Source organism: Colossoma macropomum, unplaced genomic scaffold (genome assembly GCF_904425465.1).
Source record: "Colossoma macropomum unplaced genomic scaffold, Colossoma_macropomum, whole genome shotgun sequence".
NCBI lineage: Eukaryota > Metazoa > Chordata > Actinopteri > Characiformes > Serrasalmidae > Colossoma > Colossoma macropomum.
Window position 1 is genome coordinate 15492408 of NW_023494795.1, and position 68030 is coordinate 15560437.

Consider the following 68030-nt stretch of genomic DNA (forward strand, 5'->3'; position numbering starts at 1 on the left):
TCTGCTTCCACATGCTGATCCATTTTTACAATTCTAAAAGTACGCATATGTAGCTGTCAGAATGAAACTGTTACGAAAAATGTTCAAAATGATTAAAGAAGTTAATGTAAAAATATTGTTTTTCACATGTAATTTTGAACTGTTTCTGTAAGTCTATACATTGTGAAATTTTCTTACAATGTAAAGAGCAGCTGTTTTGACAATGCCAAAAATTCTGTATATTGCTAGCAATATGTTAGGTAAGATAGGGTTGAAGTAGTGTGTTTAACTTGTTAGTTCATGTTCTTGGCTGTTTTAATCACGGTTCATTGTGTCATTCAGAAAACAAAACTCTTATTTCTCTGTATTCTTTGTTCAAATCAGGAGTAGAGAAAAATAATATTAGCCAGTGGTATCATAGTATGTTTCCCCTGCCACCACCCCCACCAATCCCCGAGCAAAAACACCAGTCATTACCTCCACTCCCGGCTGCACATGAAGCTGTACATACTACCAGGATACCGTAAACCCCCCTCCAATGTGGGTGCTGGAGGTGTTGTAGAATGCAAGTAGTCCTCCAGGACTGACTGTAGACTAGTGCCTGGGTTTGATTTGATGTTCTTTCTGGAACACCCTGTATTTCATGATCTCATAAGACCTCACTACAGTGTTTCCCACCCGAATATCCTGTTTCTTTTGGAAGCTCAGAAAGGAATAAAAATGTGTTCTGGTTTCCAATTCATGTTGACTTGAAACTCATCAAGGCAAATGGTGAGCTCCCCGTGGAGCTATTAAACGTAGTGATGTGCGGGTTTGTATCAGGATATGTGCTAAAGCTAGTTGTCTCAGATTGAACTGATGAGAAATGAACCCAGTAACCCCTATCTATGCATATAAGCACCCCCCTCCTATCTGTCTCTTTCTCTAATTCTACACCACTTTCTCGCTCTAGCCCACCCTTTTGTTAAAATTCACCCCTCCCTTCCCCTTTCCACACATCTATCTTTCTCTTACACCTCCCACCCCTCATCTGAAAGCTGGTATTCTGGTGCTGAATGCTGATTAAATGTCATGTACACACACGTATGCAGACAGATGACCCTGTTTTTCTCTGTGTGTGTGTTTGTAGCTGGTGGCGAACACGGCGCTGCTGGTTGGTGTGAACCTGTCTGGTGTGTTTGTGCGGGTCCTTACTGAGCGCGCCCAGAGGAAGGCCTTTCTACAGGCCAGGAACTGCATCCAAGAGCGCCTGCAGCTGGAAGATGAAAATGAAAAACAGGTCACACACAAACATATACACACACACACACACACACACACACACACATACACAGATACACACAGAAACATGCATGTGAGACCAAGACACCTGCGCACATGTCTCAAATCAAGTAATCAGGTATCTCATTTTCTCCTTCAAGTTAAAAAGTCACAATTTTGACAGGCAATTACCTCCCAAGATTACATTTATTCCCCCCCGACTGCCTTAAAGGTCAACCTTTATCTGCAAACACACACACACACATCAATACACGCACACACACACACATTGTGATTGAGATCTGAGGTGCAAGGTTAGTGGGCTCACTGAATTAGCATTCTGATCAAATGCAGCTATAAGGCCATTAAAGGGCCCATATCATGGAAAACTAACTTTTACTCAGTTTTTTGTATAAAAAGAGCTTGATGTTGTATGTAAACATGTTCAGTTTCAAAATGTATTATTCACTCTATGGGCCATACAGTCCATAAATGCAAACTAACATGCAAGAACAGCTTGTTTTAAATTCATTGTAGTTGTGATGTCATGAAAAGCAGTTATTGTTGCTGTCAAAAAAACCCAAAAAACTAAACAACAAAAACAACAACAACAACAACAAAAAACAAATCACTTATATAGTGACTTAACAGGAGAAGGAAAAAAAAATCAAATTCTTTATTGTAAATTAATGTTATGATGTTTCATTCCAAGTGGTTTTGGGCATTTTTATTTGTTCATTCATCATGAAATATTTACAAAATGTAAAGAACAGCTGCCATGTTCAAATGGTGTAAAAAAAAATTAAAATTGACAAATGGGGATAAATGTTTTTTGAATAGTGACGGTATATTGGGCATTTAGCCTATAGCAGTTTAGCCCTGCCCATTCGCAACTAAGTTATAAGCAGCATTTTAGCCTGGCGGCCATTCAGTGCAGAGTTAATTTGCATAATGATGCTCTTGGAATGAAACCTCATATCTCTAAAAAAGTAGTTTTCCAGTAGGAGGATGAAACATTCTTAAATTTCAGTATGGTTATTAAGTGTTTTAAGATATAAAGGTCATTTTGAATAATTTATGTTGGCTCATGATTCATGAAATTTTGACACTGGCTAGCATTTTCAAATTATTAAAATAAATAAGTATATATATATATATATATATATATATATATAAAAAAAAGCGATAATATATTGTATCAACACTGTCTGCTGTTTTGATATTTATCCGGAAAAACATGAAAGACTCCTCTGTTCACTCAAACTCCTCAAAATAAACAGTACTTTGAGGAGTTTAAGTGAATAGAGGAGTCTTTCATGTCATAAATAACATGGGATTGATTGGTCACTGATGCTCCATGTGACTAGGGTTGCTCAATTAATGCAAACATCACAGTCACGATTACTTTAGTCAATACTGAGATCATGATTATTTAACACGACTACTTACTGACTTTGGAAACATCATGCATTTATTGAACTTTAAAAAAAACAACTTTTTAACAGATTCAATTTTGGATGATTAAACAAATTGGTTATATTGCCTTATGTTGAAGACACCACTGTGTAGCAAATCTTGTACAGTATTTGTTGTTGTTCCTTGTTGGACTCCTTAAAGCCAAAGTGTTTCCAAACAGCTGAATTGGTCTCACCTTTCTTGTTGACCAAAGACTCTCTTTCTTTTATCTTGGCTTGAGCTAAATTGAACATGCCACAGCCTGACTGAAAGTAAGTTTGGGCTTTTTGGGGGGAGTGCGGGGATGGGGGGGGGTGGCGAAAGCGCATCGCTGTAAAGGAAAGGGGTGCATTGGCTTTATAACGCAAGACAAATCGAGAACATTATTGTGAAACAGAACGGGACACAATGATCATTTTATCTTGAATAGCTTGTTGTCATAATCGTTGGAAGCCAAAATCATAAGTCACAACAAAGACCCAGTTTACACCTGGTCACTTCATACATCAGGAGCATCAGGATTATATCTGGATAAGGCCAATTGACATAAAAATGCAAGTGTAAATGCTCCCAAAACACATTTAAAGCAGATGCTAATCTGATTGCTCAAACCTCTTCTAGAGGTGGTCTGAGACGCATTAGAGCCACATGTTATAGCAGTGTGAACTGGGTGTGATCCGTGTCTGTGAGGAAGATACTCATGGAGGACACACATGGTTGGGGACCAGATGAAATGAAATGCTTAATAGTAATATGGACGAACAGCAGACAAAGAGGCTCAATGGACAAACAATTGATAATTGGTTGCCATGTAACGAGCGGATTTGCATATTCCAACTAACAGGACACGCAATTGACTATCAAGTGTAAATGCATGTGCCTAAAATCTAATCAGGACACAATCCAGATACTAATCAGGCGAAAACTCTTAAAAATGATGGTTCTTCAAGGGTTCTTTGGTAAAGAAAATGGACACTCAAAGAACTCTTTGCATGATTAAAGGGTTCTTTGCATCATAAAAGCGTTCATTAGATCGTTTGAGAATTTGCTGTAGATGGTTCTACATAGAAAACTTCTTAAAAATGGTTCTAAGTAGCAGCAAAAAGGGTTCTTTGATTGTTATGATGTCAAGCTTGTAATAATAGAAGAACCATTTTTGGTGCTGTATAGAACCCTTTTCAAAAAGGTTCTGTATAGAACCACACACAACACGTTCTCCACCTGAAGAACCCTTTTATGATGCAAAGAACCTTTTAATCATGCAAAGGGTTCTTTGAGTGTTCATGATTCTATATAGAGCCATTTTCTTTACTAAAGAACCCGTGAAGAACCAGCATTTTTTTTTTCATCATTAAGTGTGAAGTGACCAAAGATAAACAGGGTCGAAATGGTTTGATGTGATCAGAATCCAGAAGTGAAGCACTGACCTGCTTTTGCTGACATGTGCCATTACGTTAGTTCATAGTCTTTTCCTTTTCCTCATCAAATTAATCATCAAAGGATTTTTCTAAAATATTTATCACAACATGGAGATCAGACAAACAGTTTATTATAGTTCAGTATATTTCAGTAACAAACAGTTGGAACAAAACCTGCCATGCAATAAACAAATTATGTTGGCGTTATCTCTGTTAGTAGCATTGTTTGTTTTTGTAATATTGATTTAAGTGGTTAGATATACAGTTGTATGCAAAAGTGTGGGCACCCCTGGTCAGATTACATTTTAATCACGAATAATAATACGAATAATAACACATTCTCTACAGAGAACACAGTTCTGCAGATTTTAATACATAATTATTGTTTATTGGCTGAATTTAATGCATTGGAAAAAAAAGTATAACATAAAGCTAAAATAAATCTGCAAAACCTAAGGCATATTTTATATTTGATGTTTTTTTGAATATGATAAAATGATAAATAAATGAAAATCATGGACTGATATTTGAAGAGCAAATTTCATATTTAAGTGTATTCTCTGCAGAGGTAGTGTTCCCTTATTTTTACTTAGAAAATCAACAAAATATGTGATTTGACCGGGGCACCCAAACTTTTGCATATGGCTGTATGTCAGTGTGGTAACTCTAACTGCAGGTGTACTTTTTCACCTCATTTTAGGTTTTATGTTGAGGCCTTAGCCCCTCAACGTTGGTCTCCCCACTAATCAGACCAAATTTTCACCACTGGCTATAACTTTAAGACACCCTGCAGCATTACAGGAGAACCAGAATGTATAACTCATACAACAAATTATAGAACAGAAAAAGATCTGTTCATTTTTAACCATAACGATGGAAAAGACTGAACAAAGCAGACTTTTAAGAAGGTGATTTTTCATAAACATATTGATCCCACACACCAATCAGTTGCTTGTCATTGAAAATTTGAACCCGAGCTACCTCTTTATAGCGTTGCGATGGATTGACACGGACCGATTTATTAATTAAGTAGAACGAAGTGAGAAATGAAGAGGAGATGAAATACGTGTTCTTTCCAACTACACTAGAGATGACACTTTCTCCTTGTTCCTTAGCGACTGAAATTGGTTATAATTGTTTGCACATGACTCATTCACCTCCTACCTAACAAACTCCCCGAATAGAAGGTAACACCACCCACTCTATACGTTAACACACACTCACAACACACATACACACACAAAAACTAAACACCTTCATCAATATAAGCTAGTGCACAGGCCTACTCAGCTTTGCAATTGCTTTTCCTCTCATAACAACATCTGTCCCCTAAGACCAGCAGTGTTCATTAGGTGGATACTCAGCAGATTAATGTAGCAGTAAAGTGCTCTACAAGGAAAACAGCCAGAAAAGTTTGCTAAGTGTTTCAAATTGTCAAACTTGTGTACTAGCAATGAGAAATGTTTGTGTTTGAAAAGTCCAGAATGATCAGAATTAACAATGATCAATACTCTATAGTAAAGCATTCAAGATCTATATTTAAAACTATATTTTTTATATTCAACTCTATAGTAAAGTATTCAAAACTCATCCCCCCCAGTAACTGTCCTCTTGGCTAATTTTGTTTTTTTGAAATCTGCATCACTTTCATTGTTTTCAGACATTATTCTCCTTTTCTGTGTACCTTAATAAATATATCTTACAAAAAAGGTTATTTAATAATTGTTTAAATTTTCTGTATGATGAAATTATTAAGATGTTAACAAAGTCATTCAGAGTGGTTTGATGTTAAATGTTCCATTCAAGAGAAACTTATAGAGTCAGAATTGTTCCTAGTCATGGTGGTAGGAACCAGGCATCTGAAGTGTTCAGTCCCTTTAAAAGTTCCTTCACAGAAGGTTATTATATGTAAAGTGGTTACAGATACAACACCTGTTTTAGTTTTGTGATGAGGGTTTTGGACTAAAACTTAAAAATTCAAAAAAAAATATAATAATAACAATAATAAAAATTGGTGGGAAAAAGTTTGTGTAATTACTTTTCAACCCCTTAAAATCCCAGATTTATTACATACTAAGGCTTATTATTCAGTAACCACAGGGACTTCAGTGCAAACTGACAGAGCTATTCTTGTGTGTGTTGGCCTGCTGGAGGGCCCTGGCCATTTAAGGGGTTAACTGCAATCAAGAGGACTATGGTCCGGTTTTGGAAACTCATCAGAAAGAAAAAACACACCCACAGCACAAAAGTTGTTTTTTTATGAAAAGACATATTTATAAAAACAGGAATCTACTCTGGCTTGATGTCCTAGTAAAGACACTGGGCCTGACACTGATTAAAATGTTTCAGCTTACATGAGCTACATTAGCTAGCTAGCATGCACAAAGCAATAGAGCACATACAAATCTTTGGGTTAATAAAGAGATGTCATGTTTGTTGTTCTAAAATGAGTAAAGAGAAAAAAATAATCTGGTTAAATAAGCACAGTTATGTAGCTCAGTTAGCTGTCCAGCTAGTTGTATTCTCAGGTTAGAAGTTAAATTAAATTACAATGATTTACAAAAGAATAGTCACAGGAAAAAAACTAGCTGTAGCTAATTTGTTTCCACCTCTATTAAGAAATAAAAAGAGTAGAATTTAGCCCTAATAAATACAGCAGTAAGTACTGTGCAAATAATGTACAAATAGGTGTTTAAAATAATGGTGTTCCCAACAGGATGAAAGCTACACTGACTATTTCTCAACACACACACACACACACACAAAAATATATTTATATATATATATATATATATAACTCATACCAGTTTCTCTCATCCACTCTGTTAGTGTTGGTCTTTGCTTTTTGTTTTCCTACTGCATCAGCAATGTCACACAGGATTATGGGACGTATAAGGCAGTGAACAATACTTATTTACACTGCCAACACATCTTAGATGTGCAGGACTGGGTGTCCTTCCTTCCTCTAAACACTGCCTGAGTAGACAGCCTTGTTTCATTTCAGACAGACATTCTTTTAGTGTAGCAAAACAAATGTGTTCTAAAGGTTTTGTGAGCAGAGAAAATCAGTGTGAAACTGAAGGAAAATTTGCTGAAGTTAAGAGAGAAGTAAAGCAAGACTCATTGACACTTAATAGTGGAGGACTAGACAGATAAAGGGAAGAGAGCTCTGTCCATAAATGCTTTGAAATGGTCAGGGTTTGTATGGTGTTTGTGTAGAGTTAGATGTGGTTGAGGAAAACATAACCATCAAATGTCTAATGTTTTACAGTCATTTTTTGATATTTTACAAAAATTTAAATACAAAGCATTTTGGATATTAATTTTATTATAACTGAATTCTTAATACTTCGCCTTTCACAGTCACTTTAGAATCACTGTTTATCATCAGTAAACAATATCTTATTTATTTATTTATTTACAGCTTCACTCTAAGAAACCTGTAAAGATGCACGCTACCGGCATCATTTTAGAATTAGTTTGTGTCTCTGCAACACAACTGGCTTCATGTTAGTGAAAACATTGATTCTAAACTCTTAAAGGCTGATACAAAATTTTGAATGGCAGAGATGGATCATAATTCATGGTCTTACTTAGCCACTGGTCATAAGTATCTTTGGAGGGTCCTCTGTCCCCACACTCCGACAATAACGTGAAAGTGTTAAATAAATAAATAAATAAATAAATAAATAAGATGGTGTTGTTATGTACAGTTCAAACAATGCTGAAATAATTTAATGTAAACAATCAAAATTATTAATTTTCACTGAAGGTGCAGTAGCCCATTATTTCCTTTGCAGTTATATTTCTAGTGTTAGGAGGTTTTTTAAATTATTTTACATATGCTGGCAGAGTATTGGCCATGGAGCCTTCTTTCATTTATTTACATACACACACACACACACACACACACACACACATTTTCTAAGCCGATTATCCTTCTGGGTCGTGGGGGTGGCTGGAGCCTATCCCAGCAGTAATTGGATGGCAGTCTTTCATTTATTTAGCCATTACATATTAAAAGGCTATTTATAGATCTAGTTTTGCACCTACAGTGGAATGTCCCCAGTGTTTTAGCTGCCATGTAGCCCCCGGGCACTGGCCCAACTGATCCAGTCAGTAATCCATCCCTGCTGAATGGTAGTGTCTGTGTACAAGAGGTGGTTTCACTCTGTAATCTTACAGAAAAAAAGTGTTTAACTTGAAGGTAAAGGAAGGGATGTGCAGACCATTGGTGATCACAGATTTGAAAAAAAACATGGAAGATAACATGACATTTTGGTCAGTTTAATTTTTTTTTTCTTTTCACCGAATGTTACTGGACACTTTCATAAATTCTACTATTTTAGAGTTTCAAGAGGAAAGTTTAGAGCCTCAAAGCCACGTGTAAACAGACTTTTTGGATCTCTCTGGTGGTGTTTTTTTCATGTGAGAGTGTGTATTACAGTGTTTTGTCTCCAGCTGGTTGTGTATCAGAAAAACAATTACACTAATCTGTAAAGGCCATCAAAACCAAACACAAATACCGTCTGCAGCTCAGGTTAGCTTCAAACAGCCTTTAATGTCTCTTAGAGCAGGTGTCCTGACTCACTGGTAGCAGCATGCTTAATCAAGAAGACATTTATCACCTGCTTTTAGTAACGCGTGGTTGATGATGAACTGTATGCGTTTCCACGGAAACTTACCTCTGCCATGCCAACCAACTCCAGTGCCGAGCTGTGATCTCCCACTGATATCGCCCACTTAGCAGCAATCAGAAAGTTAACGAGCCAACCCTCATCAGCCCACAAACACATGTACCCCAGATCAGTCCAACACAATTCAAACAGGTTTTTATGAAACAGAGAGTATAGATGGATAGATGGATGGATGGATGGATGGATGGGTAGCTAGATGGGTAGATGGATAGATGTTTTGATGAATGGGTGCATGCATGGATGGATGGATGGATGGATGGTTTGATGAATGGGTGCATACATGTATGGATGGATGAATGGATGGATAGATGGATAGATGGGTAGATGGATAAATAGCTTGATGAATGGTTGGATGGATGAATAGATAGATGGATGAATGGATGAACTGATGGATGAATAAATGGATAGATAGATGAATGGATGCTAGATGATGCATAGATGGATGGATAGATGGATGGATGGGTGGACAGATGGATAGATGGGTAGATGGATAAATGGCTTAATAAATGGTTGGATGGATGAATGAATGAATGAATTGAGGGATGAGTGGATGAATTGATAGATGAATGAATGGATAGATAGATGAATAGATGACAAATGGATGCTAGATGATGTATAGATGGGTGGATGGATGGATGGATGGATAAGCTAGATGCATGTACTGATGAGTGGATAGATGGATGGGTAGAGAGGTATGTGTCTTGATCAATGGATGGATAAATAGGTAAGTAAATGGATGGATGGATGGATGGATCTAATTACTTGAGCAGAAGTAATAAACGTCTAATTAATCACCATTAATAGGCAACAAAGTGTATGATTTTGCTTTACTCAACATTTTGTGTTGAAACTTTGTTGGGGGTGTTTTTTACACTTACAACAATAAGAATGTTCAACAAAACATCTAAGAAGGCAAATAACTGCTTCTACTACTGCCAATAATAATAATAATAATAATAATAATAATAATAACAATAATAATAATAATATGATGATGATGATGATGATGAAACCACCTGTCCAGGGTGTATCCTGCCTTCCGCCCAATGACAGCTGGGATAGGCTCCAGCACCTCACCGCGAACCAGAAGGATAAGCGGTTTAGATGATGGATGGATGGATGATGAAACCATGTCAGACTATTTAGATAACCATTTACAGGGTTACTATACTGCAGGACTAAAATTCTGGGTTTTTGGTACTTTTTCTGCTCACAGCATGACATCAGTACTTACAAGTGTGACTCCACATGTCAGACAGTAATATAAAGTAATGAGTCTCTGTAAATAGCCTGCGGTGTCCATGTCAGTGGCATGTCGGCGGTGTAACGGTCTGTTTACTTTCTGTTTCTAAAACTAACTAAAAAAATCATTTTGTGGTTATAAATATTTTATTGCAGTTGCTCAGTTTGACTAATGGTTCTCTGGAGTAGACTATTGTAGCTCGACAGAGCTCACAAATGGATTTATTCCTGAATCACACTTTGCTGCTTCCGGTGTCAGGAAGTATAAAGTGTAGCATTTCTGTAAGGCCAGTAGTGAGAGTATGCCAGATAGATTGATAGACAGACAGAGAGGTTCAGAGATTGTTACAGGAATAAAATCGGATTATTCAACTTATTTCTAGACATTTAAAATTGTTTTTAGTAATTTTATATACTGAAATTATATACAATACCATTTATTGTTATTAAATAGCAGATCATTTAGCTTAAAGCAGGCAAAATTGTGTGCAAGTGTAATAAGACGATTTCAGGTAAACGTGTGTACTGGATTGGTCTATGCAGTGTAGCATATGAGCAGATGTGGAGGGTTCGAAAAAAGGTCAGTGCAATGGGAGGGGGATTGTTTATGCAAATCTGTATTTATCATTCCTCTTACAGGAACGCCTCCTAATGAGTCTGCTGCCCAGAAACGTTGCCATGGAGATGAAGGAGGACTTCCTTAAGCCACCAGAAAGAATCTTCCACAAGATCTACATCCAGCGGCATGACAATGTCAGGTACAGAGAGAGATAGAGAGAGAGAGAATGATTCACTGCCTTTTTCTGGTGGCCTGAAAGCCTACTTACAATACCTCAATACTGCACTCACCTCCTGAATGGGAGCTAATTGACAGTTCATTGAGTTTTTGCAGACTGGGCTATAGGTGTCAGCTCTATTGTGCTTAAATGGAAATTTGAACACTGAGTGTGTCAGCAGGAGTCAACAGCTCTCCACACACTCACGCGCACACTCCTGAGCCTGGCACTTAGCCAGCACATGCATAGCACCCAAAGCTATCGCTATCAACTGAAGAGCTGCTCAATTAACTCTCTATGCCCACACAAATGCATTGAGAGAGGGAGCTGAGGGTGTCATAACCTAGGCAGCACATAGGCCTGAAAATACACACATAGACTTACCAAAGAGACATGTCTAGGTCTGCCACGCCATGAAAGATGATTTATGCAAACATGTGCCCCTGCCCTGTGTTAGAGCTCCACACTAGGAACCTCCAGCAGCTGGAGAGTTGCTGACTTTATCCCAGGACTGGCATAAGGAATGCTGACCTTTTGCCACAGGGTATAAACTGAAGTATCCTTCCACTGACCACTACTGATATACCCTTGATCAAGGCACTTAAGATCAAGTTCCTCTGCAATATGGCATGGAAAACAGCAAGGACCCCGCAGCTTATTTCTACCGACTAGCCCGAGAATGGTTAAAGCCTGTTGATCCAGCACAGGCTGCAGATGTTTAGTCCGCAGGGTCCTCCTTCCATCCTTTACATTACAGTCACATGTTTAGTTCTTACAGAGATGACATTGAAAATGCCCTTTTGAAGTCTTGAATGTTTTTCCAGCAAATAAACTGGAGATTAGGGTTAATATGTTATGAAAATGTTCTGTCATGATATAAAAATGATCCATATGATCATATCATTGTTAAAATGTACTGAAGCACTGGGGAAAGCTGTACCAAGGGGTAAGTTGTAAAATCATAAATTAACATATGGGGTCATTAAATGCACACACATTGAATGTGTATGAAGTGTTTCCAAATAAACTAAAAGGTTCAATTTCAATGTTTCCTGCTTTGAACTTAAGCAATGATTAAACTGACATAAAGGAGAGAGAAGATAAATAAATACAAAACTTGAGAAATGCAGCTGAATAAGTTTTATAAGTTTAAAATGTCATAAATATTAAATATTTATCATATCAAGTATTTTGTGAGCATGTTGTATATTACTGTTTAATCCTAACAGGGCTAGGGGGAGGTGGGGGGCAATTGCACTGAGGCCCACAGAGCAGGAAGACCCATATTGACTGGGCCCCATAAACTGTTCAGCCCATCATATAGATGCTAACTTAATTTTACATTCATGACTCAAAGAAAGATCCAGTTTCTTAACAACATACCTTATCAGTCAGCTTCCATCAACACTACACACTCAGCCCTGAATCTTAAATAGGCAGTTTTAAGTGAACATTTAGGTTAATGTTAGATGCTAGTGGGTGAAATGTCATGCCTTGGAAGCATGTTTGAAATGGAATGACAGCCATTAAACAAGTAAATCACATTGTTATTTTTTCTTCATCACAGTCAAGGGGACATTATTATTAGGTTCAGTATTATTATCGGTATTGTTTTGTATTGGGGCCCATGAGATCCTAGTTACGCCACTGCACCTCACCTACTGTTGCAACCCACCATGGTCATGGGGCAGATTGTAACAGCAGAATGTGGGTATCTCACATCAAAGTTAGCACAAGCCAACACTGAATTATAGGGGCTAAGTGTTACAAACCCCCAGTCTTCTGTACATTTCACTTTTTTTTTTTAGAAAACAAATAATCACTAGCATTTCTACTGTTTACTGTTTAGATTATAACTATGTAAACCTGAGTTGTCCTGATATGTGCTGTGTAGGGAGACTGTAGAATGCTTATTTAGTTATACCGTGACTTAAAAAACCCAAATAATCATACTTGATTATCCGAATTATCAAAAATGTTACAGTCTGATGATCAATGGGTTTTTTTATGCTATAATGTATTATGTATTATGATAGCCACTCTACTGGTGAGCTAATGCTAGTTGAAGTTAGATAACTCCTCTGTTTTTCTTCCTTTCTAGCATCCTATTTGCAGACATTGTTGGCTTCACCAGCTTGGCTTCTCAGTGTACAGCTCAGGAGTTGGTGAAATTGCTGAATGAACTCTTCGGGAAGTTTGATGAGCTCGCCACAGTAAGTCTGTGCTGGTCGTTAAGTGTGTGCTCTCTTATCTACAAGGACATGGAATGTTTTAATATGATTACACACACTGTGGGAGCGATATCTGCATATCAGTATTGCAATCTTAATCCTCAACACTTCACACATTCATTCCCTCATATAGGCTGATGGGTTTATCTGTATTACATACTGTTACTGTATGCAGAGTTAGTGCTGGTTCTGTAGGGTGAGTAGATTTCAACTCCAAGGAACCTCAAGGTTTTTATCTCAGTGATATATGCTGATATTAAAAACACACTTTCTAATACCTTAAATGTTCACCAAATTGAGCAAGGTGTTTTTACACTACCAGTCAAAACTTTAGAAACAACTGATTGAATATATGGTTTTCAAAATCTTAATTGAGTTGGGAGGAAGACCATACCTGAAGCTACCTTGCTGCCTTGAGTGAGATGAACTTACAGGGAAACACCTCCACTGCATCTCCTTCCTCTTCCTCAGACCACTGTCAGTCCTCTCTCTGTTCATGAAAGGAGGGTCAGGCCTTTCAACTCAAGCATAAACATAAGTTCTCTTCTCTACAATCTTACGGTCTCTTCTTATATTTCATTAATATATTGAAAGTATTTTACAAACTAGCAAAAAGACAATTTGATTTACATGCTTATGCTTTACTGCTGGTGAGTTGTTACTAAATTCAGTCATATGCAGGTTTTGAACACTGCTGGTCAAATTACATGGTTTATTGATTTACTAAATGAACATATAGCGTCCTCTATAGAGAATAAAACTTAACATTTTTCTGCAAACATTGGTGCACATTTTTTAATTAGCTCAGTATGACATACTGGAAAAAATAAAACATAAAATATAGAACTTGCCATCACTTTTGCACAGGCCACATTTTATGTCATTTTTTCCCCAATATGTTAAATTCAGCAAATGAATAGTAGTTGTGCACTGAAATGTGCAGAAGTGTGTTCTCTGTAGAAGATGTGTTAACTTATTTTCACTTAGAAAATAAACATGTCTTGATGGGGACATCCGAAACCTTTGCTGTTTTACCACTGTATGTTATTTCAAAGTTTGACTTATTCACTTTTACTCTACCATGATTAAAGTAGTAGGCTAAAAGTAAGGAAACTCCTCCTTTGAGTAGGTGTATCTAACCTTTGACTGGTTTTGTGTGGTTTATGTATATATTAGAGTCAGTTTTCTGTAGGTCTGTTAATCAGATTGACAGTTATTGGGCAGTGCACTGTCCATGGTGCTGAAATCAGTAGATGTGGGTCACATTGTCTGTAAAAAATATTGCATTCATGTTTTTATTTTATTTCAATTTTAAAATCACTTACATTTTCACTTACAAAAACTTTTTGTGCTGCAGGACACTGTTAGTATTTTAGCCAAATTTATCAGAAATATAAAAAGAAATGTCACTAACTGTGGACTTCTTAGAGTTAGTCTTTCATTGAGATACCTATACAAGACGTAAATGAAATAGATCTTCCTGTTGGATAAATGACACTTGATGTTATCATAACACTGCTGACGAAAAATCTTTGGACATAATTTATCAAAATAAATATGTATATATGTGTATATAACATAATGGTGTACATATATGTGGATAGTTATTTTATTTTTTAAATAAAGGCAAAGCAGTGTTAAGATACAATCTGTAAAAAAATTGATGTATTTTTTGAAAAAAATATGCAGGAAAGGGTTGACATTGGACAATTTTTAAAGTGTATTTTTACATTTTAAACTGAAAAAACAAGAATAAAAATAGTTCACATAAAAATAATACTAAAAAATAATAAAATAATACCACATCTATGACGTCACTGCTGTGACATCACTACATGACTAAAATCACTAAAATAAAAATTCAAGAAGAAGAACTGTCACAGTTTTTGTTAGTTCATTTAGGAGTAGAACACACAGACATTTAATATATGAGGATTATTTGACACTGCAATGGTAGAATGAACCAGTGTAACAAATTAAACATAACACAAACCGTGTTCTTAACTGGACGTACAGATGTCTGTTTTGAGAATGTACTGGTTCATGTGTGCTATTGAAATAATTTTAATACAGGAATCATATTAGTTGCTGTTGGAACAAAACCTCACATCTCCATTTCTGACATTTTTCCTTTTTTTTGACATAATTTGAAAATGCCAGTTGCTCTTTACATTGTGTTCAAATTTCATGATGAATAAACCAATAGAAACTGTCCAAAAAGTCTTAAATAACAATGTTACATTGACTTCTATTGAAAAATAAGAATGTTTTTTGCCTTCTCCTGGAAAGTTACCAGTTTGGAGGCACAAGGTTTTATTCTGACATAAATGATATCTAGAATAATATTTATAGTACTATTCAAAAGTTTTAGGCATGTAAGACAATTGCACTCCAAAAGCTATTTAACTGAGCAGTAAGTATTTTCTTTGCATTAGAGTAAGTATAAAAAACGTTTTTTTTACAGGTTTTCTTGACTGTTACTGTACACTGACACAGTTCAGAATATCTGAAGCTCAGGTGTAGCAAAACTGAACACTAAACACAGACCTCCATCTTTAATCACAAATTTCATTCAATCTCTCAAGATTATTTTTTCAAAGATTTACATTCATCATTAGTAAATCAACAAAATATGTAAGTTGACCAGGAGTGTTCAAACATGCATATGACTGAAATTGCATTTATGCATGTGACCATAAACAAATGTAGATTATATTATTTTCTAGATTCTTAGTAGCCTGTTTCTGCCTTGTTGTCATTAACATTACAGAGCTTTTCTTAAGTATGCTTTTCCAGTATGAGAGACAAAGTCAAAGTGTCATTTCCCCTTTACATCAAAATATATAATCAACATAATTTAAATAAGTAGAGCTAGACATGCATGTCTAATAATGTATGAAGAATGTATACATATAAGCCACTCAGTAATGTTTTGTATGAACTGGCTAAACCTGCCAACATTCAGCCAATGAGCTTCAAACCAGCAACAACCCGTATACAGCAATGAAGCAAGCTGAAAGAAGAAGAGAGGAAGAAGAGTGTAGGGGGAGAAAACGAGAGGAGCAGTAGAGGAGCAGTCTCTGGTCTGTGTTGGGCCTGTGTGACCCTGTTTGGAAGTCATTCTAGCTTCATTCCAGGGCCTTTTAAGGCTCTCTTTACACCTCCTGCCATATTCGTAATTTCTAAATCTAAATGAAGAAGTTTTTCTGGTTTGGTTTTGGAAGATCTATAAGCACAATGTTCATCAACAGATCAACCTCTATAAAGTTATGGAGGATGCATTTAGGAACATCTGAGTCAGGAACTGCCAGGACTCGAGTAGATTGTATAAGATTTTTAGAACACAGTTCAGATAGACTGTTTGTCTTTTTGTTTGTTTGTTTGTTTGTTTATTCCTTTTTGCCGTGTGAAAACCCTGATTTGTTGTAGAAATTCGTAAGATAGATTGATAGATAGTTTGGCATTTTTAAATGTGAATATTTCATTTTTAGTAGACTGTTCATGGTTTTGTAGCTAGAGCTTCATTTTCCTCTCAGTATGGGGGGATTTGCTAAATGTGTGCAGTGTTTTGAGAATGTGTGTATGTGAGCATTTGGAAGCAGAGACACTGTGTTCTGAAATGGATGTAAGCAATCAAGAAAAACTGTAGTACTATAAGTAGTGATTTTATTTGTGTCAGTGTTTGTTTGACCACATTTGTTGTTAAAATCAGTTATTTAGTTTGGCTCAATCAATACTTCATTAAATTAAATCTGGTGTTTCTGCTTGTGGAATGTAACACATCTTTACGAGGACACTGAGGAAAAATCTGGAACCAAACCTGTGTTCTTCTAACCAGCTCAAAAGATACCAATTACTTCTTTTATAATATTTGTTTACATTTATGTTACCTAATGTTACCTGGTGTTTTTACTAGTAGAAACACATTTGCTGTCCAAATGCTTTTAAACAGTTTGCTTAAGTGCCAAAGAATATTGCACAGCACTGTACAGCATTCAAATTACCACATTTATTCCCTTTTTACTGTATTTTTCTGGAAACTTCTCGTCTTTCTGCCACCCCTGTTCTTCTTGGATTCTGCTTTGTTCCATTCTGCGTTTTTCCTCTGCTCCTAGCTCTCCTTTTTACTCATCACTTGATCCTTTGCTAAATGCAGTGGTTTCATACAGAGGTTTTATGAGGCTCCCTGAACATTAATATTCTCAGTCACAACAGAATTTATTCCAAGTTTTGAAGCTAGTTTGAAACCCTGGCAGCAGCTGGAGAATATCTCAGACACAGATGGCTCTGTGTGTGTGTGGTTGTAGGAGTGTGTGTATGTGTGTGTTTGATGTGACAAGGGGTTTCCCATGGTCTGCTTTCGTACTGAGATGGCAGATGGTACCAGACGCACGCGCACACATACACACACGCATGCACACTTGCGTTCACACACTCACGCACATCCACACACACACAACACACGCATAATCTGTGTTCTTCATTTCAAATGCTGTTTTTTCCATTTTTTCTCTTTCTTTTCCTCTGGCTGAAAGACCAAACTCTAAAATGTCCAAATTAATTTAACACACAAGTGCTCAATTAAAGGTTAATCACATCCTTGTCTTATGATCACTATCACTACTGCATAGCCTCAAGCAGACTCTTCTCTTCTGTTCTCTCCTCTCCTCTGCAATCCTCTCCTCTCCTCTCCTCTCCTCTCCTCTTCTATCCTCTATCTTCTGCGCCTCTGTTCTCCCCTTCCCTTCCCTACTTGTAAGTGGTCAGACCATCAAAGAGCTTCATTCTCACTGTTCACAGTTCACTCCTATGATATAGTTCCTTTTTTTTTTTGATGTGTAGCTGTTTTCTCCGCTCTAATATTGCTTGTCTCTGGCTGATTTTTTATATTTATAATTAGCTGCTGCATATTACTGAAATTAAATTACAGCCACAGGCTTTCGGGATATTTTTCACTCATCGGATCTTTGAGACACATCTGGAAATGACTCTAATCAGCGAATGACGCAACATATCAAGATGGCAGACCGCATCTGTTTAGCTAGGCCTCTTTCTCCATCACTAGTGACAGTAGCATTACTAACTTTGTTTGTGAAAGATGTAAATTAGTTACTGTTTGATGGAGACGGTTATACAGTTAGAGGCATCTGTCTGGAAATTAGAAAAGAGTAGGCCGAGTAAGCAGGGCTCAGACTTGCTGTTAGAAGCTCCAGGTGTCTCAGGGAGAGTTAACACGCCCTCACAGCAGGGCGAATGGGTGGCGTCTTGGGAACATAGTTGCAAAGCCAAAGCTGATGCTAAGGCTTCCCCACATGAGCACCACTCCTCTTCAGTTCATGTATCCAACAGTTTTGCCCCACCCAGTGAGACGCCTGTTGAAAGAGCTTTGGTTATAGGTGATTCTATTTTATGGCACATGAAAATAGCTTTTCCCAAAGGGGCAACAGTAGCAGTTAGCTGTAGACTGGGAGCCAGAGCGCCGGACATTGGAGGGAAGCTGAAGCTGTTAGCTAACTGTAGGTTTTCTAGAATAGTTGTTTGTGTAGGTACTAATGAAGTTCATCTGTGAACGTCAGAAATAACTACAAATAACATCAAAGAGGTGTGTAAATTAGCACAGACGATGTCCGATGACGTAATATGCTCTGGCGACATACAAGTTTGATGTGGCAACCAAATCTATAGCAGGTTAAGGTCGCTAAACTGCTGGCTGTCCAAGTGGTCCAAAGAAAACAAAGTAGGCTTTATAGACATTTTGTCCACTTTTGAGGGCAAGTCTGGTCTTTTGAGTTGGGACGGTATCCACCTCACATGGGAGATCTTGTGCTGCTCTCACTTCTTGTAGCATAGTATGTAGTCTCTTCGATAGCTATCACTGTAGGACAGTCTGACATATCAGCAGAGAGACTGGCTAAACCGACCATCCTATCTGCTAGCTGCCTTGAGACACCACGTGGGTTCCACTCAGTTGAGACTGTGTCTGTTCCCTGAATCAAACAAATTTTCAAAAACCTTGAAAAGCTTGTTTTACTAATCTAATCAATATTAGACTAGATATAATCTGAAATTTAGACCAATCAGTTAGCAATGGCAGCACCTTTGGTCTAAAACTAGAATTGTTTATCATAAGATCCCTTACATCTAAGGCTGTTGTATTAAATGACATCATTACTGATCATGATTTTGATGCTCTATTCCTCACAGAATCGTGGACTAGACCTAAAAAATACTATGCTCTAAATGAACCCCCCCAAATAGGCTACAATTATGTACATAGCCCTCATTTAAACAGCTGAGGTGGAAGCATAGCAACCATTTATACAAATGCTGTGGGCATAAATCAGAAAGCAGGCTACAAATGATCTTCTTTTGAATTCTTTTTTCTTATTATAAGTGATTAAGCAACAAATAACAATTCATTTTCACTAATCACAATCTACAGGCCATCACAGCCTTATTCTGAGTTTACTAACCTCCTCAGTTAAACTAATAATTGTAGGAGATTATAATATGCACCTTGACAAACCGCAGGATCCACTAAGTAAGGCATTTGTATCTATTTTACACTCTGTTGGTTTTACTCAAAATATAATGGCGCCTATTCATTATTGCAACCCCACTCAACCTAATATTGACCTTTGGTTTGAACACAGATCATTTAGCAATTCTACCCCAGAGCATAGCAATCACACATCATTACTTAATCTAATAGGAAATCCGCTTTAGTCATAATGTATGTTTATATTATGTTGTGTTGCGTGTAACATAACATCCTCCAAAGCAAGTAGCTTCAGAGATCTGTAAACTTCTATTAGCTGTCCATCTCAACTTACCGAGTTAGATATTATGACTGAATGCTAAGAGGATACTTTTTGCTCTACTTTGAGGCAGAATGAGGCAGGAATAGCTTGCCCCATGGTGCAGTGATCATGCTCAAGCACTGAAGCAAACTGTCAGAAAACTAGAACGTAATGGTGCCTGACTAAACTAGAAATATTACAATCTACCTGCAGGGATAGCCCTATAGACTACAGAAGAGCACTTATTGTGGCACACTCAGCCTTTCTCTCCTCTCTGGTTGAAAATATAAGAATAATCCTAGACTATTATGTAGCACAATTACCTAAGAACCAAACGGCTACTGGATGCCAGATATCATCAACCTACAGCAGCAATGATTTCATGATTTTTTTCAATACTGAAATTCAAACTAATTGGTGAAAAATTCAAAATGCACAGTTAACCACTACAAACCTGCTTCCCTACAAAGCAAATGCAGATCTTGAGTACAGTGTAACTACTACAGGGAGGCTGTAATCAGTTACCTTACTTCAACAAAGCTGGTAAAAATGATTTCCTCCTAAAAACCTTCTACTTGCATACTAAATATAATTCCTACAAGTTTACTCAAAGAAATATTTATTTCTGATGATATTTCTTTTGTAAATTCACAGGATTATCAATAATAAAATTTTCTCTTAGCCTTGGCTTCTCTTATCATTGGCTACATGCCAAAAATACCCTTTATATCAAAGATTTCGAAGAAAGCTATGGTGCAACAACCAAGTTCCTACTTGCATAGAAATCACATACATGAAAAGTTTCAGTCTGGATTTAAGCCTCGTTCTAGTACAGAGACAGCGCTAGTGAAAATTGTGAATAATCTCTTATTATTCTATGACCAAGTACATCTATCTTTACTGGTTCTGTATGTCATATGATAGACCACGCTATCCTACTAGAGAGAGTAGAAGACCTTGTGGGTGTAACAGGAATAGCTCTTTCCTGGTTCAGATTTTACTTGACTGAACACTATCAGTTTGTGAATGTAAACAGTGAATCATCTGTTTGTATGTAAAATATGGTGTTCCACAAGGCTCTGTTTTAGGACCTCTATTATTCACATTATATATGCTACCACTGGGCACTATTATTAGTAAACATGGCATCAATTTCCACTGCTACGCTGATGACACACTTTGGTATATATTGGTCAAACCAGATAATAGATTTTAACTTAAAAGTAATAAAAATTGGATGTCAAGTAAGTTCCTCCTGCTTAACTTGGACAAAACAGAGGTTCTTTTTCTTGGTCCAAAAACTGCTAGAAACTGTCTAATTTAACATTAAATCTCAATAGCTTCCCAGTTGCATTGGGTACATCTAAAAAACCTTGGCATCACAATTGATCTTAAACTGTCCTTCACTGGACATATTACTAGAACAGCTTTGTTTCATCTATAAAATATTGCCAAGTGAAGAAATACACTGTCCCTACAGGATGTGAAAAAGCTAGTTCATCCCTTTATTATCCTGAGGTTGGATTACTGGAATGCTCTGCTGTCTGGATGTTCCAGCAAAAGCTTTAACAAGCTCTAGTTAGTCCAGAATGCTGCAGCTAGTTCTATCAACGCTACATTTGTTGCCAGTTAAAATCCGCAGAGTACAAAATTCAGCTGCTGACATATAAAGCTCTAAAAGGCCTCGTCCCTCAGTACCTGCGTGAACTTATCCTGTATTATGAAGGCCTGCTGGAGTCAGTGCTTGCACTCTGTTAACACTATATATTGTTCTCAATGACCTCAAAAAAAAAACTAACTGCCGGTGTGTTTGTTTGTCGAACTAAACAACTGCCCATCCTGGTGATACTAATGCCTGCATAGACTCAAACATTTTAATCATAGATGTTGTTTCACCTGCTTCACAATACACTGAGCTTTTCTCATATACATAACAGATCATCATTATAGGCTTTAACGATAATCACTGATATTCATGGATTTAACTCGTGATATGCTCTTAACAGTCACTGGTTTTTACTGGGAATAATGATTTTCTTAAATCTATTTGTTACTGTTACTGTGATATGAACCTAAAAGTAGACAATGGTTATCATTGGTTAATCTAAATATGTCTGTCCAATGACAGGCTGGTTTCTTTTTTTCTATATTCAATATTGTATATGAATTGTAAAAGCCTATTCTCTGTTCATATTGCTCTTGTTGTGTTACTGTTTTCTTATCCAGTTATCCGGAGGATAATGGGTTTCCCCTTTGAATCTTGGTTCCTCTTAAGGTTTCTTCTTTTTCCTCTTAGAGAGTTTTTCATTGCCACTGTCACCCTTGGCCTTCTCATTGGCGCTTGGCCCTGGATTTTCTGTAAAGCTTTGTGACAACGCCTGTTGTAAAAAATGTTATATAAATAAATTTGGCTTGACTTGACCCTACTCTCCTTTCCTTTACCATTTCTTCATCTCCTCTTCTCTCCTCTCCTCATCTGCTCTATTATCTTCTCTTTTCCCCGTCCCATTTCTAGGCATCACTGTGGATATCTATACTGTCATTGCATATGAGATCTCATAACTCATCTTTTTCAGTTTTTAGATAATGTAAAAATCTCATCTCTCTGTTACAGTGTTTGAACAGATGTGTAATGGTCGGAAATGTAATGATTAAAAAAAAGAAAAAAGAAAGAAAAAATCATTTTGTGGTTATAAATGTTTTATTGCAGTGGTTCAGTTTGACTAATGATTCACTAAACTATTGTAGCTTGAGGGATCTCACATATTGATTTACTCCTGAATCATACATTTCTGCTTCCATCGGGGGATGATGCATGGATGAATGTATGGATGGATGGATGGGTGTAATTTATTTAAATTCGGGTACATCTGTACCATAAGAATGTGAGACATTATGTACACTAACTAACTAACTAAATAAATAAATCAATGAATAAATCAATGAATGAATGAATGAATAAACAAATGCATGAATACATAAATAGTTCAATTAATTTGGCAAAATCATTAGCAAGGAAGTATTGATGTTATTAAGTGCAGATGATTGTTTTATGTTGAGTAACTACTATATATACCAGTATATAGGTATCTGTAATAAGCTTTTTTTTGGGTGTGTGTCTTTAAGCTCCTCTTTCTCTCTGGCTTTCTAAGGCATGAGTGGGAGGAATTCTACTTCAATAGTTTATCTCAGCATTGTACAAATGCCCCCCTTCTCTCTCTCTCTTGCACTGTCTCTCTCTCTCGCTCTCTCTCTCACACATTATTCTACTCTCTATGCTTTTTTTTGCATATTCTCTGAGCAATGGGATATCCCCAAACTCTAGTGCAGTATTTTCCACTATTGATATGCAAAACACAGCACACATATGCAGCAACCACACAACACGCACCCTTTCACATACTCTCATTTATTGCAATAGGAAGCAGTAGCAAAATCCATTGCACTCTGAATTAGAGGTGTATCATGATGAATATCAATAATGTGTAAATTTATTCAGTTACCTTAGAAATAATGAATATGAATGCTGATTTTAGAAATAATGGCCTTGTCATTATACCTACTGTAGAAACACAGGCACCACTGTTTTCCTCCAGTGAATCCATTTGGTCTTCCCATCATGCCACTTTGTGTGTGACTGACAGGAGAACCACTGCAGGCGGATAAAGATCCTGGGGGACTGTTATTACTGTGTGTCAGGATTGACCCAACCCAAAGCTGACCATGCCCACTGCTGTGTGGAGATGGGCTTGGACATGATCGACACCATCACGTGAGTGTGTTTCCACATCCGCCACAAACGCTACAAATACATAATACACACCACAGGTCATACACTCCAGTCCCTGGACATCTCATAATTACAGGCAAATGTTTTACACTTGTGAAAATAAAGGTGCCAGGTTGGGAGGTTGGGGGTGGTGGGGGGCTTCCTACCAACCCAGAGAGAGCAAGGCCAATTGTTCTCCCAGTGATAGCACCAGTGCTTAGACATTCGCACCATCAAATTTTCTTTCTACAAAACAAGGCGTTTTGATTCTAAAATGACCTGAGATACCAAAACACTTCAAAGCCTAAAAAACAGTAGTTAATTTTACATTTTACATTTTGTAAGACAAAATATTTGCATACAAGTGCACTGAAACATTTACTCTACGTTCCTTTGACAAATGAGCTTTGTGTGAAAGCAATTAAAATGAAGACCTTGATACTGTAATAGGGATTGCATGAGTTGTTTTGATAAATTAGATGAACTTTCAGCAGTTGAGAAAGATGGTAATGAGACAAATCCTTGAATGGTGCTATATTCAGAGAGAGAGAGATAATGCTTTATTGGGAAATGCGATCGCTATGGCTGTGGTAGCTTTCAGTAATTACTAACTTCAAAGAGATATGATTTTACATGCACTTTTGTTGTAGTCTAACTGAGGGATTGTGTGTTTTTTCAGCTGTACTGAAACCCAGCCACAGAACAGACTGCCATGTGGGTGTATGAGTGAGTGGTTCACTGAGATGCCAAGTCTGATGACATCGTCCAGATGACCGTTAGCTTGAAACAGTCACTGAGTTTTTTTTTTTTTGCTAAGTTTGCTTGGCAGACTTCAGTCTAGAGCAGGGGTGCTCAGTTCAGGCCCTGGAGATCTACCACCCTGCAGGGTTTAGCTCCATCCCTAATCTAACACACCTGTTCCATGTAATGACGGACGTCAGGGGCATCTGAATAATAGAGCCAGGTGTGCTGGATCTGAACTCTCCAGGGTGGTAGATCTCCAGGACCTGGACTGGGCTAAGCAGATCTAGAGTTTACTCTTCAGGCTCATCATTCACATATTAATCTTAACCCGTTAAACCCTGAGGTTCCATTTATTGGCTCATTCTTCATTACCTCTCTCATAATTACATATTAGTTTCATAGGAGTTGTTGAAGGTTTCTTCTTTAGTTTTGCATTGGTGCTATGAGGCTACACTCTTAGGAATACTTTTAAAAAGGTTCTTTAGAGAACCATATATGACAGTTTCTCCATCATAGAGAAGAACTAGGGAACCCGGCAAAGAACCTTTTAAACATGAAATGGTCATTTGACCATGGCTCTCTATACAACTGTTACCTTTATTAAGTTATCTATATAGTACACTCTTAAAGGTAAAGGTTCCTAAATGGTTCTTGGTTTGAAATGTTTCTAGGAAAAAGAACTTGACTTAAATTACTTTTATATTATATGCAGATTATTTGAACTTTAACCAAATCTGGTTCCTCTATGGCATCAGTCCAGAAAACACTTTTAGATTTGTGTGTAAATTTTATTTTTTGTTGAATCATTCCTTTAAAATCAACAACAAAGTAATAAGTGTGAGGGATAGTTTATTAACTACTATTAATCCGTGCAGCTATGCTGTCAGGAGCTTTCCATGGTTTATTAAAGTTAAATGGATTATGTAGCACCTTTCCTGAGAGATTAATCAGTTAGTTCTAGATTTGTTTACTTGTTTACAGTTTTCAGGTGAATGAAGTGAATAGCCTCAGTGATTTCTCCTCTGTGCTGTATCAGTTTGCTTTTAGTGAACGACTGTTTTCAGTATGTCTTGCTGTGTGTGTGTGTGTGTGTGTGTGTGTGTGTGTTTGTATGATTGAAAGCTGACTGCTCAGTCAGTGGTCATTTCCTCCTCTGGTCTCTAAGATGGCTCTGGCAGTTCTCTTATCACCTCACACAGGTGTATGCACATACACGCACACACACATACACACACACACAACACACACACATTTAGAGCTCTTTTTCTCGCACTGTGACATCTCAGGGAATCTCAGGCTCTCAAGCTTTTTCTGCTTTTCTCTCACAAACATACACACACATACACTCGGTCAGGTTGGGTTGTTAAAAATAAACCCAGTGAACCCTCTCTCTCTCTCTCTCTTTCTCTCTCTCTCTCTCTTTCCTCCCCTTGGTTGATCACAGGTAAGTAGTGAGTTGACAGAAGAATCTCCTCGGTGCTTCAAAACCAGAAATTTTTCTTTTTCTTGCTCTCTTTAGCTAATAGAAATGGCTGCCTATTGGCCTCATATATAAGATAGGAATTATAGTATAAATAGTGAGATGAGGACGCAAGAAGAAAAAACGCAGAACCCGTCTTCACTTATGTATTTGCTGTCAAAACCACTATTATGTACAAGTTATTAGTTTTTCAGGAGATATTTCTGAGGAAATCCAATCCATTTGCATAAAAAAAGGAAAGCCAAATGAAAATATGTGAAAAAACAATTATTAAAAGATATAGAGAACAATAAGATGTACAGTGATTGAAGCTTTCATCTTTGAGAAACTCAGAATGATGAAGCCAGTCTCCTAAAAAGAAGGAAAGTTGTAATGAATTTAACAGCCGTGCAGTCTCCAGAGACACACTAAATGCTATGAAATTCAAATTAGGCTGAGTTGCTGACGCTTCTGTGTGATTTCTGTTAAATATATTTAACGCATTAATATATCTTTTTGATGCTGAAAAATGAATAACTTGTACTTGATGGCAGTTGTAATTAGAAATTAAGTAAATGAAGAATGGTCTCTGACTTTTAATCAGTACTGTATATATACTGAACTTGTATAGACACAGCAGCTCTCTATGTGGCAGAGGGGGTTTTGATCCCCTGTCAAGACATAAACACCATGCTATATCAATAAGAGTCCTTGGGGAAGACCCTTAATGCTACATACTCCTTCCTCTGTAACATGATTAACTTCATTAGAATTGCTGTGGAGAAGAGCATCTGCCAAAAACTTTTAATGTAAGCGTATGCCAAACGTCATTGTGTGTTATTGTGCTTGTAACATGTACGGGTATGAACCTTTGTGTTTTTCTGTGTCTGTATATGTGTATATTTGCAGGGCAGTTGCTGAGGCGACGGAGGTGGATTTGAATATGCGTGTGGGTTTACACACGGGCCGTGTGCTGTGTGGGGTTCTGGGGTTGAGGAAGTGGCAGTATGACGTGTGGTCAAACGACGTTACACTGGCTAACATGATGGAGGCAGGGGGGCTTCCTGGGTCAGTGTCAGTCTCTTCGTAACCACTTATGTTTGGACATTCAGCCAGCACTGACAGAACAAGCACAGTGGCTTGCCACTAAAAGTGCTGGTTCAATATGTAATCAAACCAATCAGAAAAGCTACTGAGTGGAGATGACATGTGTGTCTTTATAGCATAGCAGGATTTTGACAGTAAATTTAAGTTGGTTAAAGTTGGTTGCAGTCTGCACTAGACTGGAGCTGAGAAAGTGGTTGCCAGGTGGCCGGTAGCCAAGTGGTAGGAGAGGTGAGCCAGCACCTGTGAGTTCAAATCCCAGGAGTGACTGGGTATTCCTAGTTGTGCCCTTGGGCCAAGCACTTATTAACCCTCAGGTGGTGCAGCTCTGCTGGCAACACTCTTTTGCCATTTTCCAATAAATTGCATGATGTTCTTTATCTGAGACAAACTAACCTACCTACATTGCCTCTTTTGATGCTGAGATTACACTGCCTGTCAAAAGTTTGTGAACATCTAGCTTTTCAAAGTGTATTTAATAAATCACTATGTTTTCATTGCTGGTTCACTAATAAATTAAAAATAGAAAGCTGTGAAGATCTTTGCAGAGAAAAATGGCAAAACTGAAGAAAGAACTGACAAGATCACTGATGTCATCACTCCAGTCTTTCAGCTATTTAAATCACTTTAATGAGTTTTTAATATGTGCTTTTAACATTAGTTTGGAAAAGAAAATTGTCAAATCTTTATTTAGGCAAAACCTTCTCATGTACTATTCCATACTAAGGAAGGCACATTAATGAACATGAAGCTGAGTGTTGCAGAATATACCCTGTACACTGTCCAGTCAGTGTGCTCTGGCCTTTAGAAACTATTTGCTCATGAAAAGAGACCAATAGAGAATTACACAAGTTGAATAAAGTTCAAGACATGCAAGATATCCAGTCAAACATGGACCCAAAATAGGTGCCTGGCAGTTAATGAACGATCACACATGCTATGAGCGCCTATTGCACATAGAACACATCACTGTTGTCGGAACAAAACCTTGTATCTCCAAAATGTCTGTATGATCAACCATACAGTGTATAAAGAAACAGGAACTGTAGAATCAGTCACACATAAGATTTAAAATGAATGCCAGATGAATTACAGTCCTCTTTTTCCTTCACTGGGTGCTTGTTCTGAGGGAGGTAATGCACTGGCCTTAGCGAGGAGAAAGCTAACTGAGCTAACATTCTCTCTGTGTTCTCCACAGCAAGGTTCATATCACCAGGGCAACGCTGGAGTGCCTGAACGGAGATTACGAGGTGGAGCCGGGCAACGGCCACGAGAGACACACCTTCCTCAGCAAGCACGCCATTGAGACCTTTTTCATCGTGCCCTCACACAGACGCAAGGTAACACAGATACACGTACATACTCACACGTTCGCCATATACAGTCTGAAACAGTTACACATGTAGTCAAGCACACATACATGCACAGAAATACTACTGCTGCACAATATGTGATTTGATAATTGCTAGCATGATATGGGCCTTGGCAGTTATGATATCACATAACTACAATATGCAAATGAGCCTCTTACCAATCATGAAAGGCCCAGTGAATGAAGCTTTTTGCGTTGGTTTCAGGTCACAGATCGGACGTATTCTGGCCATGTGTTATGTATAAAACTGGCACACAAGCATAAACGCAAAGTTAACATGCCATGTTTGTGGACAGTGCAAAATATGTTTCTTTTTCTTTATGCATATGAATTTGAAGGATCGCATTCCTGGGAGCCATTTTTGTGTAATATTCTTTGCTTTTTAAGAACAAGTATAAATTTGTATTGTCATATATATTAAATACTTAGCAACAAAATAACACTTTTTCAGCTTTCAGGATCAAGTGTACATGTGTGATAAAGACAAAGCATGAAATATGCCAGGATGCAGCTGCAATATAGGCATGCAGTCTGTGTTATTATTTCACTTTTTTTTTTTTGGCTGAAGAATTAGTAGAATAACACATTTTGGTGGAGAATAACTTCATTTATTAATAACATCTCTTCTTGTTTTGGTGAAAAAACATTTTATTTAGACAGCTATATTTTCACCAATAAACTTTCATTTTCTGTTTTGTCTCAACATTATTGACGGTTTCAGTATTTCACTGCCTATTTTAAACGCTGCGCCTCACGAGCGCACAGTTAGTAGGCCGAGCTATGTGTTGCAGGTCACAAACTGAGCAGCCCTGGTAAATCGAACATTATTTTTTGATGCATTATGAGCGCATACTGCAGTCTCATCAAGGACCATTTTACTTTGCACCTTTACTGTGTACACTTACATTTATCTTATATGCTCAAATTTGACCACTTTCAGAAAATGGTTCTTCAAGGGCCTTTTAGTGAAGGCACTGGTTCTGTATAGAACCATGAGCACCCAAAGAACTACTTGAATGCATGTTCAACAGAACAAGAGGTCACAATCACGGAGGAGGTGGAACATACAGCCACTGGATGTCAGCACTAAAAATTGGAACTTGTTCTTGTGCTGCTACATTGGATCTTGTTACGAAGAGAATTGCAGCTTTGCACTTTGCTATAGATATTCAGTTGATGTCACACTTGTCTCCGCCACCGTATTGTTGACATACCACCAGTCAATGCAGTGATGACAGCATGGTCATCAATGCTTGTAGAACCACCATTTGTACACCTTTAGTTAATGTGTGCTGACAGATAAAATATAGCCATGGTGTGTAGCATGGTTCTCTACTGTAGTAAAAGCAGCAAAAAAATGATGGAAGAGTTTATAGAATTTTGGCTGTTGATATTGTGAGGGGAAAGAGGCTGAAGAGCTGAGCCAGCGAATAAACAGGAAAAACTTTCAACTGTCTCTCAGCAAAGTCTGCGATCAAGAGAGTGGTAAATTCAACCCATTTCAATTGTTGAGAATGGTTCACGATTGATATTTGACTGATGATTGACTTAGATCTCTTATACTTTAGCTAGACAATGAATGGACTTGAGAGGACACCAGAATGTTAGCAGGGCTCATGTAACTGAAGCTAACGTCAAGGGACACTGAGTAACCCTATCAAACATGATGTGCAGCTATTACTCACTTCCGTGGTCATGATGGTGTTTACACTGTAATTATAGTTGTCTGGATATGTTATTGAAGATGATAACACATAATCAGGACTCAAAGATAACTCAACTCCAAACCATCAGTTTGGTGTGGATCAACACAGCCGAAGAAACAGATTTTTTCTTGATATCTTGGTTCGTAGCATTAATGTGTTTTTTACAATTTTGGAATTCATGTACAAATGAAAATAATGTTCAATAAAGGTATATTGTACAAATCTTGCAGCTCTATAAGAGATTATACCAGGCAGTATTACGCATATCAAGAATCATCTCTTTTTGCCTGGTCTTCTACCTACTTTACAGCTGTCTTTGTTAGTGGACTATTTGAAATGCAAATCAAATTAATGGTGCAAATTTATCAAAGCCATCATTTGCATGTGTTCTTTGACAAAACAAATACGCACATTCACATGCGTACGTGCACGTGCACACACACACACACACACACACACACACGCACACACACATATACACAATCATGCCCCCTTGCTGCCAGTCTGTTTGACCTCAATCTGCAGTTCCTGGAAATGGAGTCGTTCAGATAAGCCCCTCTTTATATCCTGGTTTATTTTTATACACTTCATTCCTCTCTTTTTTCACTTCCCCAGCTTACGGCTCTTTTTATAGCCATTTGTAATTTTAACAAGTGCTGATAGTGTCAGTTCTCCTCCTTTTTTTATGATGTTGGTAGAAACTGAAAAAGTCCCTCTCTCTCTCTCTCTTTCTCTCTCTCTCTCTCTCTCTCTCTCTCTCTCTCTCTCTCTCTCTCTCTCTCTCTAGATCTTTCCGGGTTTGATTCTGTCGGATATTAAGCCAGCTAAGAAGATGAAGTTTAAGACGGTCTGCTATCTGCTGGTGCAGCTCATGCACTGTAGGAAGATGTTTAAGGCTGAGATTCCTTTCTCCAACGTCATGACCTGCGAGGACGATGATAAGGTATGTGTGGTTAGTGTGTATGATTATGCACTTTTACATGCATGTCTACGTGTGAGTGTGAGATGGTTATTTGGATTGATGTAAAGATTATAAAGCTTTGGAGGGTTTTGTTTCATCACATGCAATGCACACATGCACACACGCACACACACACACACGCACACACACAATCCTCTAATCAGGTCTGTTCACTGACATTCCACTTGAAGTTGAACAGATGACTGCAGACTCTTAGCTGAGAAAGTATTACTGATATCATTGTCCAAACAGTAATTGTGCATTAAAATGTGCAGAAGTGTGTTCACTGTAGAGAATGTGGGAACTTGTAAAACATGTAATTTGCATATGACTGTAAGTCAAGGAAATTGTGCTGAATTTGTACCAGAAAAGTCCTGGAAAATGATTTCCTAAAAAGAATAGAAGCCCTGAACGTTGTGTGTATGTTGCCAGTCTGAAGTACCTATTCACAGAAGGATTTTCCACATTTTACAGTGACAGTGAATATATCAAACTATGCAATGACACATGGAGTTATACAGAGACCAGAAACGGATTAAATAAAATTTGTAGATTCTAGAAATTATGAAGCAGCTTCATGAAGAGCTGCTTGATTTTGAGCATGAGAGCATGAGATGCAGCAGGAAAGAAGAAGATACAGAAGAAGATAAGCTGAGGTCTTGTTGTTGCTAAAAACAAATTGTTAGAGGATGTATATAAATATATATATTTGTTTAATTTTTTATTTAAATGTATTTATTTAGTTGTTTGTTTTGGAAATAATTTTGTTTATAGGCATCAACTTTACTATCTGTATTCTGTTTCTTAGAAACAAGTTCTATTGATAAAAATCAGTGAATTTAAGCACAAACTTAATTCTATAAAAAATGCATAATCATTTGTTAATATGTGTTAGATTTTTGATGGTATTGATATGTGTGCTTATTTGGCATTTATTTATTTATTTGTTTCACTGTGTACAATATGCACTGTAAGATGGCAGATTGAGTCATACATATGCGTTAATTCTTCTCTCTGTTTACATGTTTATATCCATTTGTGTAAGTGTACACGTGCATGTGTGCATATGAAGCATCTAGAAGTTGTTTTCTGTGTGTGATTAGTCTTAAGTCACGACATTCAGTATCTGTGTGAACATGTTCCAGCATTGATTATTTCATCAATAATACAGCTCAGAGCAGGCAGTGCTGTAATGAATGTTGAAACAATTTGAAGAGGCCTCATTGTTGCAGTAGATTAGCTGCCCATTAGGGCTGTAGAAATGCATCAGTGCATTGTGATGCTTTGATCTAAAGCCAGCGATTCATCTGTATTGAATCTGGGATTCTAGCATCATTATATTATAATATTTAGCATAGTATGCACTAATATCTTGGATAAAGTACAATTTCTGGGCTATTTTCTAATGTGAACCCCCAAAAAGTTAAATGTATTGTTTGATTGTCTGTATTCCACTTCTGTATAAAAATATTTCCTTGTACTTTAAAAAATAATTTGGAATAGTATGAAAAGTTTTATGATGTGTTGAATTGTTTTCTAAGGAATCCTGATTGAACCAAATGAATATGTGGACGAGATTTATACCTCTAATGACCATAACTATCACTGGCTTTCCAGAGACGAGCTCTTCGCACAGCTTCGGAGAAATTGCGCAGCCGCACTTCCTTCTCAGCTGGAGCGCTGCATAATTCTCCCGGGACGCGCGTGAACCGCTACATTGGCCGACTGATTGAAGCTCGGCAAACTGAGTCGGAGACAGCAGACCTCAATTACATCACTCTGACCTACCGGAGCAGAGAGAGAGAGAGGAGGGTGAGTACATATATACTGTCGCTAGGCCTATGCCTGGTGACGGTTAATCGAGTTACCACGGTAACAGTCCTCAGTAACATTCACTGTTTATGTACAAAAAAAGCCACGTACATTTTGGGACACCCCCCACACCACAAGATGAAATTGCTTTATTCTTGGAAAAACACAAGAGAAATCATGTCTGGACTCTCGTTTATCAGGTGAAACGGGCCGTTTCAAACAGCCTCAGGCGAAATGGCTTTGGAGAAGAAAGCATCAGGCTAGGCAGTCTTAAAAGCTTGTGTGATATTCGCAATTTTGTTCTTTCTTACTTATTTATTAATTACAGTTTTGTAAAATATAATAGTATATTACTGAATTGCACTTTATTATATTCTTTGATTTGAAAAAGATTTAGCTCCCTCACATGCTGTCACTGTGCTTGCTCTTGCGTCTACTTCATTGTTACAAAATGCGACCCCTCCATCCCAGTTTGTCCATTTATCGTGATTGCTTTCCACATGGATATCTGAATTAACTGATACTCTTATAGGCAAAGACGTAACTGTTATATGAAAACACACACACACCATCTAAACCGCTCATTCTTCTGGGTCCTGGGGTGGGGGGTGCTGGAGCCTATCCCAGCTGTCATTGGGTGGAAGGCAGGATACACTCTGGACAGGTTCATATGAAAACTATTACACTAAATTTACGTTAGGTTTAGTTATAGCTATAACTCCCTGTTAACCCTTCAAACTCTAGATTTAGTATTTACTGATTTATCATAAGGCTTGTTATCTATTAACTACTCTGAATTTGGTAACTATAATGAAAGTCTTGACTGTAACACCTCTGGCTTCACCAGTCAGAAAAAAGCTGGGAGGTGTGATATTACCTTATCATCTTTCCACCCTGCTGAGCTGGCAGGAGAATGTGGAAAACATTGTGTGAGGCCCACTTATGTATCTATTCATCACCTCGAACTAAACAGGCTGTTTATTGTGCCTTTAAAACTAATATAAATGACCTTTGTTCTGATTGGCTGCCTTGTATTGTGCCTCACTCAAGAAGCAGTCTGGTATGCAACACCCTTTCTAACTTTTATGTGAACAGGCCGGGCTGAACTGCTGTAGGCTGAGTAGGTGGATATATATATATATATATATATATATATATATATATATATATATATATATAGCAAGGGGCATTCAGTTGTCCATGAGAAGTGCCCTTTAAAAAATAATTAAATTGACATAAGGGGAGAGGGAGGTGGTGGTGAAAATAAAATATACTTGAGAAAAGTAGCTGAATATATAGTGAGCATGCTTTATATTACAGAAACAACCTACCAGGACAGTGTGGTAACAATGGAACTCTTGGAGTTTGACACCTAATTACTAATTTTGTGATTAGCCAGTAGATTTCCACACCACTGACCCTGTTCTAATTAAAGTATGAAGGGAAGTATGAACATGCTGAGTGTTAAGGTTAAGGTGTTAGTGTAGCATTAAAAATATATATATTAAAAATTTCTGTTGGTCAGTTTGTCATAAGCAGCCCTATCCACAGCGCCCGGGGAGCAGTTGGGGGTTAAGTGCCTTGCTCCCGTGAGCCAACAGAACACGACTGAAGTGCCCTTGATCAAGGCACCTAACACCCAACTGCTCCCCGGGCACTGTGGATAGGGCTGCCCACCGCTTTGGGCAAGTAGTTTAATTCCTCTGTATGCAAGCACAGTTGGCCAATGGTTCTGAATTGTATTGTATAAAATTTTAACACAATGTAAGGGGCATTTTCAGGTACAAAAAAATGGATTTAGGAGGTTTTCTAATTATAATGATGTTATACACAATCTCTTCTCAAAAGCGTAGTCTCACCTGCTTACTCAAAGTGAAACTTCTGCATTACACTGAGGGGCTTTAAATAAAAGAGAGGGAACAGACCTAGAAACAAGGACAAAAAGAATTTTAGCACAAAAAGTGGCTCAAAACCCCCCACACAGACACACATACACACACACTGCATCCCCCACATTGTTCTCTTGTGCTTCGTGACTCCCTGTCTCTTCTCACTTTCATCCACCTCTCACCCCCACATTTACTCCCCTCCCTCATTCTCTCTCTCTTTCATTCTCTGTCTCTGTCTCTCTCTCTCTCTCTATCTATCCTTCACACCTCCCTGCTGGCACAAGGGATCCACCCACCTTAACAGAACGCGGGTGACAGTAACGATTCAGGAATGTCTGAAGAGCGTGCCCACACACACACACACACATACAGTCTCTCTGGCGATAGGAAGCTGAGGTTTTCCTCAGCGTCAGTGGAAGTATAATGCCATTTCGCGTGTGATGCGGGCTCTAGCTCTCAGCGCTAACGATGAGAATGAGTCAGTCAGTGGGCTGCTGGTAGGCTGCAGGCAGATCGGGGTGGGATTTCACCAACACTGCTGCATACCCACCAATCACAGCAGTGAAGCATGTACACATCAGGGGTGGCTTGTCTATTTAAGCAATTAAGCACTGCTTAATTAAATACCATACAGAAAAATCGGTAACACTTTAACCCTGCTACACAAGACTGACATAACTATACCATGAACATGTCATAGCAGATGTCATATATGTTGTGAGTTGTGATGACAGATTTTGTTCAGTAATATAACAGTGGCACAATGTTTGATACTGGCACTCTCAAATATGGTATGTGGCGCTGTTGGCCTGCTAGCTAAGCCACGTATTGCATCACAACCAGCTCTGCGTTACTGCAGTGCCAGTGCTTGCTCTGATAGCTTACTGTACCACAGGGCACAGTTTTAAGACAGTGTTTTGGTAGTGACTGATGATACGGATCATTACATTGAATTCAAAGTCGGAATTCAAAACCCTTCAGATTTTTACCTGGCTGGCACTTTAGACTAAAATCCCTCCCTATAGGAATGATCCTATAACGTAATTAGCTTAGTTTATTTTATTAAAACTTAGTTTATTTTATCAAAACAAAAGATTGAACATTCCATTTTGTCACTACCAAAACATAAAACCATATTGTTCATTGAAACACAGAAAGGTTTACTTAACTGCAAAAAAAATGTTTCAGACTTTGGGACACTATTACTTTTGTATGTGTCTAAAATAATGCTCTCCCTGTGGATTAAAACTCTGTTTCGGTAGTGACATGAAAACTTGGTATAGCATTTTCTGAATAAAGTTTTTTTATTTAAAAATTAAGAGAATGATAAATCAAAATCTTTTAACTTCACTTCAAAGAAAATCTAAAAGATCTTTATAAGTGTCAGTTTAGGGGTTAGGGTTTGGGAGAGCCACCTCCCAATAGAAAGTATTCTATGATGATTTTGTACATTAATAGAGATTATTACAATCTCAATTACAATTAAATATGACAAATATGAATACAATTAATGCCTTAGGTTTAAATAGATCATAACATAAACCTTATGAATATCTAAGGTATGAATACTTACTTTTCCATATATATATGTTCCATATATAGTACTGTATAAGAGGGTTAAACGAATTGCTTGAAGTCATTTATCTCAGCAGTAAGTGCATTTTTGTCAATAAAAGCTCTTAATAACATTACAGTGATAAAAAGTAACAAGAATAAAAAACAACATTTTGGTTCTGTACTTCACTTTGATCCCTCCAGCAATTGCATAGATGTTGAACTGTAGAGCCGCCCTCACAATTCCATCATATGGTGAAAGTTTACAGCTGCTGAAGTTGCTGCAGCGGTTTTGGAAAGTAGCGATCAAGATAACAGAGCATTTTGATATAAAACATATGGATACCATGTTATATAGAAATGTTGTTAAAGGCAAATTTAAGAAGCTATACAGAAATCGAGAAAGTGCCCTTAGACCCCAAAAGACTTAATAAAGCTTTGATTACCAAAACCAGGTTTTTGATGAAAACTACAGTTAATACTGAGCTACCATGAGAAAAGGTTTGGTGAACACATTGACATACATAAAATCATTACTTATCATATTAGTGTTATTTTTATTCATTCTAACAGTATTTTCTGAACAAATAACCACTTACTGTCTAGATAAATTGTTTTTGTTAAATATAATTTAAAGGTGCCTAAAACATTTGTATAGTACTGTATATGATCCCACACACCAAAGTGATACTGTGCTCTAAGCACGCACGACGCTACTATATCAAGGGTTGCTGGGTAATACTCCCGATGTACATTCGTCTTGCATTGTGAACGGCTTTGGATAAGAACATTTGCTTGATAATGTAAAATATTTGCATAAAATAAGGTAAATGTTTTCAGTAACTATCATGTTTTGGTGAATGTTGTGGGTATTTGAAATTAATCATTATTGTTTTAACTGGTCTTATGTTCACTGAAGTTTATAAGTGGTTTATAGTGTGATCTTGTGTTGGTTATTTATCTCTCTCTCTCTCTCTCGCTCTCTCTATCTATCTCTCTCTCTCTCTCAGTATCAGCAGGTGTATGATGATGGCTTTATCAATGCTGTGGCAATCTCTCTGGTTCTCACTTCACTTTTTGCTATCGTCTACTTTCTCATCATCCCTCAGTATGTAGAACAAACACACACACATGCACACACAAACACACACACACACACATACACACACAGAGAGACAGACACACACGCACACACACACAAATAAGCGTGTTGACAGAACATGTCCTTCTCTGTATGTCTCTCTACAGAGGTCTGGTGATTGTGATCCTGCTGGTTCTTTGTATCTGCTTTCATACGGCGAGTGTGATGTACCTTCACATCACTCATGTGCAGGTAACACACTCTAACACTTACAGACATTCTGAAACAGAAGAAAACACAGCAAATCATACAGTGGCATCTTCTCACCTTGTGACCTTTGCTATTCTGGCCCACCAAGCAATGTATGGTATAGTTACTCACATGCTAAATATCTGATAAAATGCATTTTTAATGATATATTTTCTCCTCCCCTCTCTCTCTCTCTCTCTATCTCTTTCTCTCTCTCTCTCTCCCCCAGTGCTCTCCTGACTGTCTTACTCTGCAGATTAGGACAGTTTTGTGTGGCTTTCTGGTGCTGCTCTCATATTCCGTGACCCAGGGGTGTGTGGTGAGTGTGTGTGTGTACATTTGTGAGTCTTACTCTACTGGACAAGAAAACATTTCAAAGACATTTTGCTGATCACTATATGGAAAAATATTGTACAAGTGCTAATGTTAAAGCTAAAATAAGTAATGACAGTCATAGTTTGACAAAAAATCAAATTAGCAATTTTTTTCCTTTCCCCCAGGGTTTGAATTATAGGGTCACTCACCTCCTATAAGGGTAAAGAATAGGAAAGACATTTTGAACTTGGGGTCCCATGTTATCTCTTTAAATAAAATATGAATTTTCTGACAAATGAAAGCCCTTAAACAAGTTTCTACCTATTTTTGAATAAACTATAAACTTGCCCAGCTTGATACATTTGACTTTAAATCAGCAACAGCCATGAAGACACAGAGAAAGCAAGTGTTGTCAGCAGCCCTGATGCGGTACTTCATACCGCATTACCCCAAACACTGGCCAAGACCTGTTTCAATGTTTCATGTTTGCTTCTTTCGTTTTGCACTGGAGCTACAAGGCTAATGTTGCTAACAAGTAATGGAAGCTTATACCCCACCAATTAACATTGTGCAGAGTGCCTGATTAAACAATTTGTTAATCTCAAATAGACTTGCTTATATGGTTTCTAACAATGTAAAACATACTGTCATTTATAAAAATGGACACTTTGTCCATTGATACACACAATAATATGTCACATATGTTACAAATGTGTAAATCTAATTTAGATGTAGTATTATTTGGTAACAGTAATACATTAAGTGCCAAACCATCATAAATACTGTAATACAGCTAAGTGTTTGTGTGCCTGGTGCTGTACAGGTGGCGTGCATGCCGTGGTCCTGGGAGAGGAACTCCAGCGTTTCCATTATAACGGTGGTCATAGTGAACAGCACCGCAGCAGGGGCGAGTGTGTGTAAATACAGTCCGTATGTATTTTTATCGTGTGTGATGGCATCGCTCTCTGTGGCCCTCTACCTGCGTGTGTCATCATTACCCAAAATTCTCCTGCTGCTTCTCCTCAACATCCTCCACACAGTCGTCATGGAGACCAGTGGATACCGGCAGGCTGTGGGGTAAGTTGTAACGCACATGAGTGGACGATGACAATATCAAACCTAAATAAATAAGACGATTCAATTTAAACAAATGTTAACAAAGACCTAAAGAAATGAGAACAAAAATACAAATAAAAGTTTACGTGAATCTGAAGAAAACACTAAATCCTTCTGTAATAAGACAGCTTAATAAATAACTTGATTTCTAAAAATGAAAATGTATGATAACATCTGAATGCATGCTCTGTATGCTCTGGTTCCCATCACTACCTCTCTTTACATCTCAGTGATTGAATTTTGCAAAATTTTGAAAATCAGTGGAATTCCCCTTTAAACAGCAACAGCAATTGCAATTGGGGATGCACTGATATAGGAATTGTGGGCCAATACCAATATTTTTCATGTACATGCCATTTTTCATGGCATCTGTCGATGCCGATACAAAAGCATTTTTAAAATGTAGAAATTGGGACTAAATCTATCTGGATTAGCTTCATGATCAAATATAACATTTATTTGTAGAGGGTTACAAATGCAGTAAAATGAATAAAATGCAGACATTTTTGAGCACTAATCCAGAAGCGTCTGAATGTTCGGCTCATCTGGAGCATTATAAATACGTAATCAAATATCAGTCTCATCTAAACATCTGTCTGGTGCTGAAAATTTTTAAGCAGTTTTTTACTGATACCAGTATGATACTACTAGTACTGATACTAATATTAATAATAAGAAGGAGGAGGAGAAGAATAACATCACTGAAACATAACAAAGCCTATTAAAAATATTAATCAATGTGTGTCAGGATTAATCAGTGTGTTTATTTGTGTGCTTTGTGTGTGTAGAGGAGGCTTCTTTCACACATATGGGTATGATCCTGTGCTGGCAATGCTACTTTTCTCTGGAGCCTTGATACTCCACTGCAGACAACTGGACCTCAAACTCAGACTGGACTACCTCTGGGCCACTCAGGTATGTGCATTTAAATGTGCACTTGTGGTCATTATGTGTGCAGAGCTATTTTGCTACAAGTTGTATAAGCAGTGAATTAGAGCCCCCAAACCACAAGCGACTCTGTGAGTGTGATTTTTTTTCACCAATGATAACACTGGCAGAAAACATATGTTATGACTGATGACTTTATTCCGGAAAAACGAGAAAGCAGAGAAGATGCGCACATCATTCAAACACACATTGTAACTGATTTCAGTTTTTCATTCATAGAGATAGTTTTGTTGTTTAAAGATTCTGTTCCCTTGCATATCATTAGTTTATGTTTTATCCTGCTTCCCTTAGCATTTATTAAAGGGCCCAAATCATGCAAAACCCTATTTTTCCCCTTTTTTGAAATAAGAGAATTTGATATCGTATGTAAACATTTGTTAAAGTTTCAAAATAGCCCCTCCGTAGAGTCCATTTATGAAAACTAAGCTGCAAAAACAGCCTATTTTGAATTCCCTGTGTTTTGTAATGTCACAAAACCAGTTCTTTTACATACAGTATATGTGCTGATTCAGCTTCAGACAGATTAGCTCTGCGCATTCGTGCTGAAGGTATTAAGAGTATTTGAGCTGAAGTTATAAGGACTGTTTTTTATTTTATTTTATTGAGATACGATACAGGGCAGTCGGTCTTAAAGGAACATTAACAAAACAGCTTGTTTAATTTGAAAGGATGAAGAGTGATTGAAAAATGGACAAAACATGAACCATGTCTGTTTTACATAAACCTACACAGACATGATAATGTGGACCTCACAGGAAGAAATTCAAGGAAAAATACAAGGAAAATGTAGAATATACATCTAAACTTATTTCAGTATTAATTCACATGCATTCTAGCACACAAAATAATACAAACAGCATGTCAATTACGGTTCAGAAACTGCAGAATGTGTGCATTAATGGAACTGGCACAACACTGCAGCCTAATGTTGTTTCTGCTCAAGTTCACGTGCTTCTACTTTTTAGTATAAAATCAAGAGCTCTCTTAATGGAATCAGGTATTTTAAAGATGACAAAGCTTGTTCTGCTGCCTTAGATGCTGATATATTTTTTAGATTCCACAGTTCAATGGTGCCCCCTTGTGGACAACATAATTAGCTTTATTCTCAAAAGCATCCTTCTTAAAAAGTTCATGATAATTTAAACAGCATAACCAATCAACTATTTAGTTTTGTAAAATACCTTTTTGTGTTTATAGTATCACAAGCACACACAAATGACATCAGAAGTCTGCTAATTTTAAATTTTACATGTCTGTGTTAAATTGCGTGTGTGTGTGGTTTGCAGGCTGAAGAGGAAAGAGATGACATGGAGAGAGTAAAACTGGACAACAAGAGGATTCTGTTTAACTTGCTTCCTGCTCATGTGGCTCAGCACTTTCTCCTGTCCAACCCACGCAACATGGTCTGAGTACATTCACTGCAGAAACATCATCATCTTTCATCCTTATATCACATTATTCCATTATATATGCTCTATAGAAATTTCTCAGCTCTATATTTACACACATTCAAAGACAGTCCAACAGTCTTTACCATTTCAGTTTTTTTCCTAATGAATCAGAGAACAGATTTCCTAAACTCAGACCCTTTATAATACTCCACATCAGTGTACTATACACTCTGCTTTACAAGGCTGCAGCACTGCACAGTGCAGTAGTCTGTAAGGACGAAAGAACATATTGTGGCTGTCAGAACAAAACCTTGTGTCTTCATTTTTCATTTTTTTAAAAATAATTTGAAAATAACTTTCCTTTATATTGTATGAAAAATTCATGATGAAAGGACCAATAGAAATGGTCCAAAATTGCTTGGAATAAAGTCTCTTTACATTAACTTACATTGAAAGGTCCTCCTCCTGTTAAGTTACTATTTTGTTTCAACAGCGATGATGTACATATCGCTGCTGTTGGGACAAAACCTCATATCTCCGTTTTTGGTGTTTTTCAGTTTTTGACATAATTTGAAAATGCCTGTTGCCCTTTACTTTGTGCATAAATTTCATGATGAATAGACCAAAAGAAAAGGCCCAAAATTACTTGGAAAAAGGTCTGGTTCCTTTGGCTTACATTAAAAGTAAAGGTTTTTCTGTCTTATGTAAAGTTATCATTTTAGATACACACGATTTTCGAACAGCAATGATATACATATACAGACATTTTGGTGCTTGAGACATTTGCTTGTCATGCCTGTGGAATTTGCCCAAACATTAATACATTAATTTGTTATTAAATTACATATTCATATAAATAGCAAACATGCAGTGAAACAAAACATTTATGAAACCCAAAACTTTGCCATGACCTCTCTAATCTTAAGCATAGCTAAAAAATGCCCTGTTACATAGCCTTAAATGGGCATTCTAGACCAAAACTAGAGCTTAATGTGATTTGTGTTACGCAGTATTAAGAAGCGCAGCATTATATACCTCAGCCTCATTGGTTTAACAGGATTTACAATTTTACATTGTTTTGATGTTTTTGTTCATCAGTATTCTCTCACTACAATACCCAGAATGCATTACAGAAATATATCAAACAAGCAAATCCCTGTGGTTCTCAACCAGTCCTGACTGCAGCCCTAGCCACTGATCTATAGGCTAATTAATACAACCAAGCTAGCAGTAGTGTAACTCTTACCTTGTTTGCTGATGGCTTCATGCAATATAGATACCAGAGACAGGTTTTTTATCCCTTTCTGCCAGAGAAGATGAACCAAACTGAAGTCAGACATCTATTAGCCAGCTAGCTACCTTGCTAACTTTAGCTTTTAGCTGGTCTTTCTTTTTTGCCGAGTCATGTAATCCAGTTTATCCATTGCAATTATTGGATAAAGAAACCCTGAACAGCTCACCCCCAAAATCCACCTCAAAGAAACTGTTTTTTTTTGAGAATCTTCTCCTTCAAGATACTTCATCAGAAGGGGTTTTCCTAGTCTTTAATCCAGGAAAATCTCACTCTCGAGACTTCTGCCACACCACTGTATGATGTGAGTAGGCATGTTTATAACAGATGTGGCAATGGTTACATTTATCATATTGGCTGGAGTGCCATTTAACCAATAGCTACTGCTAAATAAAAGCAGTATGCAATTAGGCCTGACATATTGAGATTTATTTTGCAGCATAACTTATTTGTATCACATAAAAATCATTAGTAAAAGACATGTTCACTATAATTATGTCTGAAAACATCTGGCAAATACTTACGTCAGACCACTACATACATTTAAATTGATATGTTAGATAAACTTAATACATTATAGGCTAGTAATTACAGCGTCATTTCGTAATAAAAAGCCCTCTATGTCAGTTCACTCAAGTAGGGTGACCATATTTTTGGTTTTGAAAAAAGAGGACACTGAGAGCAGGCACTGCCAAGTCCTGAACATTTGTGGCAGTTTAAAAAATCCAGGACGGATGTGTTTTCAGGTCCCAAAAAGAGGACCTGTCCTGGAAAAAGAAGATGTATGGTCACTGTAATTCAAGTATATTTTTTGCTCCATATTTCCACTTTTAATTGAGTGAGAATTTGACTTTGTACCTATATATTTCAGTTTCTCTGTCCTTTGCATACCCCTCTGGCTTTTTAGGAACTTACCTACAAAGCTGCTGTGTCTGATATGCTCATACCAGCATAGCACACTAACATGCCACTACCATGTTGGTGTCCCTGCTGTGTAATTTCTGGTCAGTGGTGGCCCAGTAGTGGTCCCTTTTTATTGATGGATGGGGTAGAAAGCTGATAAACTGCGCAGGAACAGGTGTGCTACAGTCAGTAATTGTAAACCTACAGGTGCACCTATAGGGTGGGCATATCTGATAAAATAGCCCATGAATGTAGATGATAGGTGATCAAATCAAAACAGTATCAGTTACTGTTCTGTATCAAATACAGTATCAGTTATTGAAAAGAAGCCCTTTGTCTGCCAAATGATGATATGGTTGAGGGTGCAAAAAAATTGTACAGGCCAACATCCTTGACCCAAAATTGGACTTTATAACAGACCGTTTCCCTGGAGATAGTATGAACAGGGTAAACCCTAAACTGTGCAGTGCCTCACAGTGAGTTCTGTGGCTTTATCGATAAAAAACCTGTTGCAGTTCCCAGTGTCGCCACTCTGTTGCGCTGTTGCAGTGTTCCCCTCAATTTTAGGTGAAAGGTTAACACAGATCCTTTGATGATGCTATGTTGTGGTTGTGTAAATAGGTTGAATTTTCAGGTTAGGCCCCTGCACCACTTTGCTGCTCTACTTTGTTATTTTAAGGTCTTTAAGGATAATCAATATTCGATAGTCTAATATAACAAGGATGAATGAATGTAGTCTACCTACTGCTAAGGATTAATATGGTGTGGTTCTGCAGCAGCTGAAGGGTTAATGTGAGCACTGCCAGATTCTGTTCTTCTCTTAGCCCATTCCAAGGAAGTGAGGTAACCAAACATCCTGGAACCTCTTCACCAGGAAACAAGCTCCTAAGTGTGGAATTATTTTGTAAACAGAAGGAGAAAATCATTTTCCGAACACACACTCTTTCATGCACAGCTCACACTCACATGACTGTTGGGGTGAGTTATGCTTTCTACACCCCCAGACTGTCCCTGACACTAAATCTGTTTCACTCTTGTTGGAGTTTCTCGGTAAAAGCACTAAGCATTTAAGAATACTCTTAACTCCTGTCCAGGCCTCCTAATTACTGCCATGACCGTGCAGGAATTATGATTAGGTATTGTATTTAAGTATTATTTTAGAACATATGTGTCAAGCTCCCGTCCTCGTGGGCTAAAACACTGCAGACTTTAGAATGCTGCCTCATTAAACACACCTGTTTCAGCTCATCAGCTAATTAGCGAGGCCTTCATGAACTGAATTCAAAGCAGTAGATGAGGGTAAATATTAATGTCCACAACACTTTGGCCCCAGTTTGACATGCCTGTTTTAGAAAATTTGAACTGTATTCAAGTATTATTGAAAATGAATACTTTTTCCTTTAATCAGAATTATTTCCAAAAGATTTAACACCTTTTTATGCCTTACATTCTCACTTAGACCTTAAAAGTGCTAAGTGGCCAGGAGATTTTTCTCTTGCTAATCCACCAAGTTCCTCTGCATTTGAATGTATTGACTTTTAAAACATCCAACCAAAGTCATATCAGTGTAAAATGAAATTGGCCACAACTATGGTATTTTTGATTATGGTGTTTTTTGATTAGATGCTGTACAACACACCACTGTACCACCACTGCACCAACACTGAAATAAAGGACAGTTTATTATTTCATTTGTTAAAATATTTACTTCTTATACTTGTGCATGTTTAAATGTCAGTACATCTTGACTTTTACTCTAGTACGGTGAGCATATTTTGGTCACTGGGAACAGGAGGGCAACACAGGGCAGACTGTAGAAAGCAAATGTCAACATGAAAGCAAAGCCAAATCCTGGACACTTTAGGCAATTTAGATATCCCGGCCAGATGTGTTTTTTAGGTCCCGTAAATAGGACTGCTCATGGAAAAAGAGGACGTGTGGTCTCTGTAACTCAAGTATATATTTTTTCTCCACATTTCCACTTTTAATTGAGTAAGAGTTTGATGTAGTCCCCATACTTTTCAGTCTCTCTTTACTTTTTACACCAGTGTTGCTGTATGTGATATACCAACATAACACGCACTGACATGTCGCTACTATGTTGGTGCTGTGAACCATGTGGTGGTCCCTTTCCACTGATGGATGGGGTAGAAAGTTGATAAATAGTGCAGGAACAGATAGCAACTGCAAGTCTGACCATAATTGAAAACTATAATGTGCACCTAAATGGTACCTGATAAAAGTGAGTGAGTGTAGTAAAATGTAACTGTACCCAATACGTTGGCAACTCAGAGTAGACGTGAATTGCTGTAGTCTAAATCATAAAAAACATCCCAGTCCATATAGTGCAGTTCAACTTCTAATACTGGATTGGAATTAATGTGTCTATTTATATGAACTATGAATCTGCTACTCCAATCAGTGACATCTGAGCTGATGATTATTGTCTTTTGCTCCATCTGTTTCAGGACCTGTATTATCAGTCTTACTCTCAGGTGGGCGTCTTGTTTGCCTCCATCCCCAATTTCAACGACTTCTACATCGAACTGGATGGGAACAACATGGGTGTGGAATGTCTGCGGCTACTCAACGAGATCATTGCCGACTTCGACGCGGTGAGGAACGCTCTCTCTATCTCTTGTTTAAACTGGCAGGAGCCTGTTACATCCAAATCCATGTTTCCCTGGGTTCATCGAGTTCATGTATTAAAAATCGAGTACTTGCTGTGTGAGTTGCTATAATCCCATACAGCAGGGCTTTGATTTATTCTGGCCATTTCAGCAGCTGCTTAGTTCTTTTTCTTTGTCTCTCCCCTCTCTCTCTCTCTCTCTGTCTCTCTAGCTGCTGGATAAGGAATACTATAGGGACATTGAGAAGATCAAAACCATTGGCAGCACTTACATGGCAGCAGTGGGCCTTGTTCCCACTACTGGATCCAAGGTACACTGAGTCTGTGTGTACAGAAGTAGAGCTTAAGAACACAAAGAAAAAGAATTAGTGTGTGGCATGTGAGAGCAGGCCCCAGTAGAGGAGAATATTGATGTGTCATGCTGAAAACTTTTAGCTATGTTAAACTTTTTCTGCCTGCGAAGCAAAAATGCCACCACACTTTCATTAAACCCCAACCTGCAGAGTAAGGCTTTAGTGAAAAAATATATCAAACATAATACACAGGGGGCCAGATGTACGTTCGAGCGCAGACACAGTGGAAAAATGTGCCTTGATGTGACCGCAAGATGCACCCACAATGCATCTGCGTTCGATTTACTAAGATTACAGCTTATCACGCAAACCGTAGCCCTGCCCACTAAATGCACACTCGTGAGGTGCGAGGTTTAAAGAGGCACTAAGATAAGAGAGGTGTAAACGTGACACACAAAGCTCCAGACAAAACAGAAAATATATCAATTGAGTTTCTTGGAAAAAAAATCTGTTCCTAGTACAAAATTTACTTCTGGTTTAAAAAGTTGGAGGAAAATCAATGCAAAACTGTTCGTTCAAACTTCAGTAAATCCAGTGGAATAAGTAATCAGGTGCATGTGTAACATCTCCACCCACTTTTTGCACAGTACTTACTCTTTTTGTATGGCCCTTCCTTAAATTCATGAGGGAGAGAAGCATATTTAGCTTTTTTACCATGCACACAGTGCATAAACTGGGGGTTTAAGCTTGTGTGCCAGTTTTGTACATAACCCATGGGCAGAATGAGTCTGTTTTGTGCCTGAAAACAGTACAAAAGACTTAGTGCATCAGACCCTGAGTATCTGTAAATGCTGTGATTATCTTACAGCTTTGAGTGATTTTAAGTTGGGCTGTCATGAATCAGACTGACCTACATTCCAGTGCTTTAATGTTTTCCCTATTTGAATATTACTGTAGCAACTAATGTCATTTACATGAGTTGAAAAAACACTTGTAATGCCATTTCCCATCTTCTTCTACTCTTTTCCTAAAGCCCAAGAAGTCTATCTCAGCACATTTATGCACAGTGGCTGACTTTGCTATAGAGATGTTCGATGTTCTGGATGCGATAAACTACCAGTCATACAATGACTTTGTGCTTCGAGTGGGTGAGTGAACTGACACTTTTGAATAAGCAATGAATGAATTATTGAGTGCTTGTGTGTGTGAAGCTAAACGGTCATAAATATTTATGCGTATTACTGAGCGGCTTTGGAAGCTTGAGTAGAGGAAAAGCGTCAGAGAGTGAGTGTGTGTATTGTATTGTGTATCCTGTCGATATTGTTAGAATGTCCTGAACATCTCGCACATTGTACATGGCCAGTGTGGTAGTTACACATGCACACAAAAGTGTTGACAAGTGGACACTCTTACGTTATATGGTAGGATAAAGAGATTGATTCGTTTTTTTTGGTTTTCTTTTTTGACTGATTGATCAGGTATAAATGTAGGTCCAGTGGTTGCTGGAGTGATTGGTGCTCGCAGGCCTCAGTATGACATATGGGGAAACACAGTCAATGTAGCCAGCAGAATGGACAGCACTGGAGTACAGGGCAAGATCCAGGTAAAACACAGTCATATATGTATAAACAGAGATGGACTGACCAGTGTTTTGTGAGGTCAATACTGATTGGTGGTGGTCTGATGAGGGCAGGGATGGCATGCCACGACACTTAACTGCCCGGGCAAAGACACCAAAAATGGTTCAGATTAGTGTAACAACCAAAATATGTAAGTAGGTGCAGTCATGCAGCTTCATGGCTATTGTATTTGTATTTTCAGAGAAAAATAGCAACAAGTTAAACAATTAACCCTTTTCTTCAGGCCCCCTAGTGGAGTCATTCTACAAAACGGGTCCCATTTCCACTTTGCGATTTTCAAAATTTGATCATGGCCGACTAAACTTTAGCACCAGGCCAAATTTCAGTTTTATTAGCCGTCATCTGATGTGCGTTGTACAGTCAGTATATGCTGACTTTACTCTGTATGGCTGAATGGAATTGTGAGGTAGAAAAGTTAACACAGATTTTTTAAAGTCTCTCTCACACCATAGACCACTGAGTTCATATTGTCCTACCAAGTACCTCATCTCGTGGTAACAAAGCTGCTATAGCACACTCACTTTCTCAACAATTTGAGTTGTCAAAGAATACAATTTCCCAAATTACACTCTATATACTTGGCTTATGGTCACCATATCCAATGCCAGGCATCAGCTAGAGGAGTATAAGCCCCCCAGCACTGGGCTGTGGAGCAGTGGAACTGCATTCTCTGGAGTGATGGAGCTCTGTCCAATACCTTTAGGCTGAGTCTGAGAGACATTTGTGATCCAGAAATAATCGTCCAACATCAGTACCTAAACTCACTGATGCTCTTGTGGCTGAATGCATTTAAATCCTCACAGTAATGTTCTAACAACTATTGTAACACCTTTCCAGAAGAGTAGAAGCTGTTACTGCAGTGAAAGAGGATAAACTCCCTATAAATACCCTTGATTTCAGAAGAAACATTGGATGAGCAGGTGTCTACAAACTTTTGGGCGTATTGTGTCTAAATAATAAGTATGGTCTAAGCCTGACCCTAACCTCAGTGGTAACAGTTATTTGGATGGTATTCTTTATATGCTTAGTGGATACTTAGCTTTTAGATTACATTCAACAACATATCTACTAAATTCACCTGAATTTTTCTGAACTCTAAACTCTAAATCTTAACCCTAACCTTAACCCTACCCTGTTCCAAATCCTAACCCTAAACACAGTTAATTCTAAGCAGTCATGTGTTTTTAGAATCAACTCACCTGATAGTTTGTTAACAATGTGAACATCTATAGATAATTAAGAGAGGGCTACAGTGCACTGTCGAAAATAAAGTGAGACCACCTCAGTAACAAAAAAGGAAATAGTGTTGCCTTTTCAGTTTTAAAAAAGGAAACATTCAGGTTTTGTAAAGTTAGTTTACCTTATGAAGACCACTTTGTTGGCCCTGATATTGCAGATTGGCCCTGTTTTTCTCTGATTTTCCTACCATCAGAACATTTCTGTCTCGAAAATGCACACGGAAGCCATAGGACAATATGGTTTCCTCATACATAACAAACCACAACAAACACACCCTGACACCGATGTTTAACAAACCCCGTCCACTGTGCTTTGTGTACTGGCAGGTGACCGAAGATGTCTTCCGCCTCCTCTCCGGTCATTACCGCTTCCTGTGTCGTGGTCAGGTCAGCGTCAAAGGCAAAGGTCAGATGCTCACCTACTTTCTGGAGGGCCGATCGAACGAGGGCAGTTTCCAGACACGCTCCAAAAGCCTGGAGCGCCGGACAAGCCCTTGCATCCGGACCAAGCTAAGCCCAGCCCCCACTGTGAGCAGTTATGGGGTCAAAGCACCCAGCATGGGCCCTGGCCCTGCCCCCTCCAACAACAGCATCCTGTACCTGCCCTCCGTGTCCGTTGACATGGAGAAGGAGGTGTGACTGATGAGGAGACGGTTTCTATGGCGACCAACCTATTTGCAAAGCGAGGAGGAGGGAGAAAAGAGGGAGCGAGATGAGAAAAAGAAGGACATGGAGGGATGGAGTGTGAGAGAAAGAAAGAACGACTCAGGAGGAGAGGTCGGAAAAGATGCTGGAAGGGCATGGCTAGAAAAAAGAGGCCCACCTCGCTGTCCACAGGGTGACCACGATGTTTACACAAGAGGAGAAACATTGAATTCTCTAATGAGGAGAGTAACCTTTCCCCTTACACACACACGTAAACATAACAAGCAGTTTTGTCTTTTTGTGTGTGTGTGTGTGTGTGTGTGTTTGTATGTGCGCATGTGCACATGTGTGTGTACGAGTGTGTGTTTTAATGAGTCTTCCTCAGTCCATCTAGATATCAGGGGCTCCTGAACTGGAGCACGTGTTCTACAGTAATGGCAGCTTCACACCAACAGAGGACACACGCCCTCCTCTGTGTGCTGGTGTGTGTGTGTGACTGTGCGTTAGTTCATTTGTGTGTGAAAACATTCAGTAATGCCAGAGAATTAATGCCACGGCATCGACTATTCGGAGCATGTGGATGCATTGTGGACTGAACATTTAAAATCAAAACGGCGCTGTATTTTACATTTTTTATGTGTGCGTGTGTGATTGCATGTATGTGTGTGTGTTTATGTGTGTGTGCGTGTGAGTGTAGTTGTATGCAACAGACAGTGAGTAAACCTGGCAGGGAGAGAAGTTGTGAGAACTGAGTGCTCTCGAAATCATTTGGTTCAGGAAAGAAATCTTACATTTGGTGTTCCTGTTCAGTTTATTGGAAACATATGAAAAGGCAAGGTGAATCACTTGCCTGTGCAGATGTACAGTAAATGGGATCTCTGACTTGTAACCTTCAAAGTATTTGTCTGCAGTTGTTGCCTTTTCGAGTGACTTGCCAAAACCAGACTGAACAGTGATGACAGAACATAGAGGCCAAAATCTTTTCTAACTGCTGACGAACAGAAATCAGTCAGTTTTCCTATCATTTACAGTCTTTCTAATTGCTTAGATAAGGGTCAGGTCCCAGTGTGGCTGGGATCAGCAAAGTTTGTGTTTGTACGGCTGCTAACGTTTACGCACGGAGGGAACATTCTCGACGTCAGAGACTTCCTGCTGTCCTTTGACCTCTCAATGAGATGGAAATTTCCTGTCCAGCATAAACACAAGAGCAGAGCAAGGTCTTGCCTTGGAGATACATTTCCACCCTGCTGACGGTGCGCTCCGCAAATTCACTTAGCCTGAAATATCAGCTTGATTAGCTTGTAGATTCGGTGGCTTAGCTGTTCATGAACCATAACATGAACCAACACGACTGTAAGAAACTTCAGTATCCGCCGGGGATGAAAAAAAAAACACAACAGAACTTTTGCTGAGGTTAAAAATAGCTTGTGTGGCGTGTTCTCATTCGCAGAACTGGTTTTGATATTTGTTCTTTTTAAGAGTTTCTAAGTAGGCTAACACTCAACCTGATCCTGCTAGTGCTGCTGGCAAAGGAGATTTAGCCTTGTGCTTGCACAAGAAGCACGAAAAGTGCTAGCTCACAGGATCAAACTTGCATGAGATTTAAATGGCACAGTAAGCTGGTGGTTGCTGTCAAACGTTCTCTGAGCCTTCTGTTCTCTTTTTCTTGAACATCTGGATCTTTTCAGAGCATGCAAAGGCCACAGACTTGCATTCAGGTGGTCTGAGGCTCAATGGCAGGTTCTATATTAAATAGGTGGGTCTGATCAGTTGGTCTCTCATGTTTATTCTTTTTCTTTTATCTTCTTTTTTATCCTTTTTTTTTGTTTGTTTTTTAAGGAAATGTGACTATAGCTTTGATATTTCTCCAAGTATGCCTAGGGAATGAAGTTGGCTTCAAGCATGCCGTTCTGCATGTCCCTCTTCGCATGCCATAGTTCTACCTTGTCTGCTCTTCTTGCTAAGTGCAATGTGTCTCTAATGCATGACTAATGCAAAAACCGAAAAAAAAAGGGTGAAATGTGTCAAAGAAAACGAAAAAAGGCTTTAGCTGCACTGCATGAGCCCAGACGAGTGGCCTTTTTTTTCATTTCTACTGTGTTTTTTGGATTCAAACCTTTATCAACAGCTCGTTCGCTTTCCTTCTCCATGCATGGTGCTGTCAAGTGTTGGAGAAAGCTTGGGAGTATTGTAGCATCGCCGCCTTTTTGGCTCTTGAGGTGACTGCCTTCTATCCAGGGGTTGTCGGGGTGGGTGTATTCCTTTGTGCCAACACATATCGTTACCAACATATCAACTCCAGTGTTCTATTGTAGCACAATTTTGTGATATTGTGTTTGATTCCACTTCTGATGTTGTTTTTCAAAATGTAGTTTCATATGCACTGGATCCACCAAGGGCACAGTTTTGGCTTCCTGTGAAACTTTCGGGGTGGGACGTTTAGATGTTGGGTGTTTCGGAGTTTCAAAGAAGTATATTTTCTTTAATATCTATCAGTGCCGAGTAACGCGCTCTTAGCTAAAGTATATCTATTTTGTGTCACAAAGAACAAAGCTCTCTAAGCTTGTAATTGGATACAAAAGAAATGCACTGTGTTTCAAATGACACTTTCAGATTCTTTGAGCTTTGTTGCACTTCTAACGGCCCAAGAACCTCCATTCACCCCACGAGCGAAGGCTTTTTAAGGGGCTACAGTGACCAAGAGATCTAACATAGTTTCATCTTTCTATACGAAAGGTTCAATCATTATTCGTAAGCCAAAATCTTCGTTTTATCTCTGAGTAGGCCTAGTTCAGATTTTATGATCAAACAAATGTAGCCACATGACAAAAATGGTTCTATTTTCTATTTGCAAACTCCAGTGGCCTAATTTACTGCCGTTCGAAATATTATGATCAGATCGACTTTATTAATGCATAAAACGTGCACAGTAGAAAAAAAAACTATATAGACTAGATTTTCATGTGAATTAGATATTTTCATATTTGATACGGGTTAAAATTATTGTATGTATGAAACCTTCTGTAGAGTAAACAGAAAGTATTTTACTGATGATCTTAAATTTATGTGCTATTTTTGGGGTTGCAATGTATTGATTGCAATGGTGATATATGTGAATGTAAATTTCATATTGAGATCTTTTATACTTGTGTTTTCACTGTTCTGGAATAAAATACTGAGAGATGGAGCTGGAGTGGTATTTTGGAGTTTTTGTGCCGTTGCCCCCGTGTTTTTGTGCCTGTGTCCTTGAGTCAGATGTATGTGATTGCGAAGGTGATTGACCTGAGAGCCACTGGATTACATAACTCAGCAAAAACAACTGGAGCAAAACAAGTGGTATTTATCTTCTCTGAGTGAATCAGGTCCATTTCCAGCAACAAGCATAAACTCCAGATAAACTTTTTGCGAATCATCTAGTAGTCATCCATTAGGACCTGGGGATTATTGTCTTTCTGTTTCCATGACTCCCAGACTCTGGAACAAAAGCAAGTTAAAGGGCCCATATCATGGAAAACCCTTCACTTACTATTTTGAAATGAAAGAGCATTGATAATATTTGAATAGTAGCATGTAAAAGTAGTTACACTTTCAAAACTTAATGTTTAAACCCCAGTCCATACAGGCCATATATGGAAACCAAGCTGTAAAAACAGTCCATTTTGATTTTACTGTTTTTGTGAAATCAGGAAAATCAACACATTTATTTATCTCCACCTACTCAGCCTACAGAAGTGTAACCCCACCCACTCACAAAATGTATAAAGTGTTTCAGTCTGGACCTTGAGGGTAAAAGGTAAAACATCAAAAAATATAGGATATGGGCCCTTAACCTGCTTTCACACAAGACTGTGTATGTGGCACAACATTCAGCCTAATGTATTAAAAAAACATTGTTCAATTATGAGAATTAATATATAGAGTGAAAGAGGAATAAGTGACAGTTTCACTCTTAAAAATAGAAGTTCCTCAATGGTTCTTGGTTTAGATATACATTTCTGAAAAATAAAACTTGAATTGGTACATTATGTGGAGGTTCTTTAAACTTTAAAAAGGTTCTTCACAGTCATAAATATCATTTACAATCCATTAAAATGTTCTTTAGAACATTTAGAAGGTGTCACTATAGGGTTAAAATCAAACAGCTGAGATGCAGATGAGGAAAAACAACACTGCAAACTTAAAAACCTAAAACTGGTCATCCTAGGCTAAAGGCTAGGCTATTCTACTACAGTGGAGGTGAAAAATGATCAATTACCTTTGATGTCTAAATGCATTGACTTAGACATTTGTTTTGACATTTTGACAGTTTTAGCATTTGTAGTTATCGTTAAATCAGGGACGAGATCTCACTTTTACATGTCCCACAGGTACATCTTTTACTCAGTTGGAGCTTCAGATTAAAAGGCTAATGCACTGATATCGAGCTACACCTCTGCTTTGGAGAACAGGATTTTTTCTTTGGCAACAGTCCAAAGAACACTCCGAAATCACACCTTCATTTAAGAGAGTAGGGTTAAGTCATTAAGTTCGAAATTAAGCTCAAGGGAAAAGAAAGGAAAAATATTGACCATTGATTGATGAATGTTTGTGGGTGTGTGAAATGTACAGTGGCGTTCAAGAACATGGAAAGCCGCTGGACCACTGCAGATCCGGATTGCTGTCCCGGTTCTCTTTTCCTGTACGTTCATGCAGCTTTCCGGCCGGAACCACCTTTTCCCAAATCCTGGAATGTGCCTGCTCCAAAGTGTTTTGCGGACGAGGGGAAAAAACTAAACAAAAGCAGATTCTTATCAAGCTGGTGTAAACACAAAGCATGTGGCACATTCTGCCACAGGAAACGAACGCTCACCAAATATCCGATTCTGGGACGTGTATTGTGAGAAATGAGGTGTGAGAGGAACAAAAAGAACACATGGACACACACACACGCTCACAAACACAAACACACAGGACATGCAGGACACATTGACAAGTTACCTGGACATGCCAGTGTGACACAAATAGCTCTTCTTGACTGGTTTACATGACCAGAAGTTCAGATAAACTCCTTGCACTATGACCACATAGTCAGTCAGTGTCACACTACATCACACAGTGTTTATGCCAGATTCACTGTACATAAGCCATGTTGTGTGGACATGTAGTGCTGGAGACCTATTTGGAAGGAGCAAGAGCAATTTAAAACTGCAAAAAAATAGTTTTTTGGAGAGTTGCCATAGAACAATAGACCCAACAGTCTGCACATTTTTGTGTTTACTCCAACAGTACAATTAGGAGCTTGTTAGTTAGTTAATTAGTTGAGTCAAGTGTGCTGGATATACAGTTAAAAACACTCTATTGCAAAGTTCTTTGAGGAATCAAAAGTTCGGCCACACTTTCTATGGATGGTCCCCTATAGATGCTCTACAGATACTTAAATCATTAACAAACCTTCAGGTGATGTTCAGTTGATTATCAACATCATTATGATTAGGATTAGGATTAGGAGTAGGTGTAGGTTTTGCCTTGAAGTTAGGGTTAAGGTTAGGTTTAGGGTTAGGGACAGGTTTAATAAACTCTTTCACACTGAACTTGTTTTTAGTTCAATGTTACTTAAAGACAGACTAAACATTAACAAAGCATCTACACTGGACCCTCCAAATAACACTCAACTTCAGGTTCAGTTGCATTTAATGGATATTAAGTTAAATGTTACTTAAAGATATACTGCGCATTTACAAAGCATCTACAGTGGACCATGCAAATAAAGTGTTACCAAAAGTTCTTCTGTGGCAAGAAGCCTTTTTGGAATCCTTATTTTTAAGAGTGCTCCAAACGTGGTTCTCCGATGGAATTGTTAAAGGTTATTTTAAAGCAATGCCAGAACCACTTTTGGTTCTGTAAAAGAACCTTTCACTGGATGGTTCTTTAAAAACATCTGTTTAATCCACTAATGCGATTCTAGTGATTGTAATGCCATAGAAGAAATATGTTTGGTTCCTTAAACATCTTTTCACTAGATAGGGTCTTGAAGAAATCCATTGAAACCAGTCAACTGTAAGTTTCTTTATTTTGTAAAAGTTATTTTGTATTTTGTAAAGTATTTTTTATATTGGTATCGCTTTGTAGGGGTGGGCAATATGCCAATATTTGAGCATATACTGGACATCACCAGTACTTAACACTGACCAACTGCATGTTTCATTACAAAGTGAGCATAATTAGTCATGTTTATTTGGATTTTATGCAGTGCAGTGTGTGAAACGTGAAATAAAAATGACTGCAGTTTATGATAGTCTTGTGTAAATGTGACACTGCTGGTGGTGTTTTTATTGTTCCATCTTATCAAGCCTCAGAAAAAAAATATCATGATGCGTATCACACTTAAAATGCCTCAAGTATCATAGTATCACAGCCCTGTTTCCAAAAAAGAAAAAGAATAAAAACAGAATACAATGATGGGCAGATCATTTAAACCCTATATTTAATTGGAAAATAGTGAAAAGACAACATATCAAATGTTGAAATTTTATTGCTCTTTGAAAAATATATGCCCATTTTGATTTTCAAAAAAGTTTGGACGGGGGTCATGTTTACCACTGTGTTTCATCACCTCTTCTTTCAACAACACTTTATAAGTGTTTGCGAACTGAGGAGACTAATTGCTGTAATTTTGAAAGTGAAATGTTTTCCCGTTCTTGCTTGATGTACGATTTCAGCTGCTCAGCAGTTAAGGGTTTCCTTTGTCATATTTTTTGTTTCATAATGCATCAAATATTCAAAAAGTGACTGGTCTGGTCTGCAGTTCGGCCAGTGTAGCACCCGGACTCTTTTATTACAGAAATATGTTGTTATAATGCGTTCAGAATTTGACATTGCCATTCTGAAATGAGCAAGGCCTGAAAAAGAAAAAATAAAAAAGATGTCATCTGGATGTCATTTGGGATCTCTCAAACCTGTAAATATCGTTCAGCATTAATGGTGCCTTTATAAATGTGCAAGTCACCCATGCCATGTGCACTAATGCACCCAGTACCATCACGGATGCTGACTTTTGAACTGTGCGCAGATAACAAACTGGATAGTCCCTCCCATCTTTAGTCTGGAAGATGCAGCATCCATGACCTCTAAAAAGAATTTCAATTTTTGATTTGTCGGAACACAGGACACTTTTCCACTTCACCTCAGTCCGTCTTAAATGAGCTTGTGCCCACAGAAGGCAGCGGTGTTTCTGGACTTTTTTTTTTGGTAGAGGTTTAACTTGTGTTTGTGGACATAGTGACAAACTGTGTTCACAGATAGTGGTTTTCAAAAGTGGTTGCGTGTTTTCATTCCAGTCAGTTAGATAAACACCTTATATAACTAAGACTGAGACTGACTGATTAAACAAGTGGAATCAGGTGCGCAGCTGCTTGATTGGGATGAAAACCTACAGCCACACAGTCCCTTTGTGGAAAAGATTGGTGATCCTTGCCATAGAAGATCTTTTGACTCTTTAGGGATGTTTTTTATAATTATACAGAACCTCTGCATAATGTAAATCTTCTGTTCAAATGAAAAGCATTGCCTAGAACCGCATGCCCAAGACAAGAGCAATACAGAAACCTTTTTTTTTTTTAAAGGGGAAAATTAAATTGTTCTCTGTGGGACAGTGAATGTGTGTTTACCTCTTAGTGTTGTTCCATCAACTTTCTACTGCAGTGTAAAAGGAGTGACAGGTCAGGGCTTGTGTAGCTAATCTTAAAACAAGCCCCTGCGGGCTTATCACGTAACTCTAACTGTACGCTGTAATTCCACTATAGGGCACATTTGAACTTGTCACAAAACATGCAAATCTCTTAGCGTCTGTCACTCTCTTTTTTTATCCATCAATCTCTTTTACTGGAAACTGTAATAGGCTTCCAGAGGTGTGTGCAAGTGTGTGTATGTGTGTGTGGCGCACGTGTTGATGAGTAACGCGTAGGAGTGTTTATTACCTGTTGGGTGGAAATGACTCATGGTTTTTTATGGTCGCCATGCCAAGATAAACAGCAGCTTTTGCAGGTCATTACCATGTGATGCTCACATCTCACCCCATACCAAATCACGCTGTTTCACACTCTCGTTTACAAGGCATCCCCGTCTCAGGGGCAAGGTCACTGCGTGGCTAACGATTTCCCCTTATACACACAACTGACAGTGACAAAGCACAAACTCCTCACTACGCCCGGAAGCCGCTTCCTTTTGAACTACATATCAGTCTTGTTGCCCAAGAATGGACTTTCAAAGATGTTTGTCCTTGTGTGTGACGTGTATGCGATGTGTCACTGTTTTATGTTAAGGATGAAAAACGCCTTGTTATTTTGAGGTCAGATTTTCCAACAAGTACACTTGAATTGCGCACCAGTGCACAACATGGTCTTGTGCAAACCAGTTGGAGGTAAATGACCCCTTTACAGTGCACAAATATGTACACTTGTTGTCTGTGCGTATCACTTACCCTACATTCCTCTCCAAAACACAGGACTGTAGCACACAATTATAGTTTACAGACCTTGGAACCCACACATCTGTTAGCACTTTGTTTATATCGTGAGCCAAATCATCAAACATGACAAGAACAACAAGAACGTTCCAAAACACTCTTGATCTATTTTAGGGCACTGATAGCTATCTTCTGTTAGAAGGCCATCGTGGTTTAAAGGTTCAGAGGTTCAGTTAGACTGATCACAGTTAGAATTTCAGAAGCTCTTAACCCTCATGTTTTGTACAGATTGCCTTTACTCCCTTCATTTTTGCTGTATGTTTAATAATAACAGTAATAAGAACAATATCAATTTTTTTTTGCAAATCATTTAATTCACTTATTGTTTAATTGAAAAAAAAATTGGTTGAAACTGGGATATTTTATTGTTTTTTTGAAAAATATATGCCCATTTTGAATTTGATGCCAGCAACAAAAAAGGGGCAACTAAACACTGGTAAAGCTGTGTAATGATAAACACCTGGTGGGACATCTCACAACTAACTAGGTCAATTGGCAACAGTCAAGAAAGGCCAGTGTTTCTTTAAGATGGACTGAGGCGAACTGTGAAGGCACTATTAATGCTGAACCATATATATATATACACACATTTCGTCTCCTTCGTCTGATGACGTCTTATTCATCTGGAGGCAGCAGTTGTTGCTTAAAAACCTGTATATATATATATATATATATATATATATATATATATATATATACAGGTTTTTAAGCAACAACTGCTGCCTCCAGATGACGTCTTATTCAGGGGAGGCTTTGCTTATTATAGCAAAACAATGCTTAACCACATTCTGAACATATTACAACAGCATGGCTCCATAGTAAGAGTCTGGGTGTTAAACTGGTCTAACTGCAGCCCAGACCTGCCATCTATTGAAAACATTTGGCGCATTATGAAATGAAAAATATGACGAAGGAGACTGAACTGTTGCCCAACTGAAATCCTGTATCAGGCATGAATGAGAAAACTTTTCATTTTCAAAACTACAGCAGTTGGTCTCATCAGTTCCCAAATACTTCAAAAACAATAAAATTTTTTGTTTCAAAATTTACAGTGTTGTCTTTATATTATCTTCATTTACATACAGGGTTTAAATGATTTGCGCATCATTACATTCTGTTTTATTTATATTTTGCACAGCATCCCAGCAGTGTTGTAATGAAAACCCAGTTAAAGTGATGGAACGTTAGCCTTCTGTTTTGTCACAAAATGGGTGTGTGCATTTCTGAAGCCGATAAAATATGTGAATTACCATTAAATGCTACATTCTTTTCATTTGAACAGAAAATGTATGTTATGCAGAGGTTCTTTACACTTAAGAAAAACAGCCATAAAGAACCATTAGTTATGCAGGGGCCACCAATCTTTTCCACAAAGAGCCAGTGTGGCTGCAGATTTTCACTCAAAACAAGCTGGAGCACACCTGATTCTACTTGTTTAATCAGTCATAGTCTTAGTCTTAGTTGTATAAGTTGTTCTTTTGCCTGATTGGCAATAAAACCTGCAGTCATAATATGTTAAATAGGCCATAAATGACCAAGTATACATTTGTGTTGTCCACCAAGAAAAGAAAGAAATTACAGCAAAAGAATTGTTATCCATGATAGTAGTTTGTTTACACTGTTAAACATACTTAACATACGCATATAACGCATCTGTGTAATGCATGTAATATAATGTAAAATTGACAAATCAGATTTGTTGATATGTTGCTGTTTTGAGTGTTTATGTAAACTAAGAGTATGTGATGGTCATCAGGTATGAGTGTGGCAGAAGCGAGGGGACAGTAAGCCAAATGGAATGTTCAGTTAGAGTTACTCAACAGTGACTGTTGGGGAGTGACGTAGAGCAGCGTCAGTGACTGCGCAGTTCAGTGCATGGAAAACAAAGGGGACAGTGTGGGAGGGAAGATGAGCCCTCTGACGGTTGCATCATAAACACAAATCTTCTAAATCTCTCCAGCAGTGGTGCTCTGACGTGTCAACAGAAAGGATTGCCGGAAGATTTCCTGCTGTCTCCACTTAAATGGTAGCCTTGGAGAATTCCTGCACAGAGGCTGATGCAGAAGTTACCGATCTTTGGGTACCACTTTAACCCCTTAAACTACAGGCTTATTGTTCAGTTATTCATTGTAAATAATGAAAAAGGCTAATGTTGCTAACAATGAATGACAGGGAATAGCCAGTACTAGCATTATGCAAGTGTGGTTATGCTAACCCTTTGAAAATCTGATGTATGGGAATGTATGAATTTAAAAATTTAACATAGCACATATGGATTTCTCTTACATCCAACATTTATTTGTCACGTGCACATAGACAGTATGTGATATATATGCCAACTTATTTGAAATGGGCTGTTTTCAAATATCGGACATATATTTCAGCCAGAAATCAATGTATACAAACATATGTATATATGTATATATGTAACACATGTATTTATCAATATACGATAAAAAAGCATTATTCATATATGGATGATATATATTACTCATATAAGGTTTTTGGTTGTCCAAACTTGTGCATAAGACTGTTTACGAATGTAAATAAATAAACAGATATGAAATGCATTAAACTTTTTGCATACTTTTTAAAATAATATTATTAAGACATGCATCTCCTTTATTTCTTCCACATAATTCCTAATGAAGTGAAAGTTAGTATAAAATAAAATAAAATTAAAGCATAAAATGAATGAAAGTTTTGTTCATTGAAACATTTAAGTGATTTAATATTTAAAAGCATGTATGTGAATCTAAATATTATGCAAATATGTGTTCACTCACCTGTCAGACATATATGTATGCTCCACATGTTGCGCTCATGTGTCCAATAGTTGATACTGACATATATGTACACAATATTTACGTACATCTAATTTGAAATATTTGCCTTGACCCTTTATATGTGCATATATAGTTGTATCTCATATTTCTGTATGGCAGTTGGTGGCTACTAGCTTCCATTTGTTTTTAGCCATGTTAGAATGATTCTTCAAGCTGTTCTTTTACTCCATGAAAGGTGAAACACACATTTTTAATTGAAAATTGAACAATTAATATAAATGTATTAAGGGAAAAATATTAATTGTTTTCATATGGCAACGACATAGGACAATGGAGCTGCAACCTGCAATTTATATGATGTCAGGAACCCGATACACCCAATACACTGTCAATGGACGTTGATCACTTTTGTCGTCCAGGCTTGAAAAAACAAGAGTATCCTAAGAATTATATTGACAAAATCACCTAATTGGAATGTAAAAACGTTGGTGTCCTGCAGTGTTTCCAACTGCATTTTTTTCTTTTACCCCCACTGAATGGACTGCAGATTGCAGTTCCATTGCCACATGTTGTTGCCTAGAGGCAACAGTTGTGTTTTATCATTTAATACAAAACCAATAGCATCCAAACTGTTTTAAGTACAAAAAATAAATCACACAAATTGCACCCATAATTCAGATGCTAGATCCCACAATGCAGTGTGAAAAAGCAGAGGCTGCAGCAGGAAGGCAAGTGATCGAAAAAGAATTGAAACCTTTTTATATGGTAATTCAAAAAAAACGAAAGTCATTGTTTATGAATGAAGGTGGTGAACTATTAAGTAAGTATATTAAACTTGTACATTGTGTACATTATTTAGTAAATAATGGAGAATAACGAGATTTTTGTTCCAACAATGATGATATGCAAACAAGCATGTATTTGAGGGTAATAATGCACAGTTATAATGCCCATGCAGAAGCATGCTGTAACATGCGTGTCAGTCACTCCTCTCTTTATGCTGGCTAAGAAGCACTCACATTTAGTCAAGTATTGATAACATGGGGTGCCAACGGATGCACTGAGACTGCATGAATGACCATCACCCAACATCATTCACTTTGCATGTGGTGTATGTGTGGCTGTTTATGTATATGAATGAGCGTTGGCTATGCTGGCTATGCTTTAACATCAGTCAAATAAACACTTCTCGTCTGGCTACTTCCATGCTAGCTGGAGAGAGGAGCCAGAGGAAACCATACACAATGGATGTCTAAGCATGGGAGTGCGTGTAAGAAAGGTTTCCCACACGCACACACACACATGCACAACACACTACTGATTTCTGCTCCTTACAACAGTATCGCTGTAAAAAAAATTGTTATTACTTTAAGGTTGAGCTACAGCACATGCTATGTAATGACATGTTAATACACAGATAGCGACAGTGCTGTTCCTGTAATCAATCATAAAATGTGGCAGGTGTCAGATATGGTGATATTTGCTATATATGTACAGTAAAGCCTGTATAGCTCAGGATTAAAGGGACAGGTAAGAATAGATGGAAATGCATGCTGGGATGAGGAATCAGCCACAAAGTACAGTTGCTTCCTCAACATGTGTGTGTGTATGGTACATATGTTATTTTTGGCTTCCCCAATTAAGCTCTTCACGTGAGTGGGTGTGTACCAGTAAGAATGTGTGTAGAGGGCCGGTGGTGGTGGTATTTAAGATGGACTAATCACATTAGATTCTCATCTTCAGCCATGCCTGACTTTAAAGAACATCTCCAGTCAGGAATTATTCTTTGGACAGATGGGAATGGGAATTTATAAAGGCCCCATCAGCAGGACACATGCAATTAAGTCACAGTTAACGCTTTAATCTTAATTCAGTCAATCCTTTGGTTAAACAATACTGGGCAAAAGTAGTAAGTAAGTAAATAAGTAAGTATATTCATAGAGACAAATGACAGAGCATTATTACAGAAGCATTATGCAATATAAAAGATTGCAAACACAAACAAAATACACATAAAATGCAGACCTGGTGTACACAAATGCCCCAAATGCCTGTTTAAAAAGGTATGTCTTTAGCTGCTTTTTAAAAGATTCCACAAAATCAGCAGACCTTATAGGAATGGGCAGAGCGTTCCACAGTTTAGGTGCTATGACCTCAAATGCTCGATCACCATGGGTCTTTAAGCAAGTATGAGGAACACATTGTAAATTTAACCTATTAGACCTAAGAGAACGAGCTGGTAAATAAGAATAAAGCAAATCAGCCACATACACAGGAGCTTGACCATGCAGTGCTCTATAGGTAAGAGTAAGAATTTTATACTGGAACAGGAAGCCAGTGAAGAGATATTAACAAAGGGGTTATCTGAGACCTTCTGTTAGACCTAGTAAGTAGTCTTGCGGCAGCATTCTAAATTGCTTGAAAGGTCTGAAAAGCCATGCAGTATGCCAAGAAAATTGTTTATTTATCTTGGCAGGAAGATTGTTGTTGTCAGTAAAACACCACAACATTAGAATAATACAGGCATGAATCCAATTAACCTTGTTTTTTTTTTTTAAGTTGTTGATGTTTTGGTTAGAAGAATACAGTTAGAAGAACACAGGTTTGGTTCCTGACTTCGCAGTGCGCTCCATCCATCATATTGATTTGTTTAGTTCCATCTATGACACACAAGAGTTGAATAGCTTAAGTAAATATTGGATGTAAACTGTAAATACTGGACTTCCTTGATGAGAGGTTTGGAAATTCTTAAGCTGACACACACACACACATAGAATCACAATGAGTTGTTTGTTTGTTTAGTCGTACATTAGTTTGCAGTTTTCTTCTTAACAAATCATTTTAGTGCCCTTATTAAAGCTCTATGGCCAGCTCAGATGGCCTAGATTTGAATACTGCTTTATTGTATATAAGGGGTTGTGTAGATTAGTTAGTAAGCTACTTATAAATCCTCTAGTCGGCGCTGTGGGCAGCAGTCAACTAGGCGAGGACAGCAGAGGTGTAAAAACTGCAGGTTGGAGGAGAGAACAGAAATCAACTTTTCTAAACACAAAGCCCAAAGTGCTTTATTAGTGTGGAAATACACAAGATGCAGGCTCTGCAAGCTGAGATACAGGGTCATAAGTCAGAACTGCCATCTCTGATTGTAAAGGGCTGCTGGACTGACATGCAAAACTACATCATAGAACACTGAGTGCATTGCGCATAACAAAAACAAATGTGTTAAATAGAGTACCAGTCAGCACAAGTATATCTCACGTATTTGCTACCTATGGCTTCAGACTAAATTCAGTGTAAATGTAAATATTTTCTGGTTTTATAATGATTAGTCAGTAACTTGCTTGAATGACTAGTTGAGTCACAAAAATTAATAGTCATTCAACCCCTGCTTTATATACTGTACATCTCCCAGTTTTTCCATCAATAAAATAAAATTTGCTGGGAAAGCTTCTACTGACATATTTGCTCAACATATCAGCACTGTCATTACATAACGTCTTCAAAATGATAACTTTATTGGAGTGAATAAAACTGTTACTGTAGCTTTAAAAAACATTTCTATTGACCCACTCATCATTAAATGCTCATGTAATGTAAAGAGTAGTTAGCAGTTTTAAATGGTGCAATAATAATAATAATAATAATAATAATAATAATAATAATAGTGGCCATTATAATCACAATGAAGTAATAATTAACAACAAAACAAAAGAAGTTTGGAGTTTTGGTGACAATATGTAACCTCAGTGGGATACAGAGGAAAAGCACTGCAAAGTAACATGATCCCTGATGTAAATGCATACTGCTGTTAAAAAATAAAACCTAAATCATAAATCAATAGAAAAGCTAACTTAAGTTAAGTGCTGTACTCTGTGTATGTGCAGGACTTCTGTTTTTGTGCTGTTCTGACACAGCATTTCCTAAGCTGGTCTGTGGGTGTGTGTGTATTTTCCAGTCCTCAGATGCCTCCTCGAGTTAAACACATGGACATCTTTTGCGGTTTACATTACCTTATACGGCATCAGCCTCATGTCCTCAACAAGAGGGTGGGAGTGGGGGTGGAAAAAAAGGTGGATTTGTTAGCATCACAGCTTTTTGTTTTTCTAGTACACGTTGCTGTAGATGTGCATGTGAGTGTGTTTTTGTTAGCCCTGGTGACATAAAAACATTGGAATTTTGTACATATAAAAACATTTGGCTCTCATTCAAAACTCATATATTTTGGAGGAAAAAAAAACCTCCTTCAAGTGAATGAAATAAGAGTTTATTCTACATCATCATGGACCATTTCTATTGGTCCATTCTTCATTGTATTTTGACACAAAGGGCTGACATTCTAACACCGACAATACATACAATAAGTATACATAGCACTAAAACACTCATTCTTGGGATTGAGGTTAGGCGTACACTCTTAAAAATAAAGGTTTCTGAATGGTTCTTACCTTGGAATATCGTTCTAAGAAAAGCCTTTTATTGAATTAGAACCTTTAGATAATGTGGAGTTTTTTTTGTTAATGTTCTTTAAAGGACCTTCCTTTGGATCCAATAAAAAAGTAGTTATTCAAAGACAAAGCACCTTTTTTGGCACCTTTTTTGGGCAAGTCAGTGGAAGTCCTCCCAAACACAGTAATACCAAGAGTGGGTGTGTATGTATTGGTCTCTCTGTTTCTTTGATTGTGGGCTCTGGCCTTGACCCTACATGACTCAGCTTTGATTAATTTGTTTTTTCTGGCTGAGCCAGCTCCCATCAGTTTAACGGGCCTTCAGAAGAGAAAAGCTCCGGCATGTTTTGCTTCTGGAGTCACTCTCACGCTTTCACTCTCATCACGCAGAAGTTTCGCTAACAAGGTATTTACCTCATTAAGCTCGTTCAGCAGTGTCCAGACGCACTGTGCTGGAAGTTTGGAGATGTTCAGGTTGGTGATGTGAACACAAGCCTAAACACACTCCCACAAAGCTTAACTCACTGTCCACATTCCTCTAGTAAGAACATAAGGTCACCTGACGAAGGTTATGTAGGGTCTGTGGGTGTGTGTGCATGTCAGTGCCAGAGGAGGGATGATTTATGTGATGTTATTGTGCCGTTTAGTCATCAACACTTAGTTATTGTTTAAAAAAGATTTTGTTTTTGAGGACCAGCCAAATGTCCTCATATCTATGAATTATTCATGTTTTCCTGTCATCATGAGGACATTTGGTCCTCATAAAGGCCAAACAAAAATACTCACAACCAATTCCACATAAAAAAAAGACAAAGGTTTACCATATTTAGATTTTTTTTTCACTGTTACTTTTTAAGGTCAAGTTAATAATATACAGTACTATGCAAAGGTCACAGACTACCCTTCACTTATCTAATTTTCAGTCAACAGCCAACAGATATTCATTTTTAGGAGGAAGATTTGATATAAGACAATCTGCTTTCATAAGGAAGTAAAAATAAGGCAAATATAGTCAAGGTCAAATATAAATAAGTGAGCAAACAGGAGTTTTCACAACTGGAGGTAGACAAATTATTAAAAGATTACAAAATGGCACTTCTAACAACCATGAAACGCCTGGTAGACCACCAAGACTGTCAGCTTCAGGTAAACAGTACTTAAAGCTTTCATCTTTGAGATGATAGATAGATAGATATATAGATAGACAGACAGACAGACAGATAGATAGATAGATAGATAGATAGATAGATAGATAGATAGATAGATAGATAGATTGCAGCGTTTCAGTAACAAGACATATAATTGCACATAAACTTACATATACTATGCAGAAATAAAAAAAAATAGAAATAAAACTAAACATAAGTTAAAGTATAGGAGAAATAAAATAAAAATATATTCATTTGCATATTTACACAGCATATGAGACAGATTTGTTTTATTGAGATTTGTGTTGTGGAGAAAATCAAGCTCCACTCTTGCTTCAAATCTGAAAAGTCCACAGGTGTTTCTGTCCATCCTTCCACTGTGAGAAGACAACTCACCACTATGGGTCTGAAAAGATGTGAAGCTGTCAAGAAGCTGTTACTAAGAAAAGTAAAAAGAGAGAGAAAAAAAAGAAAATTTGCAAATCAAAGAAGCTGCTAGTATTAACAGAACAATAGACTGACCACCCCAGAGTCCAGACCTCAAAATCATTTAATTTGCTTTGGGATTACTTGGAATGTGAGAGGCACAAATTGCAACCCACTTCTTAGACTGAACTTCAGAGGTGTGAAAAAATATTCCCTGTAGATTTCTTTGAAAAACTGAAAGCAAGCCTCCCTAAAAGGAATGGAAGCTATGAAAAACTATGGACACATTAACCACCGAAAAAAAAATGCCTTACTTTCTATGCCTTCTGATCACTACTTAGCAACAGTTGCTATCCACAATTGCTTCAAGCCTTCGATTCGTTGTTAGTGCCCATCATGTTCATAGCCAGCATACGGAAACTGAGGTTCTCAGTAGTTTCTGAAGTGTTTTATGAGATTCAAGGTGGAAACAGTGACGAGACTACACAGTCAGTAGTGACTGCTTCTCAGGTGACCTCAGAACTACTGTGGTTTAGCCATGGCCTTATCTTCCCGCTGTGTTTACTGCTATGCTAATGTTACCCAGAGCAGCTTGAGATGGAGTGTTACAGGTATCCAGCACACATACTACAGGCTAACATACAACATAGATGGATAACATGTGAGAGTTTATGAGGGTAATTACCAGATTATGATTGTAATTTTTATTTATTTGGAACACATAACTAGTTAAATCTGCATGCTTTAGGCTTGTT

The 68030-nt window shown here is 37.8% G+C and overlaps 1 protein-coding gene across 1 annotated transcript; it reads left to right on the forward strand.

The window, feature by feature from the left end:
- Positions 1-1123: 1123 nt before the first annotated feature.
- On the forward strand, positions 1124-49961 carry adcy1a (adenylate cyclase 1a). The gene is made up of 19 exons (XM_036581610.1): positions 1124-1258; positions 10691-10809; positions 12929-13040; positions 23503-23630; positions 26740-26898; positions 28133-28274; positions 30800-30955; positions 32591-32785; positions 37239-37336; positions 37477-37561; positions 37788-37877; positions 38697-38950; positions 39778-39904; positions 41224-41340; positions 45991-46137; positions 46364-46462; positions 47478-47592; positions 47923-48047; positions 49650-49961. The coding sequence occupies exons 2-19, from the start codon at positions 10703-10705 to the stop codon at positions 49959-49961; spliced, it is 2568 nt and encodes an 855-aa protein (XP_036437503.1). The 5' UTR covers positions 1124-1258; positions 10691-10702.
- The last annotated feature ends 18069 nt before the right edge of the window (positions 49962-68030 follow it).

What these genes read in the sequence shown, in the direction of transcription:
- adcy1a (XM_036581610.1), top strand. Translation starts at nt 10,703, where the DNA reads ATGAGTCTGCTGCCCAGAAACGTTGCCATGGAGATGAAGGAGGACTTC. An exon ending in AGTTTGATGAGCTCGCCACA is followed by an intron (nt 13,041 to 23,502) that starts GTAAGTCTGTGC and finishes TGTGACTGACAG; the next exon opens with GAGAACCACTGCAGGCGGAT. An exon ending in TACTTTCTCATCATCCCTCA is followed by an intron (nt 37,337 to 37,476) that starts GTATGTAGAACA and finishes GTCTCTCTACAG; the next exon opens with AGGTCTGGTGATTGTGATCC.